The 72089-nt window shown below is 34.6% G+C and overlaps 7 protein-coding genes across 7 annotated transcripts in view; 4 read left to right on the forward strand and 3 right to left on the reverse strand.

Moving 5' to 3' along the window:
• Positions 1 to 5173: 5173 nt before the first annotated feature.
• Positions 5174 to 22239, forward strand: LOTGIDRAFT_109691 (hypothetical protein; the record flags this gene model as incomplete). The annotated part of the gene is made up of 4 exons (XM_009046070.1): positions 5174 to 5269; positions 11719 to 11811; positions 12164 to 12222; positions 22095 to 22239. 4 exons carry the CDS (start codon positions 5174 to 5176, stop codon positions 22237 to 22239), a joined length of 393 nt encoding a protein of 130 aa, XP_009044318.1.
• Positions 22240 to 28211: 5972 nt separating this feature from the next.
• LOTGIDRAFT_156033 (hypothetical protein) lies at positions 28212 to 31096 on the forward strand (the record flags this gene model as incomplete). The annotated part of the gene is made up of 5 exons (XM_009046071.1): positions 28212 to 28250; positions 28685 to 28814; positions 29289 to 29638; positions 29835 to 29978; positions 30266 to 31096. 5 exons carry the CDS (start codon positions 28212 to 28214, stop codon positions 31094 to 31096), a joined length of 1494 nt encoding a protein of 497 aa, XP_009044319.1.
• Positions 31097 to 36341: 5245 nt separating this feature from the next.
• LOTGIDRAFT_211611 (hypothetical protein) lies at positions 36342 to 47817 on the reverse strand. Its single transcript, XM_009046072.1, has 18 exons — positions 47601 to 47817; positions 47216 to 47283; positions 45698 to 45791; positions 45364 to 45485; positions 44731 to 44860; positions 44122 to 44264; positions 43628 to 43748; positions 42806 to 42994; positions 42408 to 42540; positions 42075 to 42136; positions 41764 to 41821; positions 41509 to 41566; positions 41116 to 41275; positions 40640 to 40791; positions 40194 to 40305; positions 39449 to 39620; positions 37667 to 38996; positions 36342 to 37640 (listed from the first exon to the last, which is right to left on the reverse strand). The coding sequence occupies exons 1-17, from the start codon at positions 47730 to 47732 to the stop codon at positions 38929 to 38931; spliced, it is 1974 nt and encodes a 657-aa protein (XP_009044320.1). The 5' UTR covers positions 47733 to 47817; the 3' UTR covers positions 36342 to 37640; positions 37667 to 38928.
• A 5488-nt stretch (positions 47818 to 53305) lies between these two features.
• Positions 53306 to 54463, reverse strand: LOTGIDRAFT_109299 (hypothetical protein; the record flags this gene model as incomplete). The annotated part of the gene is made up of 4 exons (XM_009046073.1): positions 53306 to 53482; positions 53653 to 53824; positions 54151 to 54242; positions 54401 to 54463. Coding segments are annotated over 4 exons (504 nt in total), but the record flags the coding sequence as incomplete, so codon positions are not given.
• A 629-nt stretch (positions 54464 to 55092) lies between these two features.
• Positions 55093 to 62553, forward strand: LOTGIDRAFT_184785 (hypothetical protein). Its single transcript, XM_009046074.1, has 13 exons — positions 55093 to 55283; positions 55668 to 55770; positions 56031 to 56118; positions 56511 to 56639; positions 56954 to 57094; positions 57634 to 57844; positions 58582 to 58668; positions 59015 to 59170; positions 59486 to 59538; positions 59794 to 59919; positions 60178 to 60346; positions 60770 to 60910; positions 61154 to 62553. The coding sequence occupies exons 1-13, from the start codon at positions 55214 to 55216 to the stop codon at positions 61363 to 61365; spliced, it is 1686 nt and encodes a 561-aa protein (XP_009044322.1). The 5' UTR covers positions 55093 to 55213; the 3' UTR covers positions 61366 to 62553.
• Positions 62554 to 67275: 4722 nt separating this feature from the next.
• Positions 67276 to 70562, forward strand: LOTGIDRAFT_229916 (hypothetical protein; the record flags this gene model as incomplete). Its single annotated transcript, XM_009046075.1, has 4 exons — positions 67276 to 67315; positions 67844 to 68022; positions 68582 to 68665; positions 69725 to 70562. The coding sequence occupies 4 exons, from the start codon at positions 67276 to 67278 to the stop codon at positions 70121 to 70123; spliced, it is 702 nt and encodes a 233-aa protein (XP_009044323.1). The 3' UTR covers positions 70124 to 70562.
• A 687-nt stretch (positions 70563 to 71249) lies between these two features.
• The window catches only part of LOTGIDRAFT_156038 (hypothetical protein), a gene marked incomplete at both ends in the record, with an annotated part of 2162 nt that continues 1322 nt past the window's right edge, over positions 71250 to 72089 (reverse strand). Inside the window, 2 exons of the mRNA XM_009046076.1 lie at positions 71250 to 71690; positions 72063 to 72089. The exon at positions 72063 to 72089 is cut by the window's right edge and continues 57 nt beyond it. Of these exons, the coding sequence (XP_009044324.1) occupies positions 71250 to 71690; positions 72063 to 72089 (468 nt within the window). The remainder of the gene's footprint in view (positions 71691 to 72062) is intronic.

Below are 72089 nucleotides of genomic sequence, written 5' to 3' on the forward strand. Positions count from 1 at the left end.
TAGGCACAATTTGAAATGGGTGTCCAAAGTCAGGTCGGCATCAGTTCTTAGTCCTATGAGATACAAAACATTTTACTTTAAAAGCGTGGAAAGGTAAAACATAACAGATAAGATTTAGAATATTAGGATGTAAAATTCCATTTCATTTCATTAGCCCAATAAAAACATAACAGATAAGATTTAGAATATTAGGATGTAAAATTCCATTTCATTTCATTAGCCCAATAAAAACATAACAGATAAGATTTAGAATATTAGGATGTAAAATTCCATTTCATTTCATTAGCCCAATAAAAACATAACAGATAAGATTTAGAATATTAGGATGTAAAATTCCATTTCATTTCATTAGCCCAAAAAAAACATAACAGATAAGATTTAGAATATTAGGATGTAAAATTCCATTTCATTTCATTAGCCCAATAAAAACATAACAGATAAGATTTAGAATATTAGGATGTAAAATTCCATTTCATTTCATTAGCCCAATAAAAACATAACAGATAAGATTTAGAATATTAGGATGTAAAATTCCATTTCATTTCATTAGCCCAAAAAAAACATAACAGATAAGATTTAGAATATTAGGATGTAAAATTCCATTTCATTTCATTAGCCCAAAAAAAACATCACAGATAAGATTTAGAATATTAGGATGTAAAATTCCATTTAATTTCATTAGCCCAATAAAAACATAACAGATAAGATTTAGAATATTAGGATGTAAAATTCCATTTCATTTCATTAGCCCAATAAAAACATAACAGATAAGATTTAGAATATTAGGATGTAAAATTCCATTTCATTTCATTAGCCCAATAAAAACATAACAGATAAGATTTAGAATATTAGGATGTAAAATTCCATTTCATTTCATTAGCCCAATAAAAACATAACAGATAAGATTTAGAATATTAGGATGTAAAATTCCATTTCATTTCATTAGCCCAATAAAAAAAGTTAGCAGTAGTTTTCAACACTCCATTTCATTTCTTTTTATCTACTGTCGAGTTCATTAACAAAATGAATATTTACCTAACAATCAAATCATATTGATAATGTTTATTATTTTATAGTCTAGTAAACATGAACTTGTTCAAGGGATCTACTCGTCAAAATATTTCCTTTACCAACTGACTGTGGCAACGCCATCCTTAAGAGACTAGGGGTACAAATAGTGGGCAGACTGACTCAATGGGGGGACAACTGTCAATGCTGAATTTAAAATGCGGCAACTCTGTGATGGTGTCATAGTCGCAAGCCTCTCATGGAGCATCTGAGAGGGTTTCTCGAAAAAGAAAATATTCGAAAAAAATGATTTGATTCATTCTGACGCATATTTTGGAGCAAATACTTATAAAAGTGGGGGGGCAACCATTTTTCTACTATACTATATATATACGGTGCTTGAAAGGGATATCTGATTTTTTTTACTTTACCAGCTGAAAGAACCTTAAATATCTTAAAGCTGTGAGTTAATCCCTTCTCCCATTGAACACAAATTTTGAGTTTTTTGTTAGACATTACACTAAAGTTTATCTTTCCTTTTGTATCTTCTTTAAATACTTTTAAATGCCAGAGGATTTTATGCAAGGACTCAACAATTGAGCTCTTAGTTTATCCTCCTTTTCAAATGTCATTGAAAACTTCATAAAATGAAAAAAGAGTCCTTTTCTATACATCAACCTCATTTTGAAACATTTCAAATTTTATGCTCTCCTGTTTTGAAGGGGCTTTTAACACAATGAATCTTTATTGATTAGATTTGAAGTCATTTGGAAAATACAAAGTAGAATTTTATGTGAACCATTTTAAGCATTTGAATTATTTCTACTAGCTAACTTCACGATAAGAAATCAATTGACGCAAATTCAACGAGACTTGATTTAATTCTGCGAGATTAACATCCAAATTCAAATGTTTTTATCGTGGCAGTTAAACGTTTGTAAAATCAATTATTGCGTTAAAAGATTCGATTTTATGGCCTCCTTTTAATCCCAGTGTCAGGTTGTAGATATTTCACGATTTGACTTCGCGATATTTATTGGTAATGACAGACATAAGTCTATCTATAATTGATTCGCGGAGGCAATGCTCTGACTTCTTTCTACTTTGTCTTTTTTACCTTCATTTATGGAGAGTAGTTAAATGAAATCAGAGCTGAGAAATTTGTCTTTTTTACCTCCAATTCTAGAAAGTGGTTATTTTTTGTGATATCTAAACGACATGTTTTGACAATATTGGATAGGTTTTATAGGAACACAATCATAGATTGTTATCAATTGCAGAGTGGCTGTCTGGTATTCTAAAAATGTCATTGATATTGCCAATGATCTACCTGACACCCCTTATCTTTAAATAAACTCTTCCTCACATGCATATTTTCCTTTAATATGATATTGTGTATGTATGATTGGAAGAGCTCATTTGTAAAATAAGGGGTGTTTATTGTAATCTGACAAATTATCAATATTTTCATTTCTGTGTATAAAAAAATGCTGTTTCTTAGCAACGCATTTCAAGTAAATGAACTCAAAAAGGATGCTAAATTTTCTGTCTAAGTCACTATGTTTGCAAAAGGTGATTTACATTAAAAAAAAAGATTCCTGCATCTGCATTTGAAACGCTTGAATGTTATCAAAATACGACGTTTTTTTTTCTTTTCTGAAAGACCAAAAACCACTTTTCAAATGAATTAAAAAGGCTTTATCAAAATTCAATTTCTGCTCTATGCGTTTGAAATCCGTAGAATAGAATTGACAGTTGCTGTGAAGATGTTCAGTCAAGTTGAAATGACGCTAACTTCACCATTTTCTATGAAATTCTATTATTCTTCACTTTCTGTTTTGTTTTTAAACAAATCAAATCGTGCGTTTGACAAATATTCAGCTGATCAAGTGTATGGCTAGGGTTGGTCTAAAACACATGATGGACCACACTCTCTAAGATTGCAGTGGCCATTGATTGCGATGTAGACCTACCTTGCTCAATGTTCGGTGTGTTATTCTGTGCTCAGTGTATGGATAGGGTTGGTCTAAAATGCATGATGAACCAGACTCCCTAAAATTGCATTGGCCATCAGTTATTTTTGCTATGGGTTAATGTTATAATGAATGACGAACAAAACAAAGAAAGAACTTTAGTGAAATTTGGTTGTCATAATCGTTCTAGAATGACCACTTAAAATGTGCTGAATTTCATTTGTTGGTTTAAAAATTTGTGGAGGCAACTTGTATCAAAGTCTAAAAGGGAAGGGTGTCTCAGTTTCCATGGCAACAATCTTTGAGCACACCCTAAGATTGGTATAATTGAGAAACAATTTGAAAGAGCTTACATAAATTGTGTCCATGGCAAATAGTTTTGAGGATTTTTTGCCAATTTCATTTAAAGTTTGCTTGTTGAAATGGCCGTCTGGCGTTTCTCACTAACCATTCTCAGCCATTATTTTCGATTCTGATGTCAGCCATGTTGTTTTTCTTCTCATTTTGCGTGTTCGTGCTAATGTTTGCTGCCATCAACGGCTTTGGACTAAAACATGGATTTTAAATCAATCTGGAAAGATTGAATGGAGTTTCGATGTAAATGGCGTTAAAATCAGAAAATTGATCTGAATTCTAAACCCCAGAAACATTATTTTTTTACATGCCTGCCAGAATTTCCGATTTTTAATCAAAAGTTTAAGAAAGGCAGACAAATAATGATTTTTTTCTAACACCATGAAATATTGAACTTTGGTGCGAGCCTGAAAAAACTGCGATCTTGTCGATTTTATAAGTGGGGGATATGAATTGAGTTAGATAGATATTCATTTTGGTTCACGCTCTGGAAATTTGGATTGTTGATTGAGTTTACAAAGGGCAGACAAGTGTTGACTTTCTGAGGTTTTTTTTTATCATGGGTTTTGTTTGCAAATAGGGGTTACCCGCCCTTGATTGGTGAAAATACATTTAGTCGTCTGCTGGATTATTTTTGATTAAAAAATTTAAGAAATCATGTTTTAATGGGGTTGTAAAGAGGTTTTCGATCCTTTTTATTAGTGTATTTGATGGTTTAGGCTTCATTCCATTTTTCACCAGATGTCTGTGATTTCTGTGATTAAAGAAATACATTCTTTGCCATAAGCTTTGTCATAAAATGCCAAGTTTTAGTGGAATTGCAGGAACCACCAAGGGCAAATTGATGCTATCAGTGTCCCCTGATACACATTAAGTTAAAAAAAAACTATAAAAAATTATTTTTTTTGTGTAAGTAGAAAAGATTTGCAAATACAAATGATGGATTTTTCAGACATTTGCAAAAAAAAATATGACGTTTTGCCATTTAGAAGATAATCTTGAAAATCGGATAAAAATAATTTGTCATTTTTAAACCAGTCTCATAATCACGACAATTTTCAGAAAATTTATATTTTTCTGGTATGAACCCAATTTCATGTAAATTTGTTCTGCGAGGCTATCATTTGCTGCGGCATGATATATCATTTACTGCGAGTCTGACTCGGAAATCATGCCTTATTGAATTATCTTGTAGAAGCAATTTGAAATTCACATTTATCAAATTCTCAAGATTCAATTTTTATTTTTTGAATTTGTTCATCATTTATCATCCAAGATGTTTAAAAATTTTCTAGAGTCATGGAATTCAAAGCTCAATTTTTGAAAAAAATATTGGAAATTTCCATCGTTTTTAAGAATTGTGGCAAATGTCAAATGTCAAACATTTTACATTTTTTAAACACTTTATATATAGCCCCTATAAAACAGGTTCATTGATTGATTACCAAGCATTTAGGCAAGGTCATCTCATACATTTTTCCTGCATTTTTGTGAAATAAACAAGGGGTTTTATGAAATTTAAACTTTTTGCATATATACACAACAGAACTAATGAAACAAAGTTCTTTAATATAAGTTGGAAAGCATTTAGGCAAGGTTACATTTCATTACATGAAAACATTCTATGAACAGATTATTTGAAAATCAACTTATTGCATATACATTAACATTTACCTCACAAGTTCATAGATATTGATTACCAAGCATTTAGGCAAGGTAAATTAATAAATCAGACCTTATCTGATCAGAGAAAAAGTGCCAGTGTATAAGTACAGATCTTTGAAGCATCCATTTTCAAAAGGTAGACTTTGAATAAATTTCCTGAGCTTGGATGATTAATGTGTGTTATTTTTATTTTTCAGTATATTGGTACCCTGGATGTGCCCAGACCGAGTAGTCGAGTTGAAATCGTGGCTGCTATGAGAAGAATCAGGGTAAGTAACTCTGCTTGCTTTCAACAATGCTTGCTTACTCACCTGAAGGTTCAAAAATAAAAAAACAGAGTCTAGTTGTTCGGATGGGACAATAAAACAAGGCCACTTGTGCCACAGACTGGGGGTAGAAATGAAATGAAATGAATGGAGTTTTACACCTTACTTTTCTGCACCATGTGGGCTAATGAAGATGGCAGACTAGAGATAATACCACTTTTGTAACTCGATTTTTCCCTGTCAGCCATGCAGGGCAGAGGAGGCTGACATTGAAAAAGCTGTTTGGATGGGATAATAAACCGAGGACCCTTGTGCCACAGGCTGGTATTCGCGGAGGGTTGGGTTGGAGTTAGACGTTTACTCACTAACCTGAAGATCTACGGTTCAATCCTGGCATAGGTCAAGATAATACCTTTGGGGTTTTTTTTTCAACCGAGATTCCCCTGTGCAGAAAAGTAAGAAGTAAAACTTCCTGCATTTTCTTTTAACTCTAGAAAAACCTGTAACTAAGGAAGCCATTTTGTTTTTTAATACCTCAAGATTTTTATAACAGACATAAACATTGTATTCATTGCAATCTACGAATGAAAACTTTACTGTGAGATATTTTGAGAAGAACGATGTCTGGTGTTCAAAAGTGGTGCCAAGTTTCTCAATTCTAAGACATGTTAAAACTTTTGTCTGGTTACGTTTTTTACTTCAAGATTTTTCTGTGAAACTTTGTGATAAATGTTGGTTTGGTAGAGTCAGAAAAACTCTAGCGGTTTTCAGTCTGATCTCTGGATGTCTGTAATAGTTGTTGGGCCTGGTAGAGTTAGAAAAACTAGTTTGGTAGTTGAAACGACCACTTTTGACAGGATCACAACTTAGGTTCACAAGGATTCTGTCTACCAGACTGTCCCAGGCCAAACCCCTTGGCATTGATCTTTTCTGGATTATCTCTATCCCTTACCAAATGAAATTAGAACCCATAACCACCATTTATTCACAGAAAATGGCTTCGAATTCATAAGCTTTTAGCTAAAAAGAAATACCCAAATTACTATAGAATACAGGAATATCTACAAAAAACAAAAACTGTGGCCTACTATTGCAACCCTACATTCATATATGGCTATTGATTAGTGTTTCTGACTCTAGCATATCTCCATCTATCAAAAAGAATCACTTGCTAAGTAAAAACAAGAGTTGGCAAGAAGTTGAAGATATGAGAATTTATTGCAGAGTTGATTAGATTAAAAACAGACTCTGTACATTGTTAAATTTAATTTACGACTTTTAACTTGTTTTTCCTTTCATCTGTTGCCTCAATGAGTTAACTGGTTGCTAGGGGGCGCAGTTTTCAGTTGCACAAGATACATTTCAAATGGAGGAGGAAGGGTTGATAAGGAGTATATGACACGTAACACTGTCTTGTAGTTTTGATGAGGCATTGAATTGCTTGTACCCCCAATCGCTCCCCTACTTCATTTCTTCTACAGCTGCCCCTCAATCTCGGAAGGCTGGCATTAAATATTCTATAGATTCCTCTCTCCTGATGTTGAGTGTCGGTGAGTGCTCATTGCTTATATTTAGAGCAGATTACAAAATTGTCTGTAGCCCTTTCTTAAATCAATTACACATGATCAAGAGTCATATTCAATAGATTTCTCCCTCTTGTCCACAAGTGTTGGGAGCCGCGGTGGCTCAGTGAGTTAGTTGCTTGCTCGCTAACCTGAAAGTCCATGGTTCAATCCTGGCACAGGTTGAGATAATACCTTCGTATTTTTGAACACAGTTTCCCCCTGTCAGTGATGTAGGTAAGAGGGGCGGACATTGAAAAAGCGTCGAGTCATTCGGATGGGACAATAAACCGAGGCCCTGTGTGCTACAAACTGGGCATGTTAAAGATCCCTCAACAGTTGGAAATCGAAAAAAGAGCAGGCTGATTTGGATATCCTGGCAAAATTTCCCTCATTGCACACTGTAGTCTTCATTAGCCCAGGCAGGTGCTGAAATGTAGGATGTAAAATTCCATTCATTCCATATTTGTTTCTTGCAAAAAACATGTTTCAAGGTAACAAGAAACCAGACTGTGTGTTGAAGAGCGAAGACCATCTTGGCTTTGTTTATTTTTCTAACTAATTAGAGTTGCATGTTGAACATCAGAGCTGGTTTTATCTTGGTAGATATTTCTGTCTTACTGGATCAATTATCTTATGAGGCAGACGTATATTTTATGGAGCTGTAAAACAATTTTATAGATCTACTCTATATTTTGGCCAAGATTTTTATGAATCCTATCATTAGATTTTTGCCAGAGCTAAGCTCTATATTCAGTCACCTTTTGGTTCACATTTTTATTGTTGAACATCAGATCAATTTTTATGAACATAAGGCGTTTTTGTCGGCCGATTTGATTTGGTTTTCGATTTGCTGTTATGGTTTGGTGCAATGTCGATTATATCAGAAGTGGTCTACAAATGCGAAACTTGATATCGGCGATTAGGCAATATGGCTGCGTCCACTGACAACAAAAGAAAGTCATCAATTTTGATTATTATTTTTATTATTGTTGAACTTCCACATGCAGCCATCTTTAAAAAGTCTAATCTAATCGCCTAACCACCTCCTGGGATTATGTGGAACCAAAGGGAGGGGCAGAGGGGGCAGCCACCCCCCTTGGACATAAACCTGGCTCAGCTTAATCAATTTAAGTAAACTTTCTCACAATTGTATATTGTTTAACCAAAACTTCATGGCTCACAAATACACAAAATAGCAGATCTTTCAAATGGAATTGGCCTATAAAAACGCCTTTAGTACATATTTCTTTCAGATCAATTTTTTCTTGCGAGGCAGACACAATATTTATAGTTATATACAACCATGTTAAAACTTAGACGTTAAATAGATATAATAAAAAAAAAATTTGTGAGAAGTATACAGGGTGGGTCGGGAACCGGAAGCAGTACTATTATTTTTTTTGGCCTAAGCTTGTTTTGTTTTAATTTTTGATAATGATTATTATCAATTAGGAACTCAATGATAGTAACTTTAAAAGAGGTGTGGTTGGTGGATGGGTGGTGGGTTTGGTCTACGTCTCAAATCAGTGGCCGTTGATCTGAAACTAAACAATGCCGTAAATATCAAAAAATATTGAATTTAATATATCCCAAGTTTCATTGCTGTGCCATAACTTCAGAGTAAGCCTACAAACTTTTTAGCCCACCCTTGTACAGAGCTGTCCCACTTGAGGGAATAATGTAGAACATTGGCGCTCATTATTCCAATTTGATAGCAAAAACAACTGCAGTGAGGTCTTCATATATCATATTAGACTCCCTGCTGTCTTGGTGGACTGTTTTCTATATTAATATCATTGAAATACAATCATTCTATAACCACCCTAGGTGAATATTGGATTTTCTAGCCTTGCATATCTTAGTTGCAATAAGTGATTATGTTTTTGTGCTATTTTGAATATTATCTTTATCTAAACTAAGATATGAGTCTCAAATATATCTGGGCCTTGTGGGATACAGATTATCCTGTTGGATGTATTGTTGTCCTGGCAACATTTCCTTCATTGCACACTGAATGGCATTTCCCATCCTCTTTAGTTTAGAAAACTAAGGCCTAAAGCCATATCCTTATTTGACGCTTGCTCGCTAATCTGAAGGCCCAGGGTTCAATTCCGGCATAGGTGGAGATGATACCTTCGGATTTTTCAACCCGGTTTCCCCCTGTCAGTGATGTAGGTACGAGGGGCTGACATGGAAAAAGCGTCTAGTTGTTCGGATGGGACAATAAAGCGAGGCCCCATGTGCTACAGGCTGTGCATGTTAAAAATTCCCTAGACAGTTGGAAATCGAAAAAGAGCAGGCTAATGCAGCTATCCTGAAAAAATTTCCTGTTGCCCGTCTTTATTAGCCCACATGGTGCATTTCATTTTCATTTTCAAATTCTGGCAGATTCACAAGTTTGGGTCTTAACAGTTGCAAATTGATAGGCTGGTACTTCTGTCCTGGCAAAATTCCCTCATTACACACTGAAGTGCATCTTAAGTCTTAAGTCTAATCAGGTGTAGAAAAAGAAGTGCGCAAAGCTTCATTTTCATCTGGCATTTTTTTCAACTTTCATGTCCTTGGTGATTATGTAGATTCTGCTTAATATATCTTTTCTTTTGGCTGATTTACAAGTTTTGGTCTCAATTGGCTTAAGAGTTATAAATTTTAATATATCCCTTTGACACTTTCTCATTTCTCATGTGATATTTGGCGCCTAAATAGTGTCTTGCATGCAATCTTGGAATACATTCCATATTCTGGTTCCGTTCCATTGTTTTCTGAAAATTTAATCAAGAGTCAAAGAATTAGGACATGTTTTGAAACAATGGCTTCTGGAAGGCAAACAATAGCCGCTGCAAGGAAAACAATGGCTGTTTGTTTGGAGAGGATATGCAAAACAATGGCCGCCAGCACGACACACAGGATTGATATGCCTCCAAGACAATGGTTGATTGTCGTGCTTTATTTGCATTAATCAAAATTTTCATTATTATTTTATAATATTTGTAAAAAATATGATAGTTTATTATGTGGTGTGTTTGGAATGTGAAGCCATTAATCAGAGTGGCTAATAGAAAAATAAAATTCTATTAGGAAAGTAGGTTTCAGATTGCAGGTTGATATAAGTTAGCTCAATAAGTATGCCATTGATTGCATTGTAGGTGAACATGAAGTCAGATTTTTATTCTGAAAAGTGTTTTGTATGGCTAAATTTGAACAAATGGCTAGATTTCTATCAGAAAAGTGGTTTTCAGATTGCAGGTTGATATAAGTTAGCTCATTAAGTATGTTATTGATTGAATTGTAGATGAATGTTAACTGCAAGTTTGAATATGACAAGTATTATGTATAGGTAAATTTGAGCTCACCGGGCAAATGGAAAAACCAAAATACAGATCAGTTGGCTAGATTTCTATTAGGAAAGTAGGTTTCATAGTGCAGGTTGATATAAGTTACCTCAATAAGTATGCTATTGATTGAATCGTAGATGAACATGAAGTCAGATTTTGAATATATCAAGTGTTATGTATAGCTAAATTTGAGCTCCCTTAGCAACTGGAAAAGCCAATCTATATGAATTAAGCACTCAATACATAAGCTTCCAGACACTGTTTCCAACAGCACTTCACCAAAACTTCACAAGTTTAAATTCATGATAAATTGTAGATGAACTGGGTCTCAGATTTTTTATTTTGAAAAGTAATATAGATAGCTATCAACTAGTGAAAGCAGAGACTGTAGAGTTCTACAACAGGCTGCAATTGATGTAGAGTTTGTTAAATTTTCCTCATTGCATACTGCATGGCATGGCATTGCCTATTTTCAAGAGCTCAATCAAGTGCAGAAAAGTCCACTCATTCGTTTCGTTTCGTTTCGTTTCATACTTAGAAGACTATACGTCTTTACATAGTTGAGTTAATTACAGCAAGAGAAATTGAAGAATAATTTGATTACCGTATTCTTTTTTTTTCACGTTTTTTAAAAGGGAATACAGCTTTGATGAGAATTTTAAAGAAAATGGAGTTCATTAAGGCACTCAACCAATAAAAATTTCAAGATTTATTGAGACGACAAAAAACGCAGGAGGCGTAATAGACATCACTTCTGATTAGAATTGCGACGTTAATTTGAAAGATGACATCATTAGTGGTTTTTCTTTAATTAGGCAGGATGTTTGAAGTGTCAATCAATATCTCACTAACCAATCAAATTAAGCCAAGGTCACATGTCAGTGTAATACAGTGTCAGTATGACATGTGTTTGATTAAGTTATTATTAAGCGATTACTAGAATGACTTCTGTTATTTGCTTTGTTCTTTGAATCTTTTACATGGCATCGGGCATGAGTTTAAAGGGATTGTAAAGAGGTTTTCTGAATTTTGTATGTGTATCGGGGACACTGATAGCTTCAATTTGCGCTATTCCAATTTTCATTCCGACGTCTGTGGTTCTTGAAATTCCACTAAAACTGACTGTTGTATGTGATGCTATAAAACACTTAGTTTCAGTTGAATTGCAGGAACCACAGACATCTGATTGAATATTGGAATGGTGCAAATTGATGATATCAGTGTCCTCAATACACATACAAAATTTAGAAAACCTCTTTACAATCCCTTTAAAACATATGTCGAAGACACTGGCTATGGAAATATCATCTTTATGTTTTAGGAATTGAAGAGCTTCAGAAGAAACAAATCTCTTTGAGGTTTTGATTAAATCGAAAATCAGACTCTTCCCATTTAGTTATTCGTAGCAGCCTTCCCAAAATGGCTGTACCTTCTAACAAATTTTGGTTCAGACATGGACCTTTGACATTTCAAGCTTGCTTGACTTTTTCTTGAAATCTTCAAACAAGGTTCCTTTATATCTGCTTCTGAATTTCTCCCATTTTGTTTACAGTATGAATTTAAAGCCAAGGCAATCAAGAAAAAGAAAGTTACTCTCACAGTTTCTACTGATGGAGTTAAAGTCCAGATACGCAAGAAGAAAAAGGTAGGCAATTACATTTTTTACACTGGACCCCCATCTCTTTTCTTAAATGCTTGAAAGGGATATATATGATTTATCAACTGATGGAGCTGAATGACAGCCATCTGTAACACTTTTCATAATTCAAATTAACATAGGGTTCTTCTACAATTCAATTCATTAATTGAATTTTTTATTCTGAAGTGCATGACTGATACAAGGAAACTGAGCTTTATCTATCTGTCTTGAACGATCTGGCATGTAATTATGCTTAGCTTTTAGTAAGCAGCCATGTTTTTACACGATCCAATGTACAGTACTCATAAGTGATTTTGGACCATCTCTATTTTCTAAGTTTTAAATGGCTATTTTTCAGAAGAATTTGACGTCGTTCGATGAGAGTAGATTGTTGATAATGACTCATGCCATTTATAGGTAAGTTTACTTTGGTCTTTAGAGGATCCGCAATGATTTATCAATGAAATTAATATAGCTATGTTTCACCTCTTGTCCATCTATCATGGAAGTCCATGTCCTGTTTTACATTTCAAAAATTTTATTCTCAAAGCTTTCTGGCTCATCTTGAGAAGGTGGGCTCGGAATAGTTCTCATCATTGACTCGTCATTGATATTAGGTTTTAAAAGAGATACTCTCATAAAGAAGCACTGGCCAAGACCACAAATAGAGACTGGTGTATTGAAATGTTCCTTTAATCTCATTGGATATCTAAAATGTTGATGTGTGATAGGCCTACTTGTTGTTCTAAAAGCCTAAGTTAACTATATCGGTGAATCGATGTATCGCGATATGCTACGATACGCGTATTGTATCGCAACGTTGTGTATCGATACTTGACAGTACCTATCATCCTGTAAAAAAGTGGAGATTTTTATAAGTTGGTTTATGATATAACAATTGTTTTTCACTGAAATTGTTGGTAACTATTTATAAGACAATGGACGCTAACCACTTCTATCAACTAAATATCATAGTTATAAAGTTATGAATTAATATATATAGAAACTTTTACTTTTTTCCATTACCCAATATGACGATATGTATTTTGACGCTTGTATTGCAATACGTATTGTATCGTGACCCTTGTATTGCAATACGTATTGTATCGTGACCCTTGTATTGCAATACGTATTGTATTGTGACCCTTGTATTGCAATATGTATTGTATCGTGACCCTTGTATTGCAATACATATTGTATCGTGACCCTTGTATTGCAATACGTATTGTATTGTGACCCTTGTATTGCAATACGTATTGTATTGTGACCCTTGTATTGCAATACGTATTGTATCGTGACCCTTGTATTGCAATACGTATTGTATCGTGATCCTTGTATCGCAATACGTATTGTATCGTGCCATGGCTGACGATACCCAGCACTACTACGTTTGGAACTTAAGGAATTCCTGTCCTTAAAGATGATGGTCCCAGATAATGAGGCTCAACAATCCCAACATTACATGACAGTTCGTAGTCAAGGAGACAACCAATTAGCAATTAGATGACTCAATTATATACTTTATCAACGCTAATTTATCGTCAAGGGGGACAACTTGAGAAACAATGAGACAGATTTGACATCTGATTATGAAAAATGTGCTGCCTCTTTAAAAAGGTGAAGGAAAGTTTGATGTCTCTCATGTGCACAAAATAATTTGCCATTGTAATTATCGTCAAGGGGGACAACTGGAGTAGATTTGACGTCTGATCTCAACAAAATGGCAATAAATTTGTGATAGTTTTAACATTTGTCAAGGGAGAGATCTGGAGGTCTAATTAGGAAAATGATGTCACTTCAAAAAGAGGATACCATTTTGAATGGTGTCTGCTACGTGCAAATACGTCAACATTTTAATTGATGTCAAGGGGGACAACTGGAGTAGCAATGAGGCGGATCGACATCTGATTATTCAAATCATATAATTATGTCACTTCAAAGAGACTGAGAAATTTGAATGACGTCTGCTATGTGCAATAATGATGAAAGAAATATTGGAGCATTTTAAGTTTGGAATAACACAGAAGCAGATTTGACGTCTGATTATTAAAAGTAGAAATACGCTGTCACTTCAAAAGACAGACAAATTTGAATGGAGTCTACTATGGGTCATAATATTTTCATCTGACATTAAAGGGACAGAGGTGCCATTTCAGGGTGTTGATTTTAGTCTTGAATATTTGTAAAAAGTCTTCAGAATACTAGAAATGTACACAAATTTCATAATTCCTTCAAAAATTTCTCAAACTAGGATTTATTTCCCATTTCTATAGATGTCTTTTCTATATATCACAGTGTCTCAAAAAAAGACGAGTCATCTTTTTAACTTTTTAACGCGCATAATTCTGGACACACATGGTTTTGAAGGCTCAAATTTCGATGGTGAGCTATAAACACTATTACTGATTGACTTAGCTAAAAAAAATTTCCTGTTTCTAAGACTAAAGTATGATTGGTCAAAAAAGTGGCGCAGCTGTCCTTTCAAGGGGAATAACTGGTGAAACGACCAAATTTGGTCAGAAAAGATTTAGGTTTAACAATTTTGTTGACGAGTTCCGAAATTAGGTCGAAAGAATTTATTGGTTGACAGAATATTTCCTGATAGTTTCCAGAAGTCTGAGAATGATTCTTAATTCCATTAGTAGAAGTAGACAAAAAGCAGACGGACTGGAAATTGGCGGCTTGGTCTTTGATATTCAGTGGGTCAAAAATAGTTGACAAGATCTGGGAGGCAAATGTCGATCAAATTGAGCGCCATAAGGTCTGGAATTTCATTTCTGGACTAAATTTGCAAAATTCTGCTGTAAGGGAATATAGTTGTGTTGGAATTGTTTCAGAAAAATTTTTATCTTTTATAGTTATTATTTAACAATAGAAAAAAAAATCTTTTTGTACAAAAATTGCCATTTCCGAGGTGTTTTTTCATTGACTTCGGGGGTTGATTTGAGTCTTGAATATATGTAAATAGTCTTCAGAAGTACTAGAAATGTAGGAAGAAGATCGTATAATTCCTTCAAAAATACTTCAAACTAGAAATTTCACTTTCTATTTCTATATATCACAGAGTATCTTAAATTGACGAGTCGTCATTTTAACATTCAAACGCAGATAATTCTAGACACACATGGATTTGAAAGCTCAAATTTTGACAGTGAGCTGTGATCACTATTACTGATTGTCTTAGCTAAAAAATTAATGTTTCTGAGACTAAAGTATGATTGTTCAAAAGAATACCGCATCTGTCCCTTTAAAGCAAAATCCACTTCTTGCAATTATTTAAAACATCTTCAAACTCAAACTCAAATTACCAAAATTCTGATTTTTTTTAAAGGCATTTGTGGTAGTAATTGGTCCAAATAGCCATCCAGTTTTAGTAGAATTTACTATTGACCTAATTCCGTAAGAAACTGACCCAATTCCTGAAAGTGTAAGTCATTGACATTCTGCGAGAAGAGACAGTCGGAATCAGATGCAGAAGTTGAATGGTTGGCATCATTCCCAGGCAGAATCATCTTGTCATTCCTGCGACTGAACAAAAGAATAATTTACACTCAATAGTCATTTCCATATGCTTGTTGGACATTTTGTCTCGCTGGTTTTTGAATGATGATATGATTTGGCAATACTTGATAACCCAGCAGACTGCTTGGCTCCTCGTCCAGAAAATGAATTTTTATTTAAAATGTGCTTACTTAATGCCACAAGAATGAATTCAACCTTTTACCTCAGCCCTAATAATAGGGCCCCTCTAAATCCCCCCCTCTACCCATCTTCCCCTTATATATGTTGTCTCCCTGGTTTGAATGATGATATGATTTGACTATATCTCATAGCCCAGCAGACTGCTTGTCTCCTTGCCCATAAGATATCTTGATATTAGGCATTTTTCAATAGTTAATTGCATATTTATGGATAATTACTAAGTTTTTTGGATTTATCGGATTATATAAGGATCCTGTTATGTTATATATGACACCAGGTATAACCTCTGATGAATATATACTCTTATTGGCCAAGTTTAAAATTCTTAAATTTTATGTTCATTCTAAAACGTAGTATCCCTTTAAAATGAAAAATACACATTATTTTCTTTGACTCAGAATATTCTGCATCAGAAAATAGCAATTTGTTTTGGAATGAACAAAAAATGTCGCTAGCAATTCTATTTGGCGTGAAATTATTATTTTGACAAGGCGTCTAATTATAACGAGAGAAGCTAATTAGATATTGTTTGATGCTCGTTTGTTTTTAAATGGTAAAAATGAAAATATGAGAATCAAATTGGATCAATTTTCAGGAATCTTTGACATTTCTGCCAGCAACAGCTGCAACTTCTAACTTGTTGAAGATTTAGAAATTATGAAGAGTCACGTTGCTGAAAAAATTTGAATCATTGGCCAATTTCTACGGTGGCTCACATACGACATATTTCACTTTTAATTTTGAATTAAAAACATTAATTTTCACTCCTAGGTGAAAATCAATCATCACCTAGGTGGAAATTAAACTTTAATTTTCACCTCGAAAAAAAAGTTTTTAATTCAAAATTCTTGAATTATCATCTTGGTGAAAATAATTAAAGTTTTTAATTCAAAATTAATTTTCACTTAATTCCTTCAAAAATATTTCAAAGTAAGAATTTCACTTTCTATTTCTATGGCAGACTCTCAAGAAAAGACGGGTAAACATTTGAATTTTCCAACACGTGTATTTGAAGGCTGTGATCTGTGAACACTATGACTGATTAGCGCAGCTAAAAAAAATCCTGTTTCTGATACTAAGGTATGATTGGTCAAACGAATAACGAACATATCCTACAATTCCTTCTTAAATAGAAATTCTAAATAGCTTCAAGAAATCAACACAAAATAATTTCGACAATGGACCACAATTTTCCCAGTGGAATTTAAAAAACTGTTTTTGACAAAACAGAAGAAAAGTAACGAAGAAGTTTGAATTGTAAATTTTCAACATTAATAACAATTGGATCAATAATGGTGAAAGTTGATTTGAAAAAAAACAGAAAATGTTATTTTTGTCTGCATATTTTAGCAGTTTTTTGTTGGAAATTTTTAAATGGAATATTCTGATATGATCTGAGGAACTTTCATTTACATATTTATGAATAATGGCCGCCATTTTCTTGTGATGTTCAAGTATGCATCAATGAACAGAGACTGATGAACATCAAAGTTTAAATGTTGAAAATTAAACTGGAGATTAGTCAACTGATTACTTTTATTAAAATCAAATCTGGATATTTGTTTTGTGTTTTTTCTTAGGGTGACTCCACTTGCTATCCATAATCTGACAACATTCTTGGGCATCTTTTGTTCTGGGTCTTTTAGTCTTCGACCAATCCAATGTGGTGTTCAGTAAATGATTTTGTTTGTGTTTTAAGACATTCATTCTTAAACATTGACTTATTTTGTCTTTTTGATTTTAACAGTGATTTGATTGGTTAGCTTAAGTTTTGAGTCAAAATTCCACAGAACACGATTTAAAGAACAATCATGTTAGATCATGGATGGCAGTAGTAAAATAAAATACAGAGAAACGAAACCAAGCATCTAGAATTTCATTATAATTCGATCGACCCAGACTTGAATTTTTCAGCAAATTTGCTAGTAATGTTTGACTTGATCCTAAAAGTGCTCAGAAAGTATCTCAAAATATAATTCAATAGAAAAATAATCAGTAGCATTTCTGCTACTATTACTGATCTCTAAAACTACTCGAAAAGTAACGTGTAAAATAAGATCATGGATTATATAAAATCAGAATTAGTTTAAAATTAGTTATTGGCAAAAATATTTTGAAAAAAAATGCACATTTACAAATTCTGAGTGAAACCCTCGCGGGAATTTTACGGTTATAATTTCATGAACTCATGCTAATGAAAAGTCAATATTTTGCCGAAGAGAAAATCGCGGCAAGTTATAACCTTTCTTGCCATCCTAATTATTATCTTACCACGCGCATTAACATGTACACGATAAGCAAATATGAAGTTGTTGATTCAGAAATTAGCGTAACAATATTTTCCGCTTGCGTAAAGATGGCCGACGTTGTTGACATAACAATTGATGTAATGAACTCATCACTTTAGCTAACGAGTTTGTCGGTTGAACAGGCTATCATCAAATACTCCTAACAATTCTACCTTAATTTGAGGAGATCTCAAACAAATTGAATTTTGATATTGAATAACCTAGAGGACTACTTTTTACCGGGTGTAAGGATACTTGTTGAAATTGAGTTAATTCTAATTCTAGATTTTGATGAAATGTGAACTAGTTTTAAAAGAAATTTTATTGAACTTTTGAAATTTTAGTTGGATGTCCCAGTTTCATGTTTTTTACTCGTGATTTGAATAATACTTTTGATCAGGGGTGTAACTAGAAAATACACGATGGGTAGGGGGGTGCAAAAATGAGGTGTCCCTCTTAGGCGAGAACCGAGGGGTCAAAGCCCCTGTAACCCAAAGGTCTTGGGGCTGTCAGAGTCTCTCAGAAGCCAACAGATGTCAGATGGCCTCGGTTGAATTTTGAACATTGAGAGGGCTTATTTTCACTTTAAATTCAAATCTTTCACTGGGGGTTGTGGGGGAAGGGGGGGGTGGAGTCATGGCCCAAATACGCCCCTATTTTTGATAGGTATATGTTGTCAAAACTGGCAAAACATTGGTAGCAGCTAATGATCTTCTCACATGAGGAAGTATATCAATCATAAGTGAGTCAATATTTCATAATAAAAAGTGGTATCAGGTGTCTAGAAGAGTAAGCATACAATATACTCAAATAATAAATTGTTTTTAAAATAAGACTTTTATCTTTGTAACAATTTCAAGCAAGATTTCAGGTACTTCAGGTTGTTATAAAAGAAAGCAGGAAGAAAGATAGCCAGGGCATCATATAGAGACATTGTCTGTTGTTTTAAGATAAGACTAGACTGGGGATTATATACATGGTGTAAGAACTCTCCACATGGCAATAAAAATATTCCTTAGCTTTGATGTTTAGTGATGTACAGAAATTCAACATGAATGTTATCTTTCAGACCAACAGACATTCAAGTTGGATTGTCCTTCATTTATAAGTTTTTCCTTTAGAATTCAGATAATTCAAGTTGAATTGCTCTTCTTTTTTTCAATGTATCCCAAGCTCGACTTCAGAGATATTCAAGTTGCATTGCCCTCTTTTTCTCAATGTATTCCAAGCCCGACTTCAGATATCATTCAATTTAAGTTGGATTGCCCCTTTTATTTCTGGATTTCAAGCTCGACTTCAGAGATATTCAAGTTGGATTGCCCCTTTTTTTTTTCACTGGATTTCAAGCTCGACTTCAGAGATCTTTCAAGTTGGATTGCCCTTCTTTTATAAGTTTTTCCTTAAGACTTCAGATACATTCAAGTAGGATTTTCCCTTTTTTATAAAATAATCTAACATGGATTTAAGTTCTCCTTCAGACATTCAAGGTGGATTGCCCCTTTTTTTCATAAAAAAGGACTTGACATGGAACCTAAGATTTACTTCAGAATTACAGATATTTAAGTTGGATTGCCCCTTTTTTTGTTAAAAATCGGAAATGGATTAAAAGTTTTCCTTCAGACTGAAATGATATATTTTCAATGGAAAATAAAAGTAAATTCTACACAAAATTAGAATGTTTTGAAGGGACTTTTTGATCAAAGCTACCATTTTTCCCACCTTCGAGCCAAAATTGACATAACATCTTTGACAGGTCATGTTTTATATGATGGTTAATCGAAGAAAAACTGCCAAGGGGAGAAAAATATAACTCATTTTAAGTGGTTTGGCAAATTATAACCTAATCAAAACAGGTCTTTAATCTGGCTCTCAGATAAAATACTTCCTGAGAATTACTTCCCTTTAATAGTCTGATGTACAAAAGAAAAGAATTTGCTGCCCGGAGGAAAATTTTTATGGTCTCTTAAAGGGATTGTAAAGAGGTTTTCTAAACTTTGCAAGTGTATCAGGGACACTGATAATATTGATTTGTACCATTCCAATTTTCAGACGTCTGTAGTTCCTGAAATTTAACTTAAAGTAAGCGTTTGTAGGAGTGACATCATAAAACACTTAGTTTTAGTGTAATTACAGGAACAACAGACGTCTGATTGAAATGTGGAATATTGCTAATTGATGCTATCAGTATCCCCGATACACATAAAAAATTTTAAAAACCTCTTGTCAATCCCTTTAATTGTTTGTCGAAATCAAGTCATTAAGAAAATTTAGGCCTATATTCCAATGAAGAAGCTTATAGTATTTTATCTGAATCCTTTTCTGCATTCTAAGACTACTGGAGACGTGCACTATCACTCAGTGTGCAATGAGGGAAATTTTGCAAAGACATCAGTACCTACAAATCCCACGAATATAATCTTTTGTAAGATGTAGATCAAATTCAAATATGTAATTGGTGTAATATATGACTTGGAGATGAAATGTAAAATGGTGATGTCCTAAATTATAACTGTTTAAACAAGAAACTGACTCAGTCTGCTAATGTCAATATTGTTTCGCTCTTTATTACTTGATGTTCAAGACTAGCTGGAAATGTTTATTAAAGAAATGTCTTGAAGATCAAGGCTGCGTAATTGTTACTTTTGGGGTTGTTTCTTTTATTGAATTTACCAGTCATGTAGGCCAATGGCCTCTGCTAGTTGGGAAATCCAATTGTAGAGTGGCAACAAGTCTTTGTAAAGTGAAGGCATCAAACATTAAGACACATGTCCTGGGGGCTTATGCTAGTGGGATTGTAAAGAGATTTTCTAAATTTTTTATGCGTATCGGAGACACTGATAGCATCAGTTTCCACCAATCAAATTTTCAATCAGACGTCTGTGGTTCCTGCAATTCTACTAAAACTAAGTGTTTTATGATGTCACCCCCACAAAATTTGCTTGTATCACATAAGACCTTTGCAGGGGTGATGTCATAAAACACTTAGTTAAAGTAGAATTGTAGAACCATAGACGTCTGATTGAAAATTTGATTGGTGCAAATTGATGCTGTCCCAGATACACATTAGATTTAGGAAAACCTCTTTACAATCTATGTAAAGGTTGTTTTTTAATTGAATTTACCAGTCATGTACGGTCTACTGCAGCTGACAAAACGCAAGCGTAGAGTGGTATCAAGTGTCATGTTTCTTAGTTACAATTTAAGGATCTTGTTTACTGCGCATTTTCTTGATATTTACAAATCATGTGTGTACTCTCTTCAGGTTTGTGTGGTTGAAAGTATCTTGTTGACAACTCAATTGCACAGTGATAACAGGTGCTTATAAAGTGTAAGCACCAAGACGCCCTTATTATGGATACTCTCGAAGTTTGTCAAAGATTTAAACTGACTTAACTAGTGGGAGGTCATTCTGCAGTAAAAGTGTCCATTAAACAAAATATAAAATCAATCAAATTTAAGATTGAAATTTAAATCTGAGAGGCTACAAAGTCAAGATCACGTCTGCACCACACATTTTTTAGTTAATGTAAATATGTACTTGGATCATTAATCAATTTTCCAATATCCAAGGCCAGAAAAGAAAAGAACACACCACTCGAGTTAACTTGAGTCCACAAAACATGTCACAAGTCTTCTAATTAAGCATGTTCCTGATAATTTCCAGACTATTGCTTCCAAATTAAACATGTTCCAGGAACTTGTGAAGGTTTCGGTGCCACAATATTAAATTGTTCTTTGCTGGAGTTGAAATTGAAGATGAAAAAAAAGATATAAATGTCTTTACTTCATTTGTTTAACTAAATATCACATTTTTGTCCAACTCATGTTTGCAATTTGTAAATTGTTATTTTGGCCAGCTAGAGTCAGTAAAACTAGTTGAACCTTTTTCTCTCTTTCTCTCATTGAGACAGGTTAGAGTCAGCAACTTCAGGCAACTAGATCAGGGCTGTTGATATAATTTTTTGGCCAGTCACATGTTTAATGATGTGTGGTTTCACACCACAAACTTCCTGTAGATTTGACAGAAGTCAGAAAAGATGATACACTATATAAACTCTCTAAGTATAGAAGGGAGATAACTACAAACTTATATTTCATTTCATATTTCTCCTTTGAATTGCTTTGCTTCAGTGGAATTTCTCTTGTCATTTACATTCATTCATTCATTCATTCATTTATTTTGCCCTTCATTGCCATTCTGATTCTTATACCCCTTTATGTATTCATTCATTCATTCTTCTATTACAAGCATTCACATAATCATTCATTCATTCATTTATTCCATCTGTCTATTTCCAGGATATTCTATGTGTCTCATGACTCCCAGGATTTAAAGATCTGGAGCTATATAGCTAGAGATGGTCCTAGTAACGTATTTAAATGTAATGTTTTCAAGGCATATAAAAAGGTAAGGAGAAAGTTTATTTTATATTCTCTGGGATGACTTGGGGATTCAGTAAGCCAAACTTGTACAAGACTGAAGTATATTCACAAAATAGTGCTCATGTTTTAGTTTCGTGGAATGACATGGAAAATCAAGTCTATATTTGCAGAAGGCTGTGCACATTTATGGGGTTGTAAAGAGGTTTTTGTGCTTCTTTTTGTGTATTGGGGTCATTTATGGCTTCTATTTATAGCATTCTAATTTTCTGTCAGATGTCTGTGGTTCCTGTAATTATGGAAATGTTTAACAATTTATGACGCCACTATCGCAAATGCTGCCAAAAATATCTAATGGTCTTTAAGAAAGCTATGTCAGAAAATGCTTAGTTTTATGAGAATTGCAGACTCACAGATGCCTGATTGAAAATTGGAATGGTGCAAATATCCATGCTATTCGTTTTTCAATGCATATAAAAGTGTCAATGGCCAGCAATCTTGGAAATATAAATTTCATAAGATGTAAAACTCCATTCATTTAAAAAATTATGGACATATGTTTTCATTTTACCTAATTGAATCCTGAAAGTGATTTAAGAATTTTCCAAATTGGATATCCAACTGGTTCCACATTTTTTATGGTTTTGAGGAATTCTTCAGACAGATTTTTCAAAATTCTATCATTTCTTTCTTGTCATAATCCATTCATCTTAATAATCAAAAACACATTTGAAAATATGTTGATTGTACATCTGTTTTCATTGATGAAAAATGTACCAAAATAAACAACATAAGCCATGTGAACTCTCTGAAATGGTTCCAAGAGAATGAAAGCATGAATGAATGAATGAATGAATGAATGAATGAATGAATGAATGAATGAATGAATGTGAATGAATGAATGTGTGAATGAATGAATGAATGTTAATACTGAGCCTACAGGTTTTTCACATTTTGATAAAAAACAACACAAACACAAATTTCAATTACAATATCAATTCAGACATGACTGGTAAATAAAGTCAGATCAAAATCCCTGATTAACCATCTGCAAAACAAAGCCAATAGTTACATAGTAGCTACCTACATAAAAACACAGTTGTCCAAGTTTGTCCTTAACAGTTAGATGTGGCTGGCAAATTAGGTCACATCAAAATCCCTTCTTTATATACTTCGTAACATTGTTGTCGCCTACATACAAATACAAAAAAATATCTAAAAAAAAATAGTTATCCAAATTTTTTTCCTTAAAAATGGTAAAACCAGGTGCGGCACTTCACCTTTGACCTTTCTGTCAATGAAATTATTTTGATGTTTTTGTTTTTAGTGTGATGTTTATTTTTGTCTGTCAAAGTTGCTGATATTTACTGGTATTTACTGGTATTTATGTTGTTTTATCAGATATCAGGTTCTGGCTTTAAAATTATTATTTACAACACTTAAACATGGGGAGTCCTTTTACAACTGGCATCATATTTCTTTCAAATGATGAGGCTTTTTTCAGTGTTTCATTTTTTATTTTTTCTGTGGGTTATTACATTTGCAATCCATGATCTGACATATTTTTCTTTAAATCGTGTTAAAACAACATTTAAACATGGGGAGTCTTTTTACACCTGCTATTATATCTCTTACAAATGATGAAACTTTTTCCAGTGTTTCATTGTATATTTTTTCTTACAGTCCATGATCTGACAATTTTTTCTGTAAATCGTGTTAAAACAACAATTTAACATAGGGAGTTCCTTATACATATTTCTTTCAAATGATTACTTCGCCATGAATAGGCCTGGTGGCTATTGCAATAATTTGTTTTGTATTCTTCTGTGGGTTATAACACTTGCAGTCAATGATCTGACAAATTTTTCTTTAAATTGTGTTCTGTAGAATTTTGAGTTGACTGTATTTGCTGTGCAAAGAAATTTGATTGAAATTCAGGCTTTGATTGGCTGTAATCACTGGCATAAATCAAATAGCTGCACTCCGCGATACAAGAATAATGACTATTGCAGTCAAGGTATTAGTATGAATTTCATTGTGAAGATGTATATCGCTAAGCAAAAATATCTGATTTAAATCCAAATCACTTAAATGTTTCAATTTATAAAAACTTCAATATTACATTTCGAAAAATCTGTTCGTAATTAAATCAAACAGAATTGAAAACAGCCATGTTTAGTCTAAATTTCAGTAGAAAATATAAAATCTCATCATTGTTTGGTCTATAGTTATAAGATATTGTTTATGAGAAGGAAATGATGTAATAATCAAATCTCGGTTACCATGGCAACCATTTTGATAAAATTATTTTCACTGATTCACCTGAATTTAATGTAAGAAAAGATAATGATTTTGATAAATTTTGGTCAAATTTCACTTTTTATCAATTTTCTGAAGACGTACACCTGCAATATTTTGAAATTTATCGTTTTCATACCTGATTTGTCATAGAGGGTTAAGTTATTTTGTGTCAAAACAAGATTTATTTGATAAAGGTCAAGGTTTATATGGTGCTCAAGGTGCTTCGAGGGATACTGTAGCACTGATGGTTTGAGGGTTGAAAACCTTACATGACATCATTTGCTTGGTTATGTCAAACAAATGATGGTTGTAGGATGTGGGTTCTAATCTCGGTCAGATGCTTTGAGGAGTTCTGTAGCACTGTTGGTTAGAGTGATGAAAACATGACATCATTTGCTTGGTTATGCCAAACTAATGGTGGTCTTGGGTACTAATCTTGGTCAGGGTATGTGAAAGTCTGGTGAGTTTGAATAAGTCATCTTTCATTTTTCCAGTCGACCCAGCTGTAAATGGGTACAGATAATCCAGGAAAGATAAATTCCAAGAGTTTTAACCAAGGACCAGCTGGTAGAAAGGATCCTGGTGAACCTTAAGTTTTTATCCATGTACTGCCACTTTAAGTGCCATATTTTTCTGAAAATTGTTACCTTGAAAGAGCCAGGTGTTGAATAGGGTAACCTGATATTGGACCAATCAGAATCAAGACGTCTGCCTGATAAAAACCTGTGTAGTTTGGTTCATTACCAATCTTATGATAAAATCTGAACACCAGGTTATCATGGTTTATCTTAAAACATGGATTTGCCAAGTTTGATTTACATTAGCTTGAAAAGAAATCAAGAACGGCTGGAAGGGGGTGGGAGGGGGGGGTGCTTTGGCTGTATTAAAAGTTAACTGTCTAAATAACCCTATTGCTAAAAAAAATTGTCGTAGGTGTAAAATTTTACATTGAGAAATACCAGACTTAAAACAGATTGCTCTAAAGATTTTGTGTTAAACTGGAATTTATATTTTGATTCTGATTAGTGACACAGTTGGCTGAAATCAAACTCGATAAATTTGTCAGACAACTCAAGACAGTTTTAAAACTTATGGTGTATAGCATTACTGTTTGGCTGTTCATTTTAAAGATCCCTCGACAGTTGGAAATCATAAAGAGTAGGCTAATGCTGTTGTCCTAGCAAAATTTCCCTCATTGTACACTGCATGGTGTTACAAGTTCTCAATCACCCAATGTGCAGAAAAATAGGACATAAAACTCAATTTCATTTCCAATGACCCAGCAGACGACAGATTTAGGTCTGATTGATATTAAACTAAACCACCCACAGTATTATGATATAAAAGAAGGTGACCAAGTGTAAAAATTAGATTGATGGCGTCTGCTACTGAAAGTTTTAATTATATTCAGACATCTGGCTTATATTTATTGTTTCGTTACCTCATTGCTTCTGATCAAGGTTGGGATGAACTTGGTTGTTTGGTGGATGGGTTCGAATTGGTTGATTAAGTGCAAATGCTAAAAACATACCCTGCAGATCAGGGCTGTTGATTCATTTTTTGTCAGTCGGACATTTTTCAACGACCTGTGAAATTTGATCTCGATTTAACCTTGAAATGAAATGAATGGAGTTTTACGTCCCACTTTCGATTTCACCTTGAGAGAAGGTCTATTATATCATAGCCCACCGATATCTGCAGTGCAGATGATAGTTTTTGTAACAACATTTTTATTATAAATTCATGGTGTATGCTTAAAGAGACTTGTTTGCTTTTCTTCAGGGTTGATTTGAGACTTGAATATATGTACATAAGTACTAGAAATGTTCGAAAATCACATAATTCCTTCAAAAATTTCGCCAACAAGAAATTTCACGTTCTATTTCTATATACATGTATATGTATTACAAGAAAATATCAAAAAATGATTAACAGACAAAAATTTGAACTTCACTGGTAGCTAACCTAAAGGTCCAGAGTTCAATCGCGGCATAGGTCGAGGTAATACCTTCGGATTTTTCAACCCGGCTTACCCCCCTGTCAGTGATGTAGGTAAGAGGGGCTGACATGGAAAAAGCGTCTAGTCGTTAGGATTGGACAATAAACCGAGGCCCTGTGTGCTACAGACTGTGCACATTAAAGATCCCTCGACAGTTGGAAATCGAAATAGAGCAGGCTTATGCCGCTGTCTGGCAAAATTTCCCTTATTATACCCTGCATGGCATTGCCCTTCTTCATTAGCCCACATGGTGCAGAAAAGTAGGACGTAAAACTCCATTCATTTCATTTCGTTTCTTGACCTTTGAGAGTATACTTAAGTTATATTCTCTTTGATACCAAATAATATCTACTAGTATGTTATTATAACAGTATTATAGTTTCAGGGTACTAGATACCACTATCTGATTTCTTTTAGAGTTAGTTAATGGTTATCAACTAGGCTATACTGATCTTGTTTTGATATCTAAGATCAAAGGTTTTATACAGATGTTAGTTTTAGATCTGAGAATTGGCAGAATAGCTTTCAGACAATAGAATTTTCTGGGAAATTTCAAAATTTAATGTTTTATATGTTTTTGGCCCCAAAATGTATCAGAATGCACCAAATCAATTATTTTTTAATGAAATTTCCGTGGGGAGAATCTATTTGTACCATTCATGTGACACCTGCCTCAATGGCCCGTCCACACTTCTGAATTTGGAATCTCCCAGACATTGGTCCTGCCACTGAAAATAGAAAAAAACATTTACTATCAGTCAAATGTGGCCGGTTTGTTTGACTTGGCAGTATATGGTCTTAGTTTTATATGTATATAAGTTATCGAAATAAGAGTATGTACTATAAAAACCAGTCTTGTGAAGTTTATCTTGTAACTCACTGTGATTAAGATATGTTATTTTACCTGTCTGAGACCATATTGGACTAGCGTAGGACTGAATCGGTGTTAAACAGTCATATAATAGTTCTATACCAGTAATCACTGTGATTTAGATATGTTATTTTACCTGTCTGAGACCATATTGGACTAGCGTAGGACTGAATCGGTGTTAAACAGTCTTATAATATTTCTATACCAATACTCACTGTGATTTAGATATGTTATTTCACCTGTCTGAGACCATATTGGACTAGCATAGGACTGAATCGGTGTTAAACAGTTTTATAATAGTTCTATATCGGTACTCACAGAGATTTAAGTATGTTATTTTACCTGTCTGAAACCATATTTGACTAGCGTGGAACTGAATCAGTGTTAAACAGTCTTAGTTCTATAACAGAACTTAACTTGGAATTGGTTTAGTGCCACATGGTTTTGTATAGTCTGATAGTGCCTCTAGAGTTAACTATTGGACTAATGCAGATATTTTTACCTGTGAATGGAAAAACTTTACAAACTTCTGATATATTTATGACTTTGAAGGCTATGGTCGTGTAAATTATGGTGTTGATCGATTCTGGAATTTTTACTTTGGTGTTGGAAAACTTTCTTAGTTTAGTAGATCTTGATATCTTCTGGTATTGAAAAAATTGTGGTCTTGGATTTTCATCTGATATGAAAAGTGTGCCAGTCAATTGTGGATCAAAATGATCATTTTCAGGAATATTTTTTTAACTTGGAACTTTTGAAGTTAAAGTTTTGTTTTTTAGTTCCACTCAACTTTTGATTATAGAAATCAAATCTAAAGGCAGTTCATGATTGTTTGATAAGTTTTAAATTGTGTAAAAATAACAAAATGTTGGCTAAATACAGAAAGAACTCAAAGAGTAAAAAGGTAATTGGTGGTGCCTAAAATTTATTCATGGATTGATATCTCATAATTTATTTGATTTACTTTATCTAAAGGCTTGACAAATATGTTTTGACAACAAAATGTAAAACAACCATATTATATTGCCTAAAATCTGTTCTGATATAACACATTAGCCATACTCTTAGATTGCAATTACCTTACCTATATGCTCAATAAATGTTATAAGTACACTTTTTTGATTATTACTGTATTATTCATAAAAATGTTGATGTTGTCTGTCAAAATCAGCCTTGCTCTTCAAAGATTATTACCGGTATAGCATTCTGACCATACAAAACTACCATAGTAAAGCATAGTAAGGCATAGTAAAGCATAGTAACCTAGCTATGCGGACATAATTTCCTCGAAAATAAAATATCATATAAGACCTAACCATTTTGAATTTGTATTTTCAGAGTCAGGCTATGAGAATAGTAAGAACTATAGGGCAAGCGTTTGAAGTCTGTCACAAGTTAAATATACACAATGCTGGACCTAATGATGGTTTAGAGGATAGATTTGATGATGAAAAATTCTCTAACAAAGGTAAATGTTTTGAGTAAATGTCACGTCATGAATATTTAATAGCCTGTACGCGCATCTAAGATGTGTGGGACTGTTTTATGAATTGCAGGGTTGCAAATGGGCGTGCCAAATGCAGGAGAAGATGACTTATTGGATAAAAACATACGTTCAACAAATGTTGTTGATTTATGACCAGCCTTTAAAAGGAACCCTGAAATTCTCATGAATCTAGCACAAGATGTGTGGCCCATTGTGGGATAGGGTTTTTAGATGTCTGTGATATTCTCAAATATTCAGTTGTATTAATTCTGTAGCCACTATATAGGATAAACCAGTAGGAATTGCTCAGTCAGTAGAGCTTTAGATTGTAGGCAATTAGGTGACGCAGGTTCTCATCCTTATTAAAAGTAACATAAGTGCTTCTAAAAGTTTGCCTAGTATTGTCTTTCAACTGCTATAGCTAAAATTAATCTTTTTTTAATCATAATTTTCCAGAAAAAGAATTAGAAGACAAAGAAAACAAACAGAAAGATGGAGAGGTGGAGAAAGAAACAAAAGCCACACCTCCATCAGACTTGGCCCTGGTCAAATCAACACAACAACAACAACAACAACAGCAACAACAACCAACAGCCAGAAACAGTTTATCGTCACCGCTTGGATCACCGGTGATGCTCGGTGAATATGATGACAAACCACAGTATCCATTGAGCTCACATCACCAGATGCAGTTGCTACGGCAACAACTTGAGCAGCAACAGCACCAGACGCAGGTAGCCATTGCTCAAGTTCATCTGCTGAAAGACCAGTTGGCTGCTGAAACTGCTGCTAGGATTGAAGCACAAGTAAGTCTGGTTTTTAGGTCACTGGGAAAATTGTTTAGATGTGGTCTAGCTTTTTTCAGTATTCCGGCAATTCATGCCTTCTATTTGCCTCATTCTAATTTTCAATTCGATGTCTGTGACTTCTGTAATTAAAAAAATGCTTTCATTTACCTTGTTAATGGTGTAAATTTAGTCTCCTTATTAAATTTTTTTCTAGGCACGTGCGCATCAGTTATTATTACATAATCGTGATCTGTTAGATCATGTGACCCAGCTAGTAGGGAGAGTGAAGAATTTAGAATTGAAGATGACTGGCATTTCATCATCTTCATCAACTGATGTTTTTCATACCCCACCACAGGTAGGTTGGCACCCTCTTCTTTCTAATGAACTCTTCCACTCATACATTTTTTCTACCAATAAGAATCTATATATGTATGATTGGAAGAGCTCATTTGTAAAATGTGCATGTTAAAGATCTTCTGAAATCAACTTCCTTTGACAGGTGGAAAGCATATGAGAAGAGGGTAGGGTAAAGTCTTGGCAAATTTTCCCTCAGCGCTCACTGCATGGCTTTGCTAATCTTTAATAGTCCAATCAGTTCCAGAAAAGTATGAAGTAACACTCATTCATTTTTCCATTTTGTAGTTTGTACCTTCGCTACCAGACCCAACTACACCCAGATGTGGACCAGTTCACCTTCCATCAATGAGGGACATGGACAACTCCTATCTTACTTCCATATCAAATAGTTCCACTTTCGAAAACACCAAAGCTGCATTGGAGGCGGATTCACCCGACAGCGGACATCGTGAAATGTCCTCAGAAAGTCTTTCGTTCAATTTATCAAATTCTGATAGCAGTGGATGGAACCCTGCCTACAATCCCGGCAACGATGGCGTAGTACTGCGTAGGAATATCAATGCTAATCCATTTTCAAGCTCATTCAATAGCGTGAATTACGATAGTAAAGAGTCCAAGGAGAAGACGAAAATTATCACTACGCCAATCAAAGAAGGAAAGGGGAGCCAATCGGATTACAACATAAGCTCGAAACCTAACAAACTAGATCCTCCGCCATCTTACAAAAGGCTGCATCGCCTTTCCCAAAATGGAGGCATCGTCAACGGACATTATATGGATGGACAGAATCACATCATGACAGATAGTGATTACTACTCCACCTACAACAGTAGTCATAGCAACGGCAGTTCAATGCACCACTCTGATTTAAGATCCAGTTACTCTGACAACAGGGACAATAACTCTAAAAACAATAACCGTCATCCACTGGACGTTCACGTCAACGATTTGAGTGCTAATAATTCGCACATGAAGCATGCCGAGTGGAACTCGCGAATTAGCTACACTTCTGATGAAAATAGTGATAACTCGGATGACTCTAATGGCCAATCAAATAGGGCCTCTCGTAGACTTGATTCAATGACTCTTGATGAATTTGAAGCTTTGGGAAGTTAAGATATAGTGGATGGCTGAACTTGATTGGTATGGGGCTGAAATTTTGATGAGTGATCATGAGTATATTTTTTTTTATCTCTGAACCTTTCTGGATGTTTATGCATTAGAATATTTTCTAAAACTTGATATTTTTGTGAAAAATTTTCCTGAGTGATTTTTGTGCCAAATTGTCAGTACATGTATTTTATAATGGTGGCAAGTTGTGGATTTGATATTTTTTCAAGGCATTATTTAATTTGAAATTATTTATGTGTAAAGACATCATTTTGCAAATCTAGCGAACAGATTAGAAAGTGCTTACTCTTCATTAAAACTTGATGGAGGAATTTTGTGTTAAACAAGGCCTAAAACATCTTCAATGATCCAAGATAGGATTTTTGTGTTTTGTATTTTGTGATACATTTTTGGGTGTTTTCATTTGAATAGCACTTTATTACATTTTCTTTTTCCAACTAGCTATTAGTGGTAGAATTTTAAAAAAATGGCTTTGCAGTCACCTAAAGATTATTGACCAAATGAAAATTGAAATAATTTTTTCATAATCTAAAAGTGCTATTTAAATTAATCATTAAAAAACCTTTAAGCGCTAGTGACCGAAAATTTGCGGTCAAGGGTCAAGTGGTCATTCTCATACACATATTCCCTAATATAATCAGAATTAAATGGTGGAAAGAGAGTTAAACATGATTCTAAAAAAGAGCTTTTGTTCTCAACTAACTGTGCAATATTGTTTAACGTTTTTGCTTTCATTTAAGAAATTTATCAAAAATCTGTTAAATAATGGAACACAATTTTAGGGTAGGCCTACATCCCCCGACGCTTAATTTTATTGTACATAATGTTTCTACAATTTACATTGTCATCATCAGTTTATATGGATTGTTGAAATGTTGTGTACAATAAAACTCAGGCCCTGTATTCTCGAAACAATTTAGCGCTAGGATGTCCTAGGTCTTATCTTCTAACATTGATTCTAGACATACTAACGCTAAGATAGTTTCGAGAATACAGGGCCAGGAGTAGTTTAACATAAGAATGGTGTTTCATTATTTAATGTGATCTCTAGCCCAATTTTTGTGATGCCAACATCCAAAAGACATAGCAAAACAGTAGCATTATTACATATTATTCTCTAAATTTCTTAAATTAAAAAATGTTTATTTGTATTTTTGTTATCACATATTATGAGTGCTAAGCTTTTGTATTTGTATCAAATGCTTTTTTTGTTTGTTTGTTTGTTTACTGCTTTTTTTTTCTTGTTTTGTTATTTTTTTACTGCTCAAATGAGCTCAAAGACATGTACCATATTGAAGTTATTACAAGGCATTTGAAAAATCACGAACAGTCCACTTTATTTTGAGGTAGTTTAGGTTGTGAACACAGACATTTATCTGCATGCAACATAAATCATAATGGATCAGGATCAGTCTACTTTCTTTTAAGGTAAAGTAGGTAGTAATGTACACAATAGAAGTATAAGTTTTAAACTTTGTGTATTTGGAACAGTCGACTTTAATAGAGGTAGTTTAAGTAGTAATGAACAGGATAAGCTTACAAGCATATCTTGTATAGTTTCAATCACTATTTATTCTACCTCTAAACAAAATAGACTGCTCTTGTGCATGTTTTGAAACATCTCTTATGGAACAGTCCACATTATTTTGAGATAGTTTAAGCAGGAATGAACTCATTGTATAGTTTCAATCACTACTTATTTTACCTCCTGAAAATATGGACTGCTCTTGTTTATCTTCTCTGGAACAGTTTACATTTAAGGTAGTTTAAGTAGTAATATACATAATTTAAGCTTGACTGAATGACTACTTATTATACCTCCAAAACGAAATAGGCTGCTCCTCTAATTTTGCTGCAAACTTTGGTGGACGTTTTGGAACTGCAATGATATTGCCAGTAGGCCTATATTTTTTCCTAAATTCTAATGATATAATGAACCATAGACGTATATAATGCGTTGTTTAACTATAAGCTATTTATTTATTTATGTCTAAATAATTGTAAATAGATTTTTCCCTTTTTCAATTTTTAATTGTTGCTTTCCCAGGATTAATGCCATAAGTAGGCCTTCGGTCAATTTATTGACTGTTCTAGGGGTTCCAGGTAGGAAGAATCACTTCTTCTTCTGAGAACCCTTATAAAAGAGGTTGGGAGAAAGGTAGGAAGAGTCAATTATGCCTTTGTAGCAGGACGAGTCCATTTCTTGAGACAAAATGCATGTTCATTTTAACCGTTGGGCGAGTCCATTTTCAAAGTGGACGAGTCCATCATGAGATCATGTAGGACGAGTCAATTTTTATCTTTTGGACGAGTCCATTTCAGTCGTAATCAATGCATTTTCAAACATGAAAATGGACTCTCCCATTTCAGTCGAAAACAATGCATTTTCAAACATGAAAATGGACTCGTCCATTTCAATTTGGAAGAGTCCATATTTAATATGGACGAGTCCATTTTGAGTGGAAAATGGACTTGTCCATTTCAGTCGAAAACAATGCATTTTCAAATATGAAAATGGACTCGTCCATTTCACTTTGGAAGAGTCCATTATAAGGGGAAAATGGACGAGTCCATTATAAGGGGAAAATGGACGAGTCCATTATAAGGGGAAAATGGACGAGACCATTAAAAAAAAAGTACTGGACGAACAATGCATTTCCAAACATGAAAATGGACTCGTCCATTTCAGTCGAAAGCAATGTATTTTCAATCATGAAAATGGACTCGTCCATTTCAATATTTGGAAGGGTCCATTTTAACATGGACGAGTCAATTTCAATTTGGAAGAGTCCATATTTAATATGGACGAGTCCATTATGAGTAGAAAATGGACTCGTCCATTTCAGTCGAAAACAATGCATTTTCAAACATGAAAATGGACTCGTCCATTTCAATTTGGAAGAGTCCATTTTACATATGGACGAGTCCATTAAAAAATGTACTGGACGAGTCCATTTCAGTCGAAAGCAATGTATTTTCAAACATGAAAATGGACTCGTCCATTTCAATTTTTGGAACGGTCCATTTACAATATGGACTCGTCCATTTCATATTTAATATGGACGAGTCCATTGTGTGTGGAAAATGGACTCGTCCATTTCAGTCGAAAACAATGCATTTTCAAACATGAAAATGGACTCGTCCATTTCAATTTGGAAGAGTCCATTAAAAAATGTACTGGACGAGTCCATTTCAGTCGAAAGTAATGTATTTTCAAACATGAAAATGGATTCGTCCATTTCAATTTTGGAACGGTCCATTTACAATATGGACTCGTCCATTTCAATTTCATATTTACTATGGACGAGTCCATTATGAGTGGAAAATGGACCATTTTTTATCTTTTGGACGAGTTCATTTCAGTAGAAATGCATTTTCAAACATGAAATTGGAAGTCCATTTTGAATTAGGAAGAGTCCATTTACACTGTGGACGAGTCCATTAAGAGGGGAGAATTGAGGACGAGTCCATTTCATCTTAAAGATGAGTCCATTTTCAGAGGAAAAAAAACATTTTCAAACAAGCAAATGAAAGTCGATTTCGATTTTGGAAGAGTCCATTTTCGTCAGAGGTGAATGTAGGATGAGTCCATTATCAAGAATGAGGGTTGAGGTTTTAAAACATGTCGAAATTGGTAGAGGCAAGTTTCATTCTTATTATACTGTTAAATTATGGACTCCTACCAAACACCCCCATAATGGATTCATCCAGAATTAAAATGGTCTGTTCCAAAGCTGAGGTTGGAGAGTAAAATTAAGAGTCCTCTCCCCAGTCTCCTCATGAACAGGACTTATCCATTTTAAAATCTACTTCAGTATTTGTCAAAACTGTTGGCTTGACAAAAAAACTCTTCCCCAGACAGTACCCAAATTCTAGCCCCATCAACAGCAAAATCCCTCACAATTTATCTATATTTATTCCCACTTTGTGAATAAAAAACAACCACAATATATACAATTCTGAATGAAAATGCAACACAAATGTGACAAACACTTCTAACAAAACAAGCGAGCTTTTGGTAGCAGAGCTTAATTCTACACTCAAATATATTGTGAGCTTCTTGGTAATAATCAGCTTAAAAATTTTGTCATTGATTTCTAAACACTCTATTTTTCATACTAAAAAAATGCATATGCATTTGATGAAATGTCGTCTAAATAGCTTTGAATATATATTACTCTAGATCGATGTATTAAGCGCTATTTTAATAGTGAAAATATTTTATAATTGAAACATATAGTATGTATAAGATAACACACGTGTACGCCTAAAAACCAACTTCTTGCAAAATGGGTAATGTTACAATTAAATGAAAATGGCTCGAGATGTTTTGATGTGCAACAATGTCTACTTAAAGCTTGAATAATAACAATATAAAACTTGTTTGATGAATAATGTTACATAAAAGCAATTAACAGATTCTTAGTACCTCTGAACACAAAGTATATGTTTTGCAAATTAAATATAAGCGTTATTCAAAGCATACAAATGTGTTAGTGTGCTTGGCAAACATATCTAAATTTAAAAAAACGACAGAACATTTTCAAGACATGCTATTGGTCAATTAAAGTATAAGTGTTATTTAAAGCGTACAATTTGCGTTAATGGGCTTGGCCCGGCAATTACTTATAAATTCAAAATAACACCTGAATATTTTCAAGAAATGCCATTGGTCAATGTCAAATATACTGGCCAATCAGAATTCTTATGAGGGAAAACAAACTCATGAATATAATGAATATTTATTAAAGGGATTGTAAAAAGGTTTTCTAAAATTTGTATCTGTATCAGGGACACTGATAGCATCAATTTGCACCATTCCAAGTTTTAATCAGACATCTGTGGTTCCTGCAATTCCACTAAAACCTAGTGTTCTATTTGACATCATCAAAGACTTATTTTTGTTGAATTGCAGGAACCACAGACATCTGACTAGAAATTGGAATGGTGCAAATTGATGCTATCAGTGTCCCTGTTATACATAAAAAAATTAGAAAACTCTTCAGAATCCCTTTAAGTATGCATGATCACATCTATTAACAAAGCTAATTAATTATGCGCATATTTTATAAATAACTTGAATGTAATGATAATGAATGTCAAAATATACATATTAATTTATAATAAAAGTATTAATAAATATTACTCAACATCATTGTGAAGTCTCCAAAATAGGACATATTAGTGAAATCAAAGGTATATAATTATGTGTTATTTTGGGGTATAAGAATTTTTTTCTCTGCATTGGAATTCAAATTTTTAAGTCGGTTTTGCTACAAATATTTTTCGGAAAGCTTAGCTCAAAATTTAACGAGTTACCTTAACAAGAAAAGTGTGGAATACCACAAATATAGCCTATAAACTACGCATCCAACCAGTCAAATCCACAAATCTAATCAAATAAGTATACCCATTTTCATACGTCATATTTCCAACAAAACAAAAATATAGGCGTTTAATTCTTCCACAAAGCCAAGGCATTCCTACATGCATCTGCCTTAAGGCACAGAATGGAATCAAATATCATAGTTATATATCATATATTTTTTCTTGCCTTAGCGCACTTATCTATGACACTTACAGCTTTTATTTGCACAAAATTCTACATATAGTCTGCAGTAGCTGCAATACCTTGACCAGCTTTGATGGAATTAGCTAATAAGCTTATTCAGATTTATTTTTAGAATTACAGGAACTACAGATGCAAATGGAAAGTTCTGGTGAATCCCTTTCATAAAGGTAAGAAACAATGACACCCCTCAAAATTATATGAACTATTCCACATACACTTTTTTCCTCTTCATGCTCATGCATTATAAGCAAATGGAAAAGTTCATTATTAATTTGAGGGGTGTTCAGTAACAGACAACTGTCTATGTGCATATCCTGGATGAATTCAAAATATAAACAAGAACAGTCCACTGCATTTTTAAGGTAGTTCAAGTAATAATGAATACAATATAAGACTGACTTATTTAGATTCAATTACTAATTATTCTACCTAAACAGAAAGTGGACTGGTCTAATTTATGTATTGAGATATCTCCTCTTGTGCATGAATATCTTCGCTGTTTGGATTTACTTAAAGATGCCCTCACACCATAGGAAGTACCAGTTGGTAAGGTTGCGAATTATGGAAGTAGCTATGAGTTTCAATAAACTCACCAGTTCTGTGATTTGCCACTTTGCTTATACACAACCAAATGCATCTGGTGATCGCTGTGGTAGGTCATCTTTAATATTGTTTACAAATAATCACACAAATATCAGATTTTTACATTACATTTGTTCATCAAGCAGAATCTACATCAAAATATACAACAACATAGACCAAATTTCTTGGTGTGAATGCCAACTCGCTATGTATCTTGCATTTTAAATATATGGGTTCTTTTAGGGCTAAACATCTTTTCAATTGAGTTTATTTTTGTCAAAGATTTAGTATGTGTTTCAAAGGGTCAGATGTGACATTTTGGGGGGTGGGGGGGAGTTATTTGGGTATTAAATGTATGTCATAGTCCTCTAAAAATGACGCACCTGTCCCTTTAAAGGGACTGATTCCATAAAAATCAGACAATTTTTGTCATAAATGTAACTCAAGTCCCTAAGAACTGGCACCTATGTCTACAAGTCTAAGAAGGTTCCAGGAATCTCTATACAATATTAATTTCTATACATAACAATTAAAACTATATGCAAATTAATTAATTAACAAAAATATATAAATACAAACTCTTTTCTAGTCCCTCGTTACCATATATGGAGGTGCCATATAACTGTTGAAGGATGCATTTATCAGGCTTTTAAATAAGAGCAAGGGGAGGTAAAAGGGACTGTAAAGAGGTTTTCTAAACTGTATGTGTATATCCAGGTCAGATAGCATCAATTTGCACCATTCCAATTTTCATTCCGACGTCTGGTTCTTGCAATTCAATTAAAAACTTTTGAAAACCTCTTTACAATCTCTTTATTAATTCCATACTGCGGTTTAAAAGCATAATAATCTTTTCTGTTCTACATGCGACCATTATGCCTGGACAAGACAACTAAAAAACCCCCCTATTTCCTCAAATGAACACATCATGAACTCTTGGTTACCATACGTTATAGGCCTACTGTTACCTTGACATAATGCATGTGAGGAAGAGTCCATTAAATGCTTTAGGGGTGCCAAAAAGCAGTCTGATTTGAAAAGGAACCAATCCAACAAGCACAACACCATAACATTCATTGAAATAATGCATGAGTAGAAGAGTTCATTATAAGGTTAAGGGGTGTCAAATAGATGATGGTCAATTTTGAAAAGGAACCATTCCAAACATACATAACACCATAACAGATTGATATTACGCATGTGTGGAAGAGCTCATTCAGAGGTTAAGGGGGGGTCAAATAGATGATTGTCAAATTTTGAAAATGGACCATTCCAAACATACATAAAAACTATTACAAATTGATTGACATTATGCATGTATGGAAGAGTTCATTAAAAGGTTAAGGGGTGCTGGTCAAATATATTCAATCTAGCATGAATGTATGATGGTCACAAATTCAATCAAGATGGTCACAAATTTAATCAAGATGGCCTAAATTTAATCAAGCTGGTCACTCCAGAATTGGTTTCTCATCCAAATAAATTTCCAACATGATCATGATAAATAAATCTCAGCAGCATTTCAGGACATTTTTTCTATCACATTTAATTTCATGGTATCCAAAAGTCTCCATATATGGCTTGCATAAGTTTCATCACACTAAAATTATGTCCCACTGTTAAAGTCAATCCTTCAAAATCCTCAAAAAAATCTCCTCTGGTATTAATCGACTTTAACTACGCTATAGATTTTACTCACAAACCAGAAACAGGCAAAGAAACCAATTGAACCTGAAAAATAGAAGAGTAGGATTAAAGGGAGATAACACAAATCTGTTCAAAATGACTAGTCAATTTAAGAGTTAGAATATGATGTCATTTGGCTCTTTATATCAAACAAATGGTGGTCATTGATTCTTATCTAAATCGGCATGTGAAAGTCTGGAGAACTTGAATAAACCATCTTTCTGCATTATTCAAGTCAATCCAGATGTGACTGGGTACAGATAATCCAGAGAAAAATCAATGCCAAGAGGTTTGGCCAAGGACTAGCATGCAGACAGGCCAATCTAAAACTGAAGCTGTTTTCCTTGGGAGATAAATGAAGGGGTGCTTTCACTGGCTAAAATTTGGGGGTGGGGGGTAAATTGAAGTAAGCATCAATACAAGCTTGGAATTTTTGAAATTTAAAAATAAAAGAGGCCTTCTAGTAGCTGCCATTGCCTCAAACCAATAATACTTACCAGTTAGCAAGAAGAATAAGATAACTATAATGGTAGTATAACCAAAATACAAGAAGATGCTAGCAGCTCCAGTCATCTCCAGTTTGGACACAAAGAAATGGACACAGTAGATGAAGAAATATACAGCTGTAAATCCTGAAGTTAGAAACGATCTCCACCACCAATGATAATCCTGAAATATCAATCAAATTGTCATATGAGGAGGGGTTGTAGCACAGTTAGTTAGAATGTTGGAATTTATACTTGACATCATTTGCATGGTAACATCATACAAATGGTGGTAGACACTTCTAACTATCAAATTGTCATATGAGGAGGGGTTGTAGCACAGTTAGTTAGAGTGTTGGAATCTATCTATGACATCATTTGCTTGGTAACATGGTGGTAGGGGGTTCTAATTATCAAACTTGCATATGAGGAGGGGTTGTAGCACAGTTATTTAAAGCTTTCGAATCTGAACATGAAGTGACATGTATCAGATAAAAACTGTAGTCTAAGTCGTGCCTACAAGCCAAATTTGGGGAATTTTTACTACATCAAGGGCGAAAACTATGAAACCATTCATCAGATTATTATCAATTTTGATCTTGACCGAGATCTCACCAATGCATACCAAGTTTCAGCCTCTATTGTCTGCAAGAGTGTGGACGGACCGACGGGCAGGGGCAACGACAATATCGTCCACATTGCGTATAAAAATGATTGTTAATTTTTTCTTTTAAAGAAAAGTAGCCTGTTGGCTTACCTCAGCACAAAGATGAAAGTAACAGAGAAGGACAGTAGCTTCAGAACAAGTTAACACTAAGATCAGGAATACCAGTAATAAGAAACCAAACATATAGTACGTCTGATGAGACCTACAATTCAAAATGGTGGAAATTAATTATACAGTTCAGCATCATCGAGCAGAGATATATTTGCCGACGACAGAAAGATTGTAAACAAAGAAGCCATATTGTTAAGTCTTTCGGTCCAAGGCTCTGATTGGATGTTTTGACTATCTTAGAATCAGATCAATTCATAACATGATACAAGAAAAGTGGCTATTGCAGTCAAGGTATAAGGAGTTACTTATAGCTTGACATTGTGAAGATAGCTGTCCTGATGAGGATTGTGTGTTCAAAACATGTCGGCAGCATCAGATGAACTGTAGTCAATTAAAACCCAGCAAAACAGAAAAGAAAAACTCACCAAATACTGTTCAAGATGAAGAAAAGTTGAATGAAAATACAACCAAATGGTAAAACTCCTCCCATGACAATTCCTGGTATAGGTTTCGTGTAAAATGATTGGTCAGGAATCTGTCTTGGAATTTGGTTTGTTCTAACTGGATGTTCAATTGGCTGAAATTAAAAATTGAATTATAAACTAGTTTTGGTTTCATGCAAAATGATTGGTTATTAAGGAAACTGGCAAAAGAATAAACATTTTCAGAAAGGTGCAGAGAAACCTCTAGAATAAATCAACCATATGCCGTGTGCAATGAGGAAATCTACTCAGGGCCTTGGTTTATTGTCCCTCCCAAAGGACAAGCTTTTTCCATGTAAAACCTATGCTGGGATTGAACCTGGGACCTTCTCTGAAACACCATGGCTCCCTATTTAAAAAACAAGCTCAACCTGAAGCTATATCGGTTCATTAAGGCTAAAATTGAAAAAAAAACCTACCCGTTTCTTGAATCCAAAGTAGGCACCAACAAAGGTTAAAGGAACTGAGATACACATCCACAAGGCTAACAGAGCTACTAGTGTAGAGAATGGAATAGCAGCACTACTCCCTTTAATCCATAATAATAAATTTAACACAAAAAATATTCCAAATATCACTCTGTAAAAAAAAATAAATAAATGAAACATTTAAAAAGTTAAAATAGAAGTCTACCATCCATATATTTCCAATATTTATCTGAGGATTTCCAATATTTATCTGAGGATTTCCAATATTTATCTGAGGATTTCCAATATTTATCTGAGGATTTCTAATATTTATCCATGGGTTAACAATATTTATAAGAAAATTTCCAATATCTATCTGAAAATTTCCAATTTAACAAAACTTACCCTGGACACAAGAAGGCTGTAAGTAAAACATTGGATTTCCATTTCTCTCCACCAAACACTGAAATAAACAAGGTTTTTTCATGAAAATAACAATTTCAGGCAACATGTAGAGCATTCCAATTTGCAGAAAAAATTGTTCCATCTAATCAAAATGGAAAATTTTAATCTGCAGAATGAACAAGACAGACCACTGAAAGATTCTTGAAATGAAAAGTATTTGATGTTCACAAAATAAATTAAGAAAAAAGTACTTACTTTTATAAATTCTAGCAGAAACAAAACCAGCTGGTGTTCCTAGACAAACATATAATACCTGAAAATATATAGAGGTAATATATTGATTGATATTAATATAGTTAAATCGATACATTGCTGAATGATATATTATGAAATACACATCTTCCTTCATATGGTTGTATATTCATACTCTTTCCACTTACTGTTGAAAGGAAAGGGTCTGACTTTTTACTTTCTTTCTGGTGTTGTTTGAGAATAGGTTACAAAAGCAGAACTTTATATCTTTGGCAAAGGTTCAATAGAAAGCAAATGATTTAAATTTGACTTACCAAGGCACATGTCATGAGAGCTCCTCTGTTGGCTGGCGATAAGAAACCAAGACAGGCAAATACTGAAAAACAAAGCATTTAAAAGTCAGCAAAAAATGAAATGACGGGTTGGGATTCCTATTACAACCACTCGAGATTGGTATAATGTGTGCAATGAGGGAAATTCTATCATCTCTTTGCATTTTTTTGACAAGAAACTTAGCATTGGTCAGGCTCTCATGCTACATAAAGAAAATTTGAATGAAATCTCTGAAAAAAAAAGCGAATTATGTCCATATTTATTGCATGCATTTTCTAGTATGGCCTAAAATTAAGACATGGAAGAGGACCTACCTAGTGTGATCATGACCATGAAGAAGATTTGAACACCAGATCCAACCATAATAGACAACAACATTCCTTTTCTAGGAGCTCGAAATACATCACCATGGACCAACTTCCATCCAAATTCTTCTTGGGCATCTTCCTGTAAGGATAAAAGAATGATTTTGTGAAATACATCACTATAACATAGCATCACTATAACATAATGACTATAACATAGCATCACTATAACATAACATAATGACTATAACATAGCATCACTATAACATAACATAATGACTATAACATAACATCACTATAGCATAGCATTATTATAACATAACATAATGACTAGAACATTACTATAACATAACATCATTATAACATAACATCACCTTCGTAAAAAAACCCGTCAAAATGAAACTTACAGCACTGTCCATTTGGTTATATCTTGCAATATCTTTGTGGAGAGTTCTTAACAAAATCATGGCAACCATTCCGGACAAAAACAATACGATAACCAGAGAATTCATGATACTGAACCATTGAATGTTGGTATTTGGCATGGATTGTAGAATATAATCCCATCTTGAAGACCAGCTTACTTTGTTGTTCTCCTACAAAAAGAAATTAACGTTGTTAGCCTTCAGGAAAAGATAGTGAACAATTTACAAAGACGTACAGTTGATAAACTTTCACCAGTTTTTATGAACATAAGTAGAAATGAATACGTCCTGTACCATGTGGGCTAATGAAGACGGGCAACACCATGCAGGGTGCAATGAGGAAAATTTTGTCAGGACAGCGGCATTAACCTGTTCTTTGTCAATTTCCAACTGTCAAGGAAACTTGAGCGTGCACAGCCTGTAGCACACGGGGCCTTGGTTTATTGCCCCATCTGAACTCAACATCAGCAGAAGGAGTTGTAGCATTTGATTGGACCCTCAGGTTATAGTGCGAGCACACCCATGGTTTTGGTCGATCATCATATGCGGATCATGATTGAAAGGTAAATGAATTGATTGGATGATGACACTCTGTTTTGCAAATAATGAAACAATCAGCGACAAAGATCTAACTTGTTTGATATTAAAAATCATATCTGCGACACGATAATCTTGTTGTGGAAGCAAGGCACATGTGAGATTTTACACAAGATTTGCATCAGCGACCAACACCATTAGTGAGCAAGCATTAAACTCAATGAGTCACCTAGACACCAACAATTGAATAAGAATAGTAGAACATACCTTCCATGTAATAGAATAGGTATAGTTGATTGCAACATCCATAGATAGTTTACCATCAGGTATACCTACTGGTCCACTGTCTTTACTACATGCTCCAGGACCAGTTTTAGTGTGTTGGATACTGGAAAATAATTTTGAGGAAATACAAATCATATGTTGTGTGCAATGAGGTAAATTTTTGTCAGTGTTATAAGATACTTCCTCTTTTGATTGGACTGTCCAAGGATCTTTTTTGTAATTTAAAGGGATAGACGAGCTCTGAACACTATAAATGATTGGCTTAGCTAAAAAAAAAATTCTGTTTCTGAGACTAAGGTATGATTGTTTAAAAAAAAAGAGACATCTGTCCCTTAACTTTTCTTCGTCTTAGGCTCATCAAAAATTCCTGTTTCTGACACTAAGGTAAGATTGTTAAAAATATAAAGAAACATTTACATCAGGCAAGCATATAACTCACTAGGAAATTGCTGCCACAACAAAATAACAAAACAAACCTTCTGGGTTTAATCTTGGCACCAATAATTCGTCCACCATTTTGATGTTTTTCTCCCCACTCGGTACCGTCAGAACTATGATATTCTAAGACAATATCAACATGATTAAACACATAGTGAGTATTAAACGTCTTCATTCTTCCCTGAAAAATCAAAAAATATTTTGATAAAGGACATGAGTCACCAGGGGGTTGATTTGAGTGTTGAATATATGTAAATATGTCTTCAGAAGTACTAAAATCACATAATCCCTTTAAAAATATCTCAAACTGGGAAGCTTCCATCATTAATGCTCTCGAAGTGAAACATGAGAATTAGTTCTACAGGCAGCCACGTGATTGGTTAAAACAAAGGTCAAGCAAAGGTTAACAGAATGAAAAGTCAAGAAGGACAGTGTTAGACCTTACTGTAGTGGTTACATACAAAGCTAAGAGCTAATAAAACATTCGAAATGAAACTAATTATTTATATGAAGTTAGGTCTAAATTTAATTAGACTGTCTAAAGATTGTAAAGCATGAAACTCTAAGTAACAAAATGATTCAGATTGTTTTAATATTTATATATGTCTTTCTCTATTTGGCAGAGTCTGAAATCAAACAGCGCTTACGTCAATTTGGCAGACTTCCTTCCTCAAGCCTTTTGGATTGACATAACAACCAATAGGGAAACCTGTTGAACAGAATTGTCCTCCATTTTCTATATCATAACACCATGTAATAGGCATGTTGTCAATTATCCTGAAAAACAGTCAAAAATTTCTTATATTTTCAATTTAAAAAGGGATCAGGGAAGGGCTGGGGTGAGGGGGGATATACCATTAACAGCATTCAAAAAATATTTATATTGTGGCCTAAAACATGCTGGAGGAAATATCAAATTTTAGAAACTTTCAAATTGGGAGTGCGTTTTACTGAAAAGTCACTCAATATCATTTTGAAAAGGGATCAGGGGAGGGATGGTGATATATCAAAGGATAGGATCCTAAAATATCATTAAAATAATAAGTTTCACTCTAAAATGAAAAAAAATCTGATTGATGGATTTGGCAGAAAATTTTCACTAAAAATAGATTAGATTTTGACTCGTAAACTGTCATGCCATACCTTAGGACTCAGGATTGCTTCCAAAATACCAGTTTGTAACTTCTCTGAACAGCAGAAAAGTTGTTACAGATATGTTAAAATTGTGGACATTTTTTCTTTTGAATGCATTTATATGGAAATTTTTAAACCATGCTCACCAATGATGTTGATAATTCAGTTTAATTCCACGACGTAAAAATTTCAACTTATCCATATTATCTCCCTTTTTATAAACTTTCTGACAGGCATTAACACATTCTTCATCTTTCTTAAATGTAGCCTGAAAAAAAAAACCAAATATTAAAGATGGGTTCCCTTATTTTCATTTATGAAAATGAAAATGTTAATACTTATATGAATAGAAAGTAGAGATGTTCTAATGACTTGGAAAAATATCAGTTTGTCTCACATGTCCATAATTAATTCATAAGGAGGTGCCAAAATGCCAAAATCCATTGGTGAACAAGCCCAAACACATTCAATGAAACTTACTCTGTATGGTGATGGTCTAATACGTTCACCAAATACAACTTGACCTAGATTTTCTACTGGTGAATTATCAGCATCAACTTGACAGAAGTCAAACCTGGAAAACACGAGATAAACATAAACAAACAATTCATAAACAAAAATGAAATGAATGGAGTTTTACATCCTACTTTTCTACACCTAAAATGTTAAAGGCATTGCAGTTTGACACTGTACACAAATCTTTAAACAGTTTTGATTTCCCACTGTGCAGGGATCACAGCCTGTAGCACACAGGGCCTTGGTTTACTGTCCCATCTGAACAACTAGACACTTTTTCCATGTCAGTCCAACAAGGGTAACTACAGCTCCCAGCTATCATAAACAAAAGAAAAGGATAAAACAGCCAAAAACTTCATGATTTGTGAACATTGCAAAGAGCATAAAGAAAACAGCTATTTTGTGATTTGAAAATTGCTCAACTTAAAACTAACAAAAAAATGCAATTTATATTTTGTTGACCACAGTAAATCTACCAGAAACAAAATTAATTAATGATTTGTGTTAGGTGTACAACATAAAACTGTCAAAAACAAAATTAATCTTTGTAAGACATATAGAAGCAAACTACTTCTAGTTTTATTACATACTACGTTTCGAAACACATACAGGTAATGTTTTCAAGTAATCATTTGTGTATGCACAAAATCATAACCATTCATGATTGGTCAACATGACAAAATAGAGCATAAATGCGATAAAAAATACTCAAAAACCATTCAGAATTTCTTAAAATCTATTGGTATTACTATCAAAATCTATTTATTAGTTGCGTTATGGATTGTTTTGGATCCAATATGGCCGACATATGAATAAAGTCAATTTGACATCCTGGGTTCCATTTCACGTTTACAATTTTTACAAGTAAGAGAAATACTAGAAAACACTTGCTAAACCCGACCCAACACTTTTTGAAATATTTTAGGAAAAAGTCTTGGAATTGGACATTCTGTGTCCATCACACATTTAAAATCAAACTTACTTCTGATAAGTAAGAGAAATATGAGAAATAATCAATGCAATAAGCTAGTCATGGCCCATATAAACTCATATAAATTGACTACCATGACTAAAACAACTTAAACTGTAACAGGTGTCAGTTAAATGTCAATAAACCAGGAAATTGTGGCTCTATATCAGATTTTCAAACTACCTAGCATTTTAAAATCCTACACGCAATGAACATAAAAGCTATGTGGCAAGCGTATTACCAAATTTTTTTGACATGTATGAGGTAAGGTAGAGCATGACTCTATCACAACATTGAGTCAACCATCATCATTGAAACATCTGGTTGAATTCAAGAATCCAAAAATGGAGGGTGGAGCAATGTTTTTTAAAATTTAGTATACCATTCAGAGGACTCTCCCAGACTGCCTTTGTGAGAGTCCATCAGGAGAGGATTCTCCTCGATTTTGAAAATTTTTAGGTTGGGTTTGTTCCTTTCCTGATGAGAAAATAATAAAGACTTAAAAAACTTACTTGTTATATTCATAAGGAACAACTGTTTCCATTGAATTCAAACGATTCACAAAGATGGATATATTGGACTGAAATGGGACAAAAATACCAATTGATTAGTTGTTAATTTCTAAAAACTGTTTATAATGCAAAATACCAGTTGATTTGCACTCTTGCATATGCAGTGAAGAGATTGAGGGGTCAGTAGAGAACTTATTGAAAATGATGTATCATCAAATAGAGATCTATCATCTAAAAAGGGACACAAGCAAAATGCCTAACAGAAACAACGACAGAGGTTTACTTCCAGAGACAAAACGCATCTCAAAAGTAAGATTGATGCGCTTGTGTGTTGTCAAAAAGCCGAACTAGCATCTATCGGTGTTTTTGGGCTTAGCCTACTTACCTTGCAGTTTTCCCAGTGCGATGCCGAATCGAGAAGAGTAATGTCGCAATACGTTTCAGGTGCCAAACCAGGCAGGTAAAGCGCCGTGGCAATTGAAAAACATGCCAAACCTATTAGAATCGACCTCAACATTTTGCTGAAATGTACTATTTGCTCTGTTACTTTTTGTACATTGAAGAAATTAACAAATTAAAGTAGTTTCAACAGAACTGTCAACAGAAAATGGCCGCAACACGTCACCAAAGGAATTGTGGGTACACATGTAGCCAAGGGAGGTAATCAGTGTAGCGTAATATCTGGATATGATCCAACATGTTTAATAAACTTGTATTCAGGATTACTGAAGCATAAAAAAGATAAATTTTAGATAAAAGAGATAATGAGCTTGATCAGATTACCCTTTAACTTTTAAGCTGTTTATAGCACCTTCTTAATCTACAAAATCCATTTTTTGATATCTATGGATACATGTGACAAAAATAAAGAATTATTCAAGTTTTTATAACTAATGAAATTGGTCTAACATATGGTAAATTAGATGAAATGGTCCAGGACAATATCAATAAATTCCAAAATTAACAAAATAAGGAAAATTAAAGAATAAAAAAGTTGGGCTCAAATATGATCAATCATATTCATAACTAATGAAAACAAATAGAAGTCCTAGGCAATAATCAAAAAAAAAAAAAAAATATGGGAGATTCTAATAAATAAATTCATTGTACCAGAAAAAAAGGAAATGAAAAAAAAAAAAAAAAAATATATATAAATGAATAAATAAATTGAAATGAATGAATGAATGAATGAATGAATAAATAAATAAGTAAAATAAATAAATAAATAAATTGAAATGAATGAGTAAAATGAATGAATGAATAAATAAATAATTTTGGACTCAAAATTCTGAAAGCTAAATATGTCTGTCCTAGGTAATTTATTCAATTAATGTCTTTATCATAAATACAATAAAGTACACAAAAGTTTAGCCCATTTGACAACAGATTGGACCATAGATAAAAAAAAACCCACAATTTAATGGGCAACTTATCTCAGCCTTTGTATTTTTTTTAGATAAAATATAGCCATTGGCTATTTGGTTTAAAGGGACAGATGCGCTATTTTTTTTACAAATCATACCTTAGTCTCAGAATGGTGCAAATTGATGCTATCAGTCTCCTTGATACACATAAAAAGTTTAGAAAACCTCTTTACAATCCCTTTAAGATGGATTTTTGTGGGGACATGAATTTGTGAATTTAGTCTGCCAAAGTAGCTTTAACATACCCATCTTCATCTGACTACAGAAAATGGTCATTGCACAGAGCACATCTAGAGCCTTAATCCTGCAAACCAAAGAAAACACTGTGAACAAATAAATGAAATTGGAGTTTTAGACCCTAACGAATATAGAGAGCATCTTATAATAGACTCATTAATAGCCGATGGCGCCATTTTGGACGTCACATGATCACCACCATTAAGGTACTAAAGAACGATATTTATTACAATAAAAACACAAAAAATATCACAGATTCAATTATTAAACAATAATAAAATATATTATATAATTTCAAATCATAAAGACTCGTAAATAATATATAGTGATTCAACTGATTTTTAAGTCCTGGCAAAGCTTGGCTAAAATTTGAAAATGGGCAAAAAAATGACCATTAAATAAAATTATCACAGGTCTCAACCAATAAATTTGGCAGAATTTGGACCTCCCAAAAATTTAGGATTTTCTGTAGTTGTCCTCTGACCCAGGTCACAATTAAGCAAGATTTGCAAAATAAGAAACATGGACGAAAGTGGGTATGCTCACTCTTCTCAGAAATACCTCATGCCACTCTGCCAATGTTTTTTTTTTCAATTTAGAATTACTTTCAGAGAGTCCACATAGTTAATATTGATGACCAATAGTGATCAAAGAATAACAACATGCTCAGAATATGCCAGACCAATTATCTGAACAAAATCACAGGAGGATAACCATAGGGTTACAACTATTGATATATCAGAAGATCATTGACTCTTATATTTTCAGCTATTTCAGTTAAAGAAATGATACTACCACAGATAGTATTACAGAGACATCCATAGTTAACGTATCTAATTATCTTAACATTTAACTTGCATCTTGTTTTATCATAAATCTTTACATTGTGACCTAGGCCAGTGCTTTCGTGAGACTATGTTCTCATCAATATCTAACTAACATGCAGTGTATGTTTGTGGGTGTGTCTTTTCAACTAAAATCATACTAATGACTTATCTATTGCTCTGTGACCTAGGCCAGTGCTTTCATGAGACTATGTTCTCATCACCATCTAACACTAAGACAAATGGAATGTTTCTTTTAGTCAACATTAGAAGAAAATCCAAAATGTCAAGGATAACAACTTGGATGGAGAATGGACCTTTAGTTTTCAGGTGAACCACAGAGTCAAGGATAAATCTATGTTGATATCTTCAGTGGTCTCTTAGGTTGCAACAAGGGTATGCTCATGTTTCCAAATCACCTGAGGCCACTCTGTGAATTGATTTTTCAATTCAGCATCCTCTTACAGCGAGTGTAAGTAGTTAATATTGTTTTATTGTTGATTTGAAGATGCACGACATATTCTAGAATGTTATTTTCACCAAAATCTGAATTGATAGTGGCGTCTGTTAGGTTGACCTCTGTAAGGGTCAACAGTTCCAATTGTCCAAGAGATTTGATCATTTTCTGTTTTGGCTGGTGGTTGCCATGGAGATCCTTGAGTCTTGTATGGAGTGTTTCTGTTATTCGAGTCAGCACTAGGGATTTTGGGTAAACTGAAATAAAAATCATGGCAAAATGACAAAAACAGCACAAAATGTATGGAAGAAAGAAACATGAGGAACTACGACAGGTCACCAGACTTACACATAATTGTCGATCGAGATTAGAACCCAACACCACTCACCCAACCAAGTGTATGTAAAGAGTGTAAAGAACCTCCAATGTATTTAAAATAATCCAAAATCAATTTTTGCGTCTCACTTTTCTGCATCATATTCAAATGAAGTCAGACATTATCATGCAGTATGCAAAACGATTCAAAAAGATTTTTGAAAAAGAAAAACAAAAATTTCTGCAACTCACCATGTTTCTATATTTCCAGTGACCGGATTAATTCTAAGATGGCCGCCGCGACCTTGATACTCTTGATGAAGGTTCATTTGCTGCGGAGAAACTTTTGGAGGAATTTTGTCTGAAATTCAAAATAATAATGAAAATATTTTAACCAATCAAAATATTGTTTAAAGTGGCTAGACAATACATATACACATATATAATGTCGTACGGAAATCTTTTATTGAACACAGTATTTGATTGGTTGAATGTGAAATAACATGAACAGGAGATGTATAACAATTTGTCAGATCAAGGAAGGCATTTTCATGCAGATTCAAAAGTAGTTAAAAATTTGCAAATAGTGTCTACAATTTGTGCCTGGGGTATTTCACAGGCAAAAAAATAAAAAATTACCTTTAGCTGGTTCAACACTATCCTGGCTATTTTTACGTTGTAGCGGGGAGGGAGATCTCCGTATCATCTGATTGGTGTATCTGCTGTACATTGGAGGATCTGATTGGACAGATGGCCTGGAAATACAGTATCAGACTATTTCAAACGAGATACAAAATAACATGGCACGACAATTCCAATTGACTTTACTTTGGTACCGATTAGGGGACAGTGTAGAATATACGGCAATATTACATCCTTAATTCATGTGTAGATAAGGTGTTAATGACAAAATAAATAAATCCCAACTTACTGTGGTGAATTTAGTCTTTGTTGAAGCAATGTGTTGGATCTTGGAGGTAAATTTAACACTTTTAATGCCTGAAAAATCAACCAAAAAATTGCTCAATAAATGCTTATACAGTTATGGCTGCTCTACTGGTCACCATAAAGGTGATATCACTCCAGTTGCATATGGTTGCAAATAATGAAAGTGGTCATGAGTACCAAATGCAACACACAACTCAGTTTCATGAGAGTTGAGTTCGAAACTTATGGTCGTTATTTTTCCCAACCATACACAACTGGTGATCGCTATGCTGTGAGGGCCCCTTAAGTATCGGTGGGAATCATTAGGCAGGATGACCAAATAAGGGACACAGAATCCTCAAAGAACCTGCCTGTGTATGAAATTAAGGCTAGCTGTCCTGATGAGGATACTGTATCCAAAACACATATTGACAACACGACAGCTAGATGTTATTTGGAAACCAGATTCACATATTTTTTCTTACCTGAATATTGTGTTCTTGAATCATTCTGACTTCTTCAGAAGTCTTTCCCGATGGAGGACGGTTTCTAAGGCAACCAGAAGATGGCCGACTCCTAGCTGAAACATTTCTACCGGATGATGGTCTGTATGTCACATTTGATGGATTAAGAGAATTATCTGCAGGGTGAACTCTGTTCGTATTTAGTGAACCACGACCAGACGGAGGACGGTTGAGCCTTGAACCAGACGGTGCTCTGTTACCATAGCAACCATTATTATTTGAATCATTTCTTTTGTCTGAACCAGCAGATCCTAAATAAACACAAGAAATATTAATGCATCTTGTTTTTCTTAAAGATAGGTTCCCTTATCTTCATTTATGAAAATGAAAATGCTAATACTTATATGAATAGAAAGTAGAGGTGTTCTAATGACTTGTAAAAATACCAGTTTGTCTCACATGTCAATAATTAATTCATAATTAGCTAAATTAGAAGAGACTAACAAGCAGTTTTATTATTATTGGTTTATTGTACTGAATAATGGACATGTGAGCTCCTTCAGTCTAACAGGGGCAAAAATGAAATGAATGGAGTTTTATGTGCTACTTTTTTTGCACCATGTGGGCTTATGAAGACGGGCAACGCCATATAGACAGCAATGAGGGAAAGTTTGCCAGGTAAAGAAAGGTCAAAAAGTATTTTTTCGGTTAAAACTCTTAATTACATACAATCTAAGAAAATAATCATATGATTAAGAATATTTGATAATTCATTAGGAACATTTAATCAAATAGTTTGCTTAATTTGAGACTAAAAAAATAAGGAAACCCATCTTTAAAAACGGTTTTATTGGTGTGAAAAGCTACTAAAAGCTATGAAATAAAGGGAATAACACTTTTTTTGGAGACCTGCATGCAGTACTCACCATGGTTAAGATATCCATTTAAAATTCTACCGTTTCTTCTTGCATCAATAAAACAATCTGTTATTAAAAAAAAGGAATTGATGCTACTGAGATTTCTAAAATATTTTGTTGAATATTACCACTTTCTATCATGGTGGCTGCGTTGATATTTATTGTTCCGATGGGTGCACATTTTTTACTTTGACAGAAATTTTGCCAGATTGACTTGATGGTAAGAAAGAGGTGCGTACTATATTTGCAGTTACATATAGTAACACATGGTACATATTGAAAGAACTTCAGTATTAGTCAGTCTGTAGCCCTTACAAGATATAATCAATGGTTGAGTAGGTTTGTGCACGATGGGTCGAAACATTCAAGACGCTATAAGGTTAGCCCAAATTCTAAATACAGAATACTGTAATCTGATTGGTTAATGAGGTTAACTCTAAAATGGATATTAGTGATTATCCAATCAGATAGCTAGTATGTTTGAATCATCATTAAGTTGAATCCGAGATATCATCTTTAGACTTGTCAACCAAAGTTAATAAAATATATGTACCCACCATTTTGATTTAAGAATCCTTCGTACACAACAAAATTGTTAGTTTGAGGTATTTGATTTCGTAAATGATAATGTTTCTGTAGAAACTGTGAGAATTTGTGACTCGGCCTGTCAATAGCTAGATGACATGGACGTATATTTTCATGCTGAAAAAAATGAAACACAAACTAACCATTTAAAGAGTATAGTTTAATTGTGAGAGGACTGGATGTCTGATTCAAATTCTGAAAAGAGATACAGATAGCTTAAATTGAGCACTGTCAATATGCTGAGTTATTGCCCTTGAAAACAATTGATCTAAAAAGTTCCCACATACCTGTAGCATATATTCAAACAAGCGTTTGCCACACCCGGTTCTTTGTCGAGATTCGTGAACATAAAAATCCAAAACACATAGCGGTTCCATTTCATGTTGTTTACCATGTAAATCATACACAAATAATCTCTTCCTACCAGTCTTTAATAAACCAACCACTGAACCATTGCCTCTGAAATAATAGAATTGAAATAAATGGAAATGATGGTTTATAATTTAAGGGACTATGTCGCAGAATTTGAATCTGGTGTCTTTTCTATATGTGGCAGCATCTCAATAAAAGATGACTCGTCTTTTTAACACTCAAATGCGGATAATTCTGGACACACATGGATTTGAAGGCTAAAATTTTGACAGTGAGCAGTGAACACTATTACTAATTGACTTAGCTAAAAAAATTCCTGTTTCTGAGACTATGGTATGATTGATGAAAAAAAGGTGCTCTATCCCTTTAAAAATGTTCTGGGTCAAGGATCCGTTAAGTAAATCTTTGCCTACCTTAAGCCTTCTTGATCTTTCATAATATATAACTTATGGTCTGATACTTCCATCTTTCTTCCACTTGTTATTGCACCATGTAGACTCTGAGCCTGGAAATGGAAATATTGGACAAATTAAAGTAAAAACAAAATACAATTTTAGTTCTTTGCTACCACCAATTGTCACCCACAACCCCAATAAAATGTATGATGATCTAGGTCTTGCGGACACTTTCCATCCAATGTTGTCTAATTAATTAATCAATTACCTTAGCTGAAGCCTCTCCCATCTTGTCAACAATTTCCAATAACTGTCTTCGCAGTAAAGCCCTGAAATTTAAATCAAAATCTATTTAAAAGAATAAAAGCAAAAATCAAGCTTATATTTGACTTGTCTAGATTTTTCATTACTTATAATTATATTCATTTAAGAATGGTATCAAATTTGCTATGAACATTAAGGACACATAAGAGTAACAATCTGCCAAAATTCACAGAGGCGCAAGTGCAACAGTGTCGGATAGGAGGGATAGGGTCAGAAATAGGGGTTGTAAACACACACCTGTCATGCCCATTCCGATGAGGAACCATCCTCCGATCTAGTTCATTTATGCCATCAGCGAGTATGGCATTAACGCTGAAATCGAACTCCATTCTTGAAAACGGCAATTATTCCTCCAGGTCTATATTGTTCAACGATTTAGGTGTGGCAGTGGATTTAAACAGGTGGTTTGGTCGCCATGTTTACTTCTCCAGGTAAACATTACAGTTCCGCATAAAATTGAAAAAAATGCAAGAGAAAATAAAATTAAAATAATAATCATGACAAATTATTCAATTAAGTCGATTTTTCATTTAGAATTAGGCCTATTGGATAGTATCTATATTTTTATAAAAATAATGCTCGATCCAAATCCAAATATTTGACGAGCATTTGTGCGGAGCTTCAAGATGTCAGCCCCCATGGAATAAACTAGAAATTATTTCAACTGCGTATATGAAATAGATCTACGCGCTGGTTTGAGTTGTCAGAAAGGGGAGTTTCCACTTAACGTGTTGAAATTGTCGAAAACAATCCGAAGATGCCAAGAAAAAAGCCTTTTAGTGGAAAACAGAAGAAAAAACAGCTGAAAGACAAAAAGTTGAGGAAAGGTAAATTTGCACCAAACAAAAAGTAGGCTCAAAAGTCAAACGTGAAATTTGAACAAGCAGTTCATATTTGAGTTTCCCTAATCAATCAATCCAGTTGTTACACATTTGTTTCATTCTTAAGCTACGATTTGCAATGCTGACAGACTGATTGCTAGCAGACGATTTTTTTTTAGATTGCTTTGTCATTTGATTTGGTTATTAAGGCATTTAAGCTATTATCGAGCTCAATGACAGTTATGTTGTCATGATTCAACTTTGACCTGCCAACAGAAACAAAATGTCTGGTCACGAAGTATAAATATTAAATTCTTAACTCATCATGGTTAGAGATGTTCTCTTCTCTTCTTGACCAGTGAAAATCAAATCATAGAATTTATTTTCCAGATGAAGATTCTGATGATGAAGATAGCAGACGACACAAAAAACACCACAAAAATAAAGGTGAAGCTGGAACATCACACATTGACAAAAAACAAGATCCACACAGGTTGGTTTTGTTTCAAATATGAACCTTTAAGCCTCTGGTTCCCAACTTAGGGTGTTTTCTACCCTGGGGATGTAGAACTTGCGTATCAATGTTTGGGGAGGGGGGGCTGAAGAATTTCGGGACTTCCAAAGGACATGTTTCAATCGAAGGTCATTGTAACGGCTACAGCCATTGATCCAAGCTAGTTTGATTGGGAAACTGGGGAACATTCCAGAATATAAAATTTCTTTGAATTGACTCTCGTATATATTTATTTTCAGATATCGCCTACAGTTTTATAAAGAAAGTAGAGATGTTATCAAACAAAGAAAACTAGACGCCATGAAACCCTACACCAAATTACCAGAGGTATGAAAACAGTAAAGTTATCACCAAGCTAGCAAAGTCATGAAAACATTGGCCATGGCCATGACAAAAATTACTGCACACTTAGCTAAATTGTACAAAAGCGTTTGACGACTCCTTGACAATACTGAGGCACGGAGATGAATTCCATAAAAGCATAGGCACTCTGCTGACTCTCTCACAAGCATTGGCCATGGAAGAAATTACTGCACACTTAAGGCAATAAGTTCACACAAAGATTACAAGATCCTGAGGATTTGATGAATGTCAAATGGATCTCAAGTAATGGAGTCAAGAAAGTCACATAAAACAACTAAGGCTTGTCATAATTCGCCAGTCGAACGCCAGTTATTAATAGTGACTCACATTGAAACAGTTATTATTTGTTATTGTAGAAATGTTTAGAAGTAGACATGGATGTATTATATCACCCAGGCACCACACCAGAGATTCCCAAACGACCCAAATGGGACTATAATCTATCCAAGGTTAAACTCGAGGCCAAGGAAGACAAAATATTTAAGGTACCTCAAAAATTCTATTAAATTTATAAGAGCTCATTTCATGTTATGAAGAAGCTGCAGTGAGTTAGATGCTTGCTCGCTAACCTGAAGGTGTAGAGTTCAATCCTGGCATAGGTCAAGATAATACCTTCAGATACCTGTGGGTTTCCCCTGTCAGCCATAAGGCTTCAGGTCGCTTGGATGAGACAACAACCAAGGCCCTGCCTGTCTGCTACACACTGTGCACATTAAAGATCTATTGACAATTGGAAATTGAAAAAGTCCTGGCATAATTTCCCCTATTGCGCACTGCATTTCTTTCCCCCTTATTTTAGGAGTATGTAGATGAGTTATTTGAAAGTTATAGAATAGAAGATTTAAGTTATTTTGAGTTAAATTTAGAAACATGGAGACAGTTATGGAGAGTTCTAGAAATGTCTGATATTTTATTATTAATATCAGACATCAGACATCCTGTAAGTCAGACATTTTATCTCAAATTATTCTGTGCTTTAAAGGGTAAATACTCCACAAATTGAAAACAGGGATTTGACCTTGGAGGTTGACCACTGTCTCCACCTGGATGTCCATGACAACAATGGGGAGGCCTTGAAGGGCGTTGGCAAAAGTGAATGGCCTTGGAGGGCATTTGCAAGAGTAGATGGCCTTGGAGGGTGTTGGCAAGAGGGGGGGAGGCCTTGGAGGGGGTTGGCCTTTGAAACCCTTGACAGCACAGTGTATTTTTAGAAATACAAGGGTTGCCAATGGCAATCCTTGACAATACAGTTGAGGCTGTGGAGATCCTTGAAGAATGAGTGTTTTCTTGGATGTCCTAGACAACAGGGGTTGACCTTCAAGATCTTTGACAACAGGAATTTGGCATTGAAAGTATTTGATCATGGAGGTCCTTGACAACAGAGTGTTGCCATGGAAGTTCTTGACAACAGAGACCACCATCAACTGAATAAGATAAAGATAAACTGGATGTAAGACTCCCTTTAATTTCATTTTTCAGATGTTGAATTTCTCCCCAGCTCTGTATCATCATATAACAGAAGAATTAAACAAATCTTTAATATTAGTCTTAAATAAAATAGATTTAGCCCCACCTAGCCTGGTTATAGCTTGGAGAGAATATCTAATGCAGAAATTTCCCAAACTTCATGTAGTGTGTTTCTCATCATTTCAAAAATTTGATATCGCTGGTAATGATCAGGGCGCTAAAGGTAATTTGGCTTCAATGTTTTAAGAAAGAGAAGTTCATATTTTGCAAGGATAACAAATCATGTGCTTGGAAGCTATATTCTCAGTAGCCTAGGGGTCAGAGTTCAATCCTAGCAAATGTCACGCTGATACCTTTAGAATTTTCAACCCAGTTTCCACTGTCAGTCCGTCTTATGTTGAGATAATACTTTCGGATTTTTCAACCCAGTTTCCCCCTGTCAGTGATGTAGGTAAGAGGGGCTGACATGGAAAAAGTGTCTAGTCGTTCGGATGGGACAATAAACCGAGGCCCCGTGTGCTACAGGCTGTACATGTTGCAGATCCCTCAACAGCTGGAAATCGAAAAAGAGCAGGCTAATGCCGCTGTCCTGGCAAAATTTCCCTCATTGCAGCCTTTACGGCGTTGCCTGTCTTCCTGAAAAGTAGGACATAAAGCTCCATTCATTTCATTTTTGACCCTGTTAGACTGAAGGTGCTTGCATGTACATTATTCAGTACAATAAACCAATAATAATAAAACTGCTTGTTAGTCTCTTCTAATTTAGCTAATTATGAATTAATTATTGACATGTGAGACAAACTGGTATTTTTTACAAGTCATTAGAACACCTCTACTTTCTATTCATATGAGTATTAGCATTTTCATTTTCATAAATGAAAATAAGGGAAACCATCTTTAAAAAACGTCCCCATAGTATCAGCCACATGAAATACAAAACAATTCCTATGGAACTTTCAGTACATAAAAGAAGACGACATGTAAAATATGATGCTATTGGTCCACATGAACTCTGGCAGTCTTGTGATGATATAGTACAGGGAAGAGGTAACTATTTTAATTCTATGCTTTACTGGCTCTATAATTACTTGTTATAATACTCAAGCAGAAATAAACCATTTACTAACGATTTGAACCACAAAACAAAACCTGAAATCCAAAACAACATATTGGCAAAAACATTGGTAGCAGCTAATGAATTTTTCACATGAGGAAGTATATATCAATCATAAGTGAGTAAGTATTTCATAATGAAAAGTGGTATCAGGTGTCTAGAAGAGTAAGCATGCCCTGCATAGCTGATCTGTAGAAGTAGCCCAAGTGACTGTCTTATGGTTAAACTTGGGGGTTCGACTATAAGACATTTTTATTATTTTATTTTTCAATTTTTCAGTTGATCTTAGTGAATGGAAGAGTAAGATAGAAACTGATTTATCCAGCGTGGAAGACGAGGAAGGGGAAAGTCCTGAAACTGTCACAGAAAAACAGGATTCCAGTTTCGTAGAACATGAGTTCTTTAAAGATGGTATTTTAACTATTGGTTGTATTGGTAAGTTGTCTTGCTTGGATATTTTATCTTGCTCTTGAGGATAGACTGTTGCTCAATGGGTTAGAGTGTCTGAGCCTTGATGTTATTTTCTTGGATGTTTCAACTAAATGGTGGTCATGGGTTCTAATCTGGAACAGCGTGTGAATGTCTGTTGACCATAGTAAGCCATCTCTCCTCATTATACCAGTCGACCCAGCTGTGAATGTCTACATCAACTAAAAAGATCAAGACCAAGCTGGTGAACGAAACCTCGTGAACCCTAAAAATTATATGTAAAGTGCTTGAGATTCGAGAAAAATGACTCACTATTTTCAGGTTATCCGAATGTTGGCAAATCGTCCTTAATAAATGGTTTAATGGGAAAAAAGGTAATTTTGAAATTTTTATTATTTTTTTTTAATATACAGTCAAACTTGTATGAAGCTACTGGTCACTGGAATATAAAAAATTGTCTGCTAACTGAAGAGGTTTCTTATTGATTTAGTCTGATTTCAGACAACATTATCCATAGATAAGATCATTTTATTATGTTCACTATCATGAATTATACTCTCTTTATATTCCAATAAAACTCCATGCCCGTTTTTTACATTGAACTATTATAAATTTCTTGACGTCTGCAGGTTGTGAGTGTGTCGAGAACGCCAGGTCATACCAAACACTTCCAGACCATATTTCTCACCCAGCAAGTTCGACTGTGTGATTGTCCTGGTCTAGTCTTTCCTTCATTGGTTGAAAAATCACTTCAGGTAAGATGACTCAAGGGAGATAACTCTGTTTAACACGCTATTTTACATGCTTTCCCTCTCCTGTTGTGATATCGTTATTGTCCAGGGAGATCAGAGATCTATCAGATCATTTTTTTGGACATTTTAATTAGGTCCAAGGGAGATAACTATCTTTATTGATGTCATTTTAGACACATATGTGGTCTGTAGTCTATGGAAATGATATTTTGCTGATATACGGTCTGTAATGATGGTACTCAGTTTGAGTTCTATTTTTAGATTTTAGCAGGTATCTACCCAATAGCTCAAGTGAGAGATCCTTATACTCCAATAGGGTATTTAGCTCAGAGAGTTGATTTACCCATCTTACTGAAACTTAAACATCCTGAGACAGAAGACACTGAAGAACCAGAAAGACTGGAATGGTCACCAGTATACGTCTGTGAAGGTAATTGTCCTATTTGCATTGCCTTTATTCTCATGTATAATCAACACCATTAAGTGTGCAATGAGGCAAATTTTCCTATTTTATATGTCATCATTATCTGAGTTCAATTAAAACTCCATTTAGTGTGCAATAAGGCCAATTTTCTATGTCATCATCATTATCTGTAATCAATGGATTTTTAAATCTGACACAATTTAGTGTGCAATGAGGGAAATTTTATCAGGACATCTTACTAGATCTTTACTCCCAAGGGGTTGATTCTATGTAATGCTTAGCCGAGCACACATAGCCTCCTTCCTACTTTTTTCTGAACTGCAAAAGTGCTTGAAAAAACCTTGATGAAAAATCCAAAAGTATTATCTTGCCCTATGCCAGGATTGAATCCTCAACCTTCAAATTAATGTTAGCCATTTTCTTTTCCAGCTTGGGCTGAAAAGAGAAGGTTTTATACCTCAATGGCTGCCAGACCAGATGTCAGTAGAGCTGCTAATCATTTATTAAGAATAACAGTAGATGGTAGAATTAGACTGTGTTTTAGACCTAAAGGATACACTGATAATATAGGTACTGTATAATTACGAATACAATGCGCATGTATGTATAATACGCACCCCTGGATGTTAGAAAGACAGAAACAGCCATATTTCCCAAGGATAACAACTTAGGATCCGGAGGTTCTTGTCCAACCTTGTAGCAATATCAAGGATAACAACAAAGGTTTTCAAGGATCCTTTGGACTACCTGGTTCTTGGTCAAACCTCTTTGCTCAATCGGGAATGTAAAATTGACAAAGCTCTGTCATTTCAGATAAATGGGAGTCCCATACAGATACAATCAAGCTAGCAGCAAGATCATCTCACAAAGATGAGATATCTGAATCTGAATCTGAAGATGATGGTATTGAAGTACCAGGAGGAAGTGAAGAGGAAGAGAGTGGTGAGGAAGGGTCAGAAGAAGACAGCGAAGAAGAGGATGGTGCTGGAATCTCCACCAGCAATCCTTTTGCTGCTCTTGGTTAATTGGTATTGAAGATTTTCTGTTTAAGGAATATAGTCGTCGATTGATTGATTCAGAATGAAGAATTAAGGAATTAGTTTTATAATATTAGGTTTTATAAGAGTTAACCTATTATAGAAGCACTGGCCTAGGTCACAAGTAGAGATTATGGATTTCAGCATTGGAATACATCAATTTGATATAGTGTTAGACAAGCATTAATAATGGACCAAGCACATATGCCAACCAAACTACAAAATTTCTTTCAATTTTTTTCAGTTTTTAGCATACTAGTCTGCAGATCACACAGCGTGAACATGTTTCAGGTTCTGTTTTAATATTTCTATTCAAATATATACTATTTCTTTATAACTGATGTATGGAGAACTATTTTAACAGTGAAAGTATTGTGTTATTCTTCTGAGAATTGAGATAGATTCAAAAAATTTCAAAATATGCCAAATTTGAATTGCTTTTGCCAAGTTTATTTTGTTCCATTTTTTTATATTTTCTGTGATTGATTAAATATAAAAAACAACAGATTTTGATGAAGTTGTCAACGAACTGTTATTGTTGAATGCGAAATTAGCATCCCACCAACTATACAAGCCTGGACACCTGTTCTACACTATCGGGTATAGACTGGCTTAGATCCTTTGTCAGCTTCAGTGGCGGATCCAAAACTGGGGCAGCCCGGAGAGCAAGTTTTTCGGTCAAAATCTGATAACTAAGTTCGAAATATCAGGCAATCTTAGATATTTGGCCCCCCCCCCCCCTCAGACGTAAACCTGGCTCCGCCACTGGTCAGCTTTCAGTCGAAGTGATTTAATAATTTAGTATGACACTGCATCATGGGATTATTATATAATCACCATGGTGACAACAGCTCCGAACAAAAAATGGCGGACCAGTTTCTACTATTAGATTGTTCATTTGTTGCAAATTTAGGATATAGACAAAAATGGTGATTAGTTGATTCACCATTGTTGTCTGTTATTGTTTCCCCTATCATGTCCATTGACGATAATCTTTCACAGAGGCAGTGGCGGCTGCAGAACTTTGGGTGGGGAATTGCCACGGCCAATCCGTCTCTCTTTGGAAGTCGCCATTGACCAGTGACGTAAGATATAGTCAGAAAGTTTTTGATATTGTTTTTGCTTTATAAATATTAATTGCTTTGTTGATTTTTCGAATAAAACATAAAATTTCAACTAATTGAATATATTTCTTGATCAAGGGTTAGTGATCAAAACTGACTCGCATCCCTTTAGTGCAATTTAGTTGTTTAAACTACGCCCAGAATAGAGGAAACCTTCTTCATATGACAGGGGTTGTCCCTATTACTGTTCGTGTGTACATATTTACCAAACAAACCATACATGAAAACGTCTTGATTGGCCAGTTTGAAATCACGTGACACTACTTTTTTTTTTATTTAAGTCCAGAATACTAGGATGAAAATGCCAACCAGTAACTAAGAGAATTGAAAATTTTTAGTCCGAGAGGAAATTTTGATTTCAAAAATAGAATTATTAAACTTTTTGTTCCAATGGATCCGAAGACATTCTAAAGTGGAATGTAGAATTCTATTTCAAATATTTGATCAGCGGAATATGACAAAAAAAAAAATCAATTCTGGGCTCAATATGGTCAAAGAGTAATTGGCAAAGAATGAAAACTGCTGAAAATCCATTTGTTAATTGACCCATTAGCCTCCCTTTAATGTATACAAAGTCAGAAATCTAATTGAAAAAATAAAAATTGTTTTTATTTCTAATGTGCGGTTAAAATATGTCTCGTTATATTCTCACGAGATTCTCTTAATTTCCCACGAGAATTGACGAGATGTTATATTAATGTATAGTAATTATATAAAATGGATATCTGGAACGTCTTTTAGCTTTATTGTATAGTTCACGTTAAGGTGATACAATCGTTTAGATAATTTGTAATGGAAAAAGAGTAGACACATGCGGCAAACCTAACACATTTCCATACTGCACACTGCATGGTTTGCCCGCCTTTACAAACATAGTGATGTCATCTACAATATTTGCCTGATATGCAAGAATATGCAGCCAACCTGCCTTTATGCGTCATTCTAAAACTGTTACGGGTATTTCAAAGATTTAGACGAACATATCCCTTTAATTCAAGCATCGCCCACGTTAATATCGATGACTGAGATCTGCGAATGAATCTTGAAAATTGGGCAGTACGGAGAGAGTATAGGGATAAAGAGGCAAAAGGTGTATCAGAGCAATAAGAAAGAGACGATAGAGATTATGGAAGTAAAGGACGAAGGAGTGATGAAGGGAGGAAAAGGAGAGTGAAGAAGAAAGTTGAAAGGAAGAAGAGGGGGATGAAGAAGAGAGTGAAGAAGAAAGTTGAAAGGCAGAGGAGTGAAGAGGGTATGAAGAAGAGTGTAAGAAGGAAGTAGAGTGGATGAAGTAGAGAGTGAAAAAGAAAGTAGAGAAGGAAGGATGAAGAAGAGAGTGAAGAAGGAGGGATGAAGAAGAAAGTAGAGGGTGAAGAAGGAGGGATGAAGAAGAAAGTAGAGGGTGAAGAAGGAAGGATGAAGAAGAGAGTGAAGAAGAAAGTAGAGGGTGAAGAAGGAAGGATGAAGAAGAGAGTGAAGAAGAAAGTAGAGGGTGAAGAAGGAAGGATGAAGAAGAGAGTGAAGAAGGAAGTAGAGGGGGTGAATATGAGAGTGAAGACGGAAGAAGAGTGTGGACGGCAGAGAGGGACCGATAACAGTCTTAGAGAATGTTCTCTTACATTTTGAGGTACTTATCATACATGACGACTAAATTTTATTTTATGAAATGTTCATAAGTAGTCTCAATGGTCAAATAAAATAGTAGTGAATTACTTCCCTTGGTGTAAACGTATATAAAACGTTACTATGTAAATAACAAATGGGCGGATTAGCGCTAAGCTGACTGACTGGGCTCCACTTAAAAATTTCCTATGAGGAAATAGAAATAGATCTGAACACAACACAACAGATGATGTGATAATTTGACATAAGGCTGGTTAATTGGATGACAAATGACTGGATAATTATTCTATATACAGGCGTTAAGGGAATTTCGTTAACTAATAAAGACAAATTTGCCCCACTATATACAATAACAGCTACCTTAATTAATTAAATATATACCAAACTCGCTCTTTTATTGGCTATTAATTCAAATACAACCAATCGATATCCAGCCTGCTCAAACTTAATATTCTGGTTTTCGGTTCACCAATTCAACCGGACGGGTTAAGTTGTACTGGATAAAACCCAAAGAACTTGGAAACTTTCAGGATATTGAGAATGTTAATTTGGTAAGTTTACCTTGATACATTTTTGGTTCAAACCATGAGATATTTAGGCTCGTGGACGTGTTTCGGATATATAATCCTTTTCAGGACAGCTAGTTTTACAAAGAGGGTTAACTTTCTAATTTTGAACTTAAACAATGTTAGCGACGAGACGAGCTTTGGTACACCAAAGTAGAGTCGCGTCGTATCCGTCGCAATTCCCGTGAAAGTGAGAGGCGGCAGCCCGGGCGGTTTGCGGTGTTTTGTTGCTTGAAAACTGGTTGTCAGATAGACTGTAGAATCTGAGAGCGACTGGATTTGTATTAAAAATCGGCAACAAGTTGCAACTAAGAGGAATTGGTCAACCGCTGGATTTAGTTTACTCGACTGCGCCAATATCTGAAACAGCCGCTTTTTACAACCAGTTGGTCATGTTCCAATTCTGGTGCTTAGTGCCTCTAAAACACGATTACAAAATAACCATAAATGAAGCTTAAAAATACTGCAACCAATTTTTAGCAACTTTTCGGACTCTTTGAAACCTTTTGCAACGTTTGGACGCCAATTAATCCAAATCTTCCATCACGGTGGAAGGCGTCGAAATTTCAAACGAATTTCATTTGCTCCACAATAATAAAGTGCTATAGGAGGCTTCTCGGGTTCCCATTGAGATGGTTATTGATACCCCAGTGTCGAGAACCAGCGGTGTGAACAAAATTAGGATCGAGAATTCTGAGCTATACAATAAAATCTACTAAACAGTCCGAAATGCGAATTGGTAAATCATTTATCCGAAGCTCCCATAGAAGTCGGGTCGGGAAGTTCAACGAGGCGTGCTCTGCGTGCTCTGTGTGCTGTATAGCCATGTATGTAGAAAGCTATAGAATCATAAACCATCGTTTGACTTTTAATGCCGTGCAATCAATACTTAAAAATCAAATATTTATAACGATACCATTGTCATAGGTAAACAGCATCGTACAGAATATTAAGGCCCGTTCACACCGAAGCAGTGGAATGGCGCAACTATGAAGGCAGTTTTCAACGGGTTTGGTTTTGGGCAACTCTTTTGGAGAGTTCACTAGCTAATTCTTATATCACCATCTTCTGTCTCAGAATAGAATTAGATTGTCGTTTATTTGTAGAGGCAACTTAAGAGGGGTTTGTAGCTCAGTTGGATGGATAGCTTGGAATCATATGACGTCATTTTTCCTATAGCGTCGGGAGACTGGAGTTTTGAAGGGAATAAATTTGCTTTACCAGCCGATTAAACCCAATATCCGCTACCCCTATCACTAACAGAATGAAAATATGACACACATTCGTCTACAAACAAATAAAAGAGTGAAAGTGTTAAGCGCATGTCAATGTCTGAACGTCTTCTCTCAAGTGAATAATCACATGATGATCATGTGATGAGACCAAAATGGCCGCAACCATAGTAGAAGTTAATAAACATGTTAATTATAATTATCAGCTTTAACATCCACTGAATTATCACCATGGAAACAGTTTGTTGTTGGACTAAAATATCTAAGCATATCTAGGAACAATTATGAGCCTTAAAGAGATACAGGCCCAAAATTGTATGGTTAAGATACCAGCTGAGAGAGTTCAGCTTTCGGTATCCAAACGACTTTTCAAATGAAAGTCCAACATCCGGCTCTTCAACAAATAAATAAAAATCTACCGGAAGTGATGATAGTTTGATTTACCAGACTGTAAGAAATCCTCACAGATATTACTGACATTCTAACGTCATTATTCTTCCTGTATTTATTACATTGTAGGTGTACACGATTTCGAATTTGTTTTCTTTCTGCAAAGTATTACGGGTAGTTGGAATTTTAAGAAAGATTTAAGAAAGATTTTTACTAAGTTACTTTATTAACAGGATACGCCAAAGGATCAAGAAATGTAATGGATGTTCTGCGAAAAATTAAGTGATTAAATCCCTCTAATACCTCTTTTACGAAGTTACTTTATGTTTCATGCGTCAAAGGAACAATATGTATAATGCGACCTTTACTGTATTTCAGATATATGTGTTGAATCACCACATTGCCACAGATCTACCTGGTTCTTACCTGTTTTATTACAGCCAGTCTACATGGTGATTACTTCCAGTCCGGATTATTAGGTAGGTTCGTAACCTTCATTTTTGGGTCGTTAGGTTCAAAACCTAAGATTTCAATTTAGTTGTAAGGTAAAGAGCTCGTAACCTTCAAAAGGTGGTTAGGTTTGAAATCTTCAATTATGCATGGCGATTACTTCCAGTCCGGATTACTAAGTTCGTAACCTTACTTTTTAAGTTCGTTGGGTTTAAAATCTTCGATTTATATCGGTGATTGGGTTCAAAACCTAAGATTTTAATTAAGTGGTAAGATTAAAGGTTCGATACCTTAGATTTTTTAACGTGGTTAGGTTCGTAACCTTCAAAAGGTGGTTAGGTTTTAAACTTGTTATTCTACATGGCGATTATATCCAACTAGGTAAGCTCTAAACCTTCAACCAACTAACGGTCAGCATTGAAATGAACGTCATCTGAAATTGTTCACCATCAACGATTCTTTTCAGGTATTCAAAGGCCAGCGAGGTTTGACTAATACCCAACAGAGTTAACAATGAATGGAAATGCACAGTATGGATCAACCAAACACTTGGGTAAGATTTTCGATTTTCCTGTGTAGCAAGTTCACTTACGTTGCTAGCGATACTTTGTAAGGAGAAATATGTGTCTTAGTAGGCTCAATTGTATGGACAGTAGAGGAACAACTTCGAAACAAACATTTAAGGTTGCACCAAACTTATTGGTAATCTTTAAACATTTGTGGATGTAAACGAAATCCATCCCCATGAGGCTGTAAGCTATTCTGACCATTCTGAACACAGAGACCTACCAAGTGCCAAGAAATGTACTCTGTGTCTTTGAGCTTTCATGTTGAGATGTAGAGCTTGTGTCAGAGAATGGCATGCAAAGTGAACATAGACATGCATTTCCAGGCCATTTCGAGTCGGACATTTATTTTCGTATGCTTTTTTGACGCAATTTGCTCACTTGACTCAAGCTCCGTTTGACTCATCAGGCAATTATAAAATACCATAGCCTTAGAGTTTCATTCTGATGCTAATGTCTGCTAGCTCGACTGCGCTCTCTGGAAAATTCATAATTTTTTTTTTTTTGCTTTTCAGCACCCCCTGCTAGTGTGACGGTGTCATGGGCGTGGCCAGTACTACACAAACTAGCGCTATTTCACATTGCCCCTGCTGGACTGTCGATATTAATGGGCTTTATAACAATTTATGAAATAAAAAAGAACGAAGTAGTATTCAACTTTAACACAGCAGCGCCACTATCTGTAGGATTCTTGGTAAGTATTGAAATCATGACGTCATCACCATGCCCACGCCTATCCCGTAGCCAAGCCAACCAAAAACACGGAAGGAACTCTTTTACGGATGATGTCTGCTTGATCATGCTGTTCTAGTGCGAATTGCCAAATGTCTTAGGATATTTTGATTGAAATATAAATGCAACAATCTCTTTAACTAAATTGGTTGGTGGTCGATTGCTGTTCTTCGGTAGTAGAAAGTCAGAGTTACGCGTCTGAAACTGACTTTTTACAGCCGGAAGAAGGAAGGACCATCGACAAGTAGAAGGGTCTACCAAATTTGCCTTTCGATAGAGTGCCACTATGTCGTTCTTTGATAAATTAACCCCATTTCGCACTGCAAAAAGTAACTTTAAAGTGCAGAAAAAAAATTGTGGAACAATGGAATCAAACAGACCGTAGGTGTGCCCCTTTAAGATCCTTAACAGAAAATCTTATGACGTAATTTGAATTTCCTATGATACATATTTGAATAATATACTATACAGTATAGTGGTAATAATTATCGATTGACGAAGTCTATTGTATTTTATTTCAGTGTTTACTCTCAGCTGCCTTTCTATTCGCTGAATGTATCCTGCAATTCAGAAGTAATTCCATCGAGAGAAAGTTGACTCCATTGGTAATATATTATTTATTTATCACTACTATTCCTTGCTTTTATTTTACACACCACCATTTTGAATGTGCAATGTGTTTTGAGCTTGGGATAGATGCACGTAGGAATACGAATGGGAACTTTTAACCCAAGGAATTTTTGCCTTAGTAAAAAGTGTTTACGAGCTAAAAATCGAATGCACTTTCGATTTTTTTTATTTTCAAAAGGGTTTATCTTTGGGTGATTACAAATATTCACACCGATTTTCTTCAAAATCCGTCAAGAATTGTGTCTTCTAGAGCGTTTACGAGCTTAATTTGAACGCGTTTTCAGGAACAAGGGCAATTAGTCATACTAAATATTTTTTCAATAGGGTTCATCACACCAAGTTTCGTCAAAATCCGCAAAGAATTGTGCCTTCAAAAGTGTTTACGAGCAATTGTGGACGGGGGGATGGGTGGACGGGATGGGCGGACGACCGACAGACGAACATGGGTGACGCCAATATACCTCCCCATTTCATATTTGCGTATAAAAATCTTTCAAAAGGGATATTATTATATGAAACAAACTTCTGTAACAGCGGAAGTGACGACATATGAATTTGATTGGTTGAAGTACCTCCACTTTCTGATTTTCCCAAAACGTTTGATATAAATGCATTAGAATTTCTAAAAACTTAAAATGTGGTAATAGTACTAGACGTAATACGGAACTTGCTAGCTCTAACCGCTGCCGTTTGTTAAGCGATAAAAATCAATTAAATTATAATATAAAGAGAATGGAGACGTTACGTCTGTTTTGTTGTGAGAACAATAGCCTCGATTGTTGATCCACCTACATTACATGTTATTAGTGAGGAATTAAACAAACATTACACAATGAATTATTCGCTCCATTACATTCCATTACATCCCACGATAAGATTTTTAGAATTTGCTTTCTAAAGCCCGGATCACATGGACCGAATCATTGATTTAACGTCGTTAATGCGTCGACATGGCGCCAGTCTGCGCTCGCTTAAGCCCACGCCGGGGATAAGTGCTTGCTTGCTCTATTCATTGTTTCATTAATTTTTTTCAGATATGGTTCCACTTCCTAGCCGAATTCATAGTCGTAGCTTTGTGTTTGTGGACAACCTTATGGAACGTTTCCGGTTTGTGTGTGTCGGAGTTATCCCTCTCTTCAAAATGTCCTGAAGCCGTAGCAGACGACGACTCTCACTTGTTAGCCGTCATCGACTTCGTCGTAATCCTGTGCGTCTGCGTCAACAGCATGGTTTGTTTCGTTGTCAAGCTATATTACCGTCACGACCTCGGTTTAGCCATAGCAACGGATCAAATTTTAGCCAATCAAAAACAATTCGAAACAAATTTGATTCAGATGAATATAATGAAAGGATCTAAGTCACGTGACCGGATATCGTTAACTGAAAATGATCAAAATGGCGGCTACAACCAAGACTATCATTATCAACAATAAGAATTTTGAAAATTATCTTTGAGTGTTATACGATTTGATCATTTGAAAATGTGTGGATGACCTTAGTTTTCGATTAATTTCGTTTCGTGATGAACTATTCCTGAATTTGAGTAAAGGCTACCTGTAAATATTTAAAAAAAACACAACGCCACGAAAGAACAATAAAGCATTCTACAATATACAATAGTTTATTTATTTCAAATGAATATTATAAAGTTTAAGTATTAAGTAATGTAGTATTCTGTGTTTTTTTTTTATCTATTTTATCATATATTAAACTAAAATTCGGAAATAAATTTTCCTTAAAAAAACTGTTCAATGACAAAAAATGGAACGAATATATGGAATTGTGAATTAAGAATAATAAAAAATTTCTATTTGAAATTGTTGAAAAAATGATATTTTTTTGTGACTTAAAAAAAATAAAAACCTTTGGTTTAGAAAAAAGGGGTTATTTATAAAATATGACAATAAAGTTTTATGGTCGTCATTTTTAGCTGGTTTTAAAAAGACAATAAATGGGGCTGTTAGGCCTATATGAGAGAAAATATGTTATGGGCTTGCCGTAAGTAGTAATGTGTGAGCCCCGTACCCAACTCCTTTCTAGTTTTAAACTTATTAAATTTAGCCTATTTTGGAGTAGGCCTATAAGTATCTGTGGTCAAGAAATTGATGTATTCGAAGAGGTTTGATCAAGGGCCAGCTGGTGATCCGGATTGTCGAGAACCTACCCAGCTAAAAAATACTACATCCGGCCAGAGCCGGTTGTCAGGCCTTGACCAGAACTGATCGCGTCATGCTAAATGTGGCCCAGATGAGTATTGCGATCTGGGTAAGTTTTATCCTTGTTACAAAATTGTTATTTTTTTTCTTTTGGGGTGAAATCATTTTTTTAAAGTAGCTCCTTTATGCATTCTCTGGTGACAATAGTCGGTTGGCCCCCTTATCTTAAAGACTATTTGGGAAAGCTACTGTGTTTCATCTCTTTTCCAAAACGTTTCCACAGAAGGAAGTCGACCTCAATTTCAACTGTATTTTGGCGGGAAAATTCAGTCGTCATGTCAACTGTCAACCATATCGTAACTATAGCAACTTTCCAAAAACACAATTAATGCAATTAGTTTGTCTATGTTTCAATAGTGGGAGGTGAATCCCACGTATAATATCCATTCTCCACTGACTGCACGTTTTTATCCACGTCTTCCAAAACATCCGGGTAATCTTCGCCGCCATTTTGTAATCGAGAGTAACAGTCGTCTCTCAGTGCGAGTTGAAACGATGGCTCCTTCCTATCCGACATGGAAATACGCTCGTATAAATTGTCCCGACGGATCAAAAATCCAACTCCGAGATTTTTCTGGCAAAAAATTAGCAAACAGAAGTTCACAAGCACTGTTATAAAGAGCAAGATATCAATGGCGATATTGAGAGCACCCAGAGTTATGTCCCTTTTGTCGTCTGACATGCAGATGATTGACGAGAAGGCATCACAGATTCCAAGGCTGAAACCTGTGTACATTGGTACAAGCAGCAACACACAGGTTCCAACTATGACGTATGTGACCACCTGAAAAGGCAAAAATTGGCAGATGACTGGCGTTGGCAAGTATATATTTTGAGCGGGAACAAGAAATAAAGGTTATATACGACTCAATGTATTTAAACTCAAGGATGAGTCCCATATCCGGCGTCGTTGGAAACTTTCTAACATGCTACACAATCCAATATTTTCTAGTGATGTACTGTGTTACTGGTCGAGATCTGTAAGGCCTGTATTAGTCCGAAACATCCGCCTCTATTCCTGTTAAGTAGTGTGAACGTTGTCGGCTTGACTGTCAAAATTGCTATCAAATGCTGAAATAGAGTCAGATGTCTCGGACTAGACCTGCATGTAAGCTATACATGAATACATTTAGCCAATATCTAAACATACAAGTACCTGTACATGAACAGTTTTATCTATTCG

This window comes from Lottia gigantea (genome assembly GCF_000327385.1).
Source record: "Lottia gigantea unplaced genomic scaffold LOTGIsca_10, whole genome shotgun sequence".
Lineage (NCBI taxonomy): Eukaryota > Metazoa > Mollusca > Gastropoda > Lottiidae > Lottia > Lottia gigantea.

What these genes read in the sequence shown, in the direction of transcription:
- LOTGIDRAFT_211611 (XM_009046072.1), bottom strand. Translation starts at nt 47,732, where the DNA reads ATGTTGAGGTCGATTCTAATAGGTTTGGCATGTTTTTCAATTGCCACG. An exon ending in CTGAATTATCAACATCATTG is followed by an intron (nt 44,861 to 45,363) that starts GTGAGCATGGTT and finishes ACTGTTTTTCAG; the next exon opens with GATAATTGACAACATGCCTA. An exon ending in ACAGCCTTCTTGTGTCCAGG is followed by an intron (nt 41,276 to 41,508) that starts GTAAGTTTTGTT and finishes TTTTTTTTACAG; the next exon opens with AGTGATATTTGGAATATTTT.
- LOTGIDRAFT_184785 (XM_009046074.1), top strand. Translation starts at nt 55,214, where the DNA reads ATGCCAAGAAAAAAGCCTTTTAGTGGAAAACAGAAGAAAAAACAGCTG. An exon ending in TAATGATCAGGGCGCTAAAG is followed by an intron (nt 57,845 to 58,581) that starts GTAATTTGGCTT and finishes TGGAACTTTCAG; the next exon opens with TACATAAAAGAAGACGACAT. An exon ending in TGATATAGTACAGGGAAGAG is followed by an intron (nt 58,669 to 59,014) that starts GTAACTATTTTA and finishes TCAATTTTTCAG; the next exon opens with TTGATCTTAGTGAATGGAAG.